This window comes from Ammospiza caudacuta, chromosome 6 (assembly GCF_027887145.1).
Source record: "Ammospiza caudacuta isolate bAmmCau1 chromosome 6, bAmmCau1.pri, whole genome shotgun sequence".
NCBI classification, from domain to species: domain Eukaryota; kingdom Metazoa; phylum Chordata; class Aves; order Passeriformes; family Passerellidae; genus Ammospiza; species Ammospiza caudacuta.
In genome coordinates this window covers 22,248,538-22,301,451 of record NC_080598.1, presented here as the reverse complement: position 1 = coordinate 22,301,451, position 52,914 = coordinate 22,248,538, and the positions used below count along the sequence as shown (strand labels likewise).

The 52,914-nt window shown below is 39.1% G+C and overlaps 1 protein-coding gene across 1 annotated transcript; it reads left to right on the top strand.

The window, feature by feature from the left end:
- Window positions 1–3,801: 3,801 nt before the first annotated feature.
- CPT1A (carnitine palmitoyltransferase 1A) lies at window positions 3,802–42,812 on the top strand. Its single transcript, XM_058806222.1, has 20 exons — window positions 3,802–3,857; window positions 16,952–17,042; window positions 17,188–17,342; window positions 18,337–18,476; window positions 18,876–19,047; window positions 22,152–22,253; window positions 22,961–23,098; window positions 23,948–24,025; window positions 24,685–24,792; window positions 25,608–25,695; window positions 27,956–28,151; window positions 28,699–28,887; window positions 29,891–29,996; window positions 31,790–31,906; window positions 32,781–32,945; window positions 33,673–33,807; window positions 34,881–35,033; window positions 36,101–36,205; window positions 38,108–38,200; window positions 39,698–42,812. Exons 3-20 carry the CDS (start codon window positions 17,202–17,204, stop codon window positions 39,782–39,784), a joined length of 2,313 nt encoding a protein of 770 aa, XP_058662205.1. The 5' UTR covers window positions 3,802–3,857; window positions 16,952–17,042; window positions 17,188–17,201; the 3' UTR covers window positions 39,785–42,812.
- The last annotated feature ends 10,102 nt before the right edge of the window (window positions 42,813–52,914 follow it).

Below are 52,914 nucleotides of genomic sequence, written 5' to 3'. Positions count from 1 at the left end.
TGACACTTGTCCTTGTTAGCCTTCATGCAGCTGGAGATTGATTGACCTCTAATTTGTCAAGGCCTCAGCAGGGCCTCTCTGCCCTCCAGGGAGTGGACAGTTCATCCAATTTGCATTATTTGGAGAACAAATAAATTAATACTTTTCCTGCATCATCTCATGGAAGGTAAATGTGGCCATTCAGTGAGACCACACTGAAGCATATGTGTGCACTGTCAGGGCCCTGAGGATATTCTCCCTTCCCCTCTCCCAGGCTTTTGGCTGCCAGACCTCTGGGCTTCCTTCAAAAAGGATGCAGGTGTGTGGTTTTTTAATGAGCTGTTGGGAGAATCTGCTCTGCAGGGTCCCAGTGGGGCTCCCTGCTTAGCTTGAGAGTGGCTTTAAGCACCCAGTCTCACTCTCAGTGCCCTTCTGCAGCTGAGTCTGCTGTTTTCCACCTTCACAGCCTTGGGCTTGCCCCATTGCTGAAGACTGGTCTAATGATCCAGCCAGCCCAGTTTGCTGTCAGAGGATCTGTCCTGCTCATCTTGCTCAGATGCCAGGAGAAGATGCCCTTGTCAGGGAGGGTCCTATCCGGCCTGCTTTGCCCTCACCCTTGGCTCCTGCCATATAAACATGCATTCACTTATCTTTTTATGCAAAGTTACAAAGTTACATTTTGGAGCTGTTCTTCATTTCATTTTCTACCACCTTGTGTTGCCACTCAGGATATCAGTGAGTGTGGAACACTGACTTGCCTGCGCTTACATTCTATCTATGGACACTGTCATTTTTAAATGCCATGGGAGATAACATGAAAGAAAAAAAAAAAAAAAAAAAGTAGTCTTGGCCCTGTTTAAAATGAAACTGCAGTGGTGTTTTCACTAGCAAGCAAATTGGAAAAATACCTGCTCAAGAAACTGAGACTGCATCCAATAAATTTGTGCTCAGAAAATCTTGAATAATTCAGTTCCAACGGGCAGACTAATTCTGTTACTGATATTAAACTGCTTGACATAAGCAACTTGAGAAACTGAAGTATTTTTTTAAAAATACACCAAAACAGAGAAACACAAAATTGCACTGGAGATAGCCACACTTCCAGACCAGATCCAGGTTTAGGGTATAATACTTTGCCACATCTTAAAAACAGACAAAAGTAAAAATAATGAAAGGTAGGTACACTGAGTAAGAAAAACTGCTACAAAGAAGTCATGCTGCCTGTACATAAACCAGAAAGTCTCGAAGGCCTGGGGTAAAATAACCAAATATATTTAGATCAAGAACTACGCAACTTTTATGGTAAAATGATATTATTCCAGTCTAACAAAACAGATTATCATGACCTGTCATTGATTACTTTAATTTCTTTGCATTATAAGGATCAGAATTAATTACAATAGGTCTTACAGCACCAAGCACATGCAGTCTATGGTGATGATATTCAAAATTTTTTAGAAATTTAAAATAGTCCAATGAAAGGGAAAAAACTGAGTTAACTTTGCTGAGCAGTGCAAGGTTGCTGCAGAAACACAGGCCATGCTGCGGGCACACAGAAAATTGTAGTTGCAGCGGTGGACATCAGAGTCACCTTGTATCTTATCACCTTCTTAGTTAGCAGAGGAGATAGAGCATTTCAGCAGTGCCTACTGCCACAATCAAAGGCACAAAATGTTCTGGTTAGGTTCTTCTTATAGAACTACCAACCTGGCTTCTGTGGGTTAATGGGTGAATACAGCCTGACCTAGATGCCAGTGTCAGGACCAGTGGGAATTACTCACAGGATTATCTGTGATGTTTACACTTGCCAGCTAAACTGAGCCAAGTCAGGTTTAGCTAAGTTGCAATCATCACAGCTTTACGTAAGGCAATAGTTTTGATTTCTTTACTAAGGTTATCTGCAGGGGGCTTAATCATGTTAAAGTAAGCACTCTGTCTTAATGCTTCCTAATACATGACAGCTCACACAATTATTTGGAGAACAAAATAATTTGGAGAACAAAGTAATTAACATCAAGATATGTTCTCAGCTGACTGATTCCTGATTTAGTGTGTAGATGAAAACAAGGACTGGAGACAAAGATATGTATACAGGTACTGATAGAATGAAAAAGGCAGATTTGTTATTTTTTATTCTTTTTTTTAATACAAATATCTTAATAAGGCACCTGCAAGATGCAGTAAATAAATAAATGCCTAACATGGATTTTTGGTTGCCTTTGTGCCTAATGAAAAACACACATGATTTTTCCCACCCAGTTACTTTCTTGTAACTGTCCACCTTACATTACTATCCACTATTCCTATCCTAGCCAGACATATGTAGATATGAGTGCTGTTGATGGGTGTAGCTAATGATTTATTCTTTGGTTTTCTTTCTCCCCCTTGCTGATATTAATAGATCTAAATACCTCTGCTTTTTCTTTTCCTCACATTGCTTTTTTTCCTAGGCTTTATGTTTCCTTCTGAAAAAATAACACCTTAAAATTACATCATTAGGCATACAATACTAGAAGGGAAAATTCTGACCAGAACTGGGGGTTTCTTTTTGTTGATGCTGTACGATCAGCAGCATCCCTTTAGTGTAAGGGAAAGATTTAGTCTGTAGTGTCCATGCTTCTGGATTTGGTCCCATTTGTGTATTTGTAAGCTTTGAGCCACACGTCCTGGAAATTGCAGCAGGAAGGATTGCATGGCTGGGTGGGCTTGCCCACATGTGAAAAATGTAGGAATCCCAGCTCTTAGCAGTTCAAAGGAGAGACTCCAAACTGACACCACTGTGGTCAAACAGGCCATGACCTCCTTTTGGGACAGAGCAGTATTCCAGATGTTATCATGCTAAAATCAAACAAAGCATCTGCTATCCAAGCTCTTGAAAGTGGCAAGTTCATTACAAATTCAAAAACTGGTCATTTTCAAACTGACTGCCATTCTGCCCTGAGACTGGTACCTTTACATTTTAATAAGATTCATGAATTTGCATTTTTAAAAGAATGTAGTCACTTTTACTGAGATGTATTGAGTGTATTTATTTCCCTCAAATCCCACTAGTTGCTGGAGCAGAGTGGGCTGGCTGGTCCTCCCCATGGGGGTCTATCTTGGCTCCGTGCTGGGGCTCCCACACAGCCTTCTGGGCCAGGACTGGAAGCTCTTGCTGACGCTCATTGGGGCTCTGCCCTTGCACCAGGGTATCCTTGTGAGGATATCGCTCACCCAATGCCTTGCGCCAGTCAGAACCCAGGCTCCAAAGAGAAAACTCGAATGAAAGACCCCCCCAGCCAGGGCTCCCGAGCAAAAGGAACCAGGAGGGAGAGCTGGTGCTGTCCTGCGCCTTCCCTTGGAAGCTCCTTCACCCATCTGCCCTTGCTCTAAGATCTGCCCCCACTCTTGCCAGAGCCCAGCAAAGCCATCGCCTTGGGCTCACAGAGGTGCTGGGGGCTCGAAATCTCAACTTTCCTTGGCAATCCCTTCACCAAACAGGTGCCCCTCTCGCAATCCTGCTCCAAGGAGCATGTTTCTCCCCGCCTCGTTCATGGCCCCTGATCCCCTCCTCGCATCCCCGAAGCTTCTTTCCCGCGGACGCTTGCGAGGCCACAAGGACCGAGTTTCCCGGTTCCTGTCGCAACCCCAGGACCGCCGCCCCCACGGCCACGCTTCCCTGCGGCTCTGCCTTCCTACATCCCGGCTCCCCGCCGTCCGCCCAGCCCGGCCCAGCCCAGCGCAGGCCACCCCATCCCTCCCCCGGCAGCTCCCCGCCCTCCGTGCTCCGCCTCCGCGGGGCGTGCAGGGGAGCGGCCGCCGTCCCACCGCTGCTTCCCTCACGAGCGGCCGCCGCGGCACTCGGCCCGCTCGCCGCCCGTCGCCGCCGGTCTCTGCAGGTGAGCGGCACGGGGCCCGGCTCCGGGGGCCGTGTGCCCGCCGTGCCCGGCTGATTCACCGCGGGCTGCCGCTCCCCTCCCCCTGCAGCCGGGACGCTCCCGCGGCGCGCCGCCGTCCGCCTTCCTCGGGGCTGAGGAAGGGCAGCATCGGGCACAAGCGGACGGGCTCGCCTGGTCCGGTTTTAGCCTAATTATTGTTTCCATTAGGTCGAGCACGAAGTTCCGTGGTGCATGTGCGAGTGCGCCGGGTGCTGCTTCCTCAGCGGGGCTCGTCCTTGCTGGAGAAAAGGGTGGGAACGCAGGGAAGGGTGGTGGGCGCGGTGCTGGCGGGCGCCGGAGAGTCCTGGGAAGGCGCGGTGTCCTTGGCACGGTGCTCGCGGCTTGCCCCGGTGTGAGGGATCGTGCCTCGGTGCTGCAGATAGGGGCGGGCAGGGGAGCGGTGTGACACAGGTACACCGGGAGACTCGCTGAATCTGTGCCGCCGCCGAAACAAAGGTGACACGGGTGACCCGCAGCTTCGTGGGTCTGACTCGTAGCCGGAATGAGTTCCGCGTCTGTGGAAGTGTCCATGCGGCGTGGCATCGGTGGTGGGTTTTCCAGTGCGGAAATGAATTTATTGTGTGTGTCTATGAGAGAGAGAGAGACTAGTCTATATGCCCGTGTGATTCCAGCCTGTAAAACCTATAAAAAACCGCAGTCACTACAAACTGCTGGAACTACAAACACAGGAAATGTAGTATCTTGTTCAAGGCGTGACAGGTTTACTGCATGAGAATGCTAATTAGACCTCTTGTAAAAAGGTAGAGCAAGATTCTCGCAGCATCACATTTTCTCGCTTCATATTCCAACAGCTTTGGTCTTTGCTGTGTGTTCTCTGGTCTAAAATAGAAAATTGAACTTAAAGTATTACATGGGCTGCGATCCAGTTATAATAGATGTGTACTAGTGTTGATGAAACTGTAACAGGAAGAACCTTTTTTGGAAAGAGAAAAGAGCAAAGTAGGACCAGGACAAACGTCTCATTCTTCCTCTCAACCTGGCAGTTTGTCAGCACTTAGAGGACAATCTGCAGTCTAAAGGAAATTACAGTACAGAAAACTGCTCATTTCCTTTTCACGTGTGTGTAGGGGAGTAGCACTGAAAATGGAGATCTGATTCCTTCGTTCTTCTGTCGTTATGTTTTCCCGAGTGTCTGACGTGTTCAGTTTCCAGATCTGCTAACTCCTTTATGCTTTTTCTGACCATCAGCACCGGATGCTGTATAAAACAAGTGTTGTGGGCATCCGTGGTAACTAGCAGGTTCTTTTCTTCCTGTAAGCATATCGATATAAACTAATGACTGCCAGTTTACAATAGCACAGCTGATGTTGTGTGGATCTTTGTTAGCTCAGGAAATGTAACTTCTCATGGTTACACAGGTATCGGGCTCTGTCACAGCCGTGACTTAGTTTGAAAGTTAAGTTGACGCGAGTGCTTTTTAAAATTTCGGGGTGTTTCAGCCCTGATTTTAGAGGAGGAAATCACTATTCCTTGTTCAAGAAAAGCGTAACCTTGAACTGCTGAGAACCGGACTAGAACTCGCTCGGCTGCAGGAGCTGAGCCCCTCCTATTCGCTCAGGGATGCGCTTGGCTTCTTTCGCCGCTCGCCGTCCTTTTCTCTGGGAACTTTTGTCTGGCAGCGCCTTCCCGGCGCGCGTGGAAAGGCCTGGAGCGGCCGGGGACGCGCGGGGCGGGGCCGCGGCGGCGCGACCTTTCACCCACTTCTGGCCGCGGTCACGTGGGCGCGCCCGGGAGCGCGCCGGGGGCGGGGACGCGCCCGCAGCCCGGGACGGCCCCGCTCCGTGTGGGGGAGCGGCGGGAGCCGGGGCAGAGAGGGGGTCCCCTGCGCCCCGCTCCGCGCTGGGGAGCGGCGGGAGGCTGGAGTCGGAGCGGCGAGGGGGTCCTGTGCCCCCTGGGCAGCGGTGGGCACGGCGGGAGGCTGGAGCCGGAGCGGCAAGGGGGGTCCCGTGCCCCCCGCTCCGTGTGGGGGAGCGGCGGGAGGCTGGAGCCGGAGCGGCGAGGGGGGCGCGGTGGTGAATCCCAGGTCTTCTTTCAAAAGTCTGGGATGAAAGGCGACTTGAGCAAATGTTTGTACTAAAAAGACAAACAAATAACACCCCCGGAAAAGAATCCGCAAATAAAACGCCAGTCACGCAACAAAACCCCTAAACGACGTATTCTTGATGTATATTTTTGCATTTTTTTTTTTTAACATTCTAAGCCCATTGTCTTTGCTCTGCAGCATGCTTGTATCGTAGTCATGAACTCCACGCTTGGAAAAACACAATCCAAAGACTGAACCTACTTTCTTCAAGTCTGGGTTAACTTTAATGTGAATGTCAATTTAAATATTTTTGCAAATCTTTGAAACCAGTTCTTCAGTCTTAGAGCCTCATGCTAGCTGAAAGACCTTATTGAGGTCTTTCAGCCTTGTTCAGTAAATGGTCATTGAAGTACCGTGAGAACAATTAACTTGGTTTGCTTTCTCATCACCACATTGTTGTCCATCTTCCAGCATCTCTTAAGTCCTAAAATGTGACATCTTTTATGTGTCGTAAAAGTCCTGTCACTCCAGAAACATTTGTTGTCATAGGGAAGATAATAATTCTTCATTACCGCAGGAGCACAGAAGCTCATTAAGTTCAAAGAGAGAGAAAAGGGTTCAGCTTGTATATTCTAAATGTCTGGGTATGTATTTTATAGCAGTTAAAAAGAAATGGCCTAGGTCTAGAGCCTAGTTTTTATGAGGTGGGGGAGGTTTCTGCATGGTATGATAACTGCACAGGGTTTTAGCAGAGTATGCTTCTCTGTTAGTCAGATTATTCCAGATTTCTAGAAGGTCAGAGGATGTAGCTTGCTGGGATGTGGACAATATAATGTGTATTGCAATAGAGGCTAGAATGATCTAAGAGGTCTAGGAACAATATAGTATGTCCTGTATAAGGAAAAAAAAACCTAGAAATAATCCAACAGTTGTAAAAGTTTCTGGTTTGATTTTGGAGAATGTTGGTGGTTTGTATTTGTTGGGGTTTTGGGGTGGGGGTTGTTTGTTTATTTCAGGAGAATGCTGTTGGGAAGAGAAGAGAGATCAAATGATCCAGGAACTGTAGGGATTAATATTCCTTAGGGTTAGCCTAGTAATTAATTAACAGATTGTTTGAAAATGTCCTCCACTTTGCCTGTTTCCAGACCAGGTGAGAAGACAACTTACTAACTGTGGCATTTCTCCTTGAAGTGCTGGTGAAAACAGTCTGCACTCTGAGAAATCTTGATGGCCTCTGTGTTCAGTAGTCTATTGGAAGTTTAAAGCCTGCAGACAAATACTTGGTTAGAGGTCTTAAACTGGATACTGAGCCTAACATTGGAGTCTTGTCACAGGAGCTGCCAGTCACTACTGGAGCCCTCAGAAATAACTGAGTGGGGAGCGCATGAACTTTCTGTCTCTCCATAGTTCCTCACCATCTTGGACATGTTCAGTGTAAACAGTGTCATTCAGTGTAATGGAAAATAGTGTTTCAGAACCACGGTCTGTGACTATTTTCTCCATTGGCATCAGTTTTTCTGAAATGGTTCCAATCTGATCCAGCCCCTCAGAGCAGTTGAAAGCTGTGTGTGAATCAAAGCTCACAGTGTTTGTCTTGACTTTCTGTCTGAGAGCTGCAGCTGAGCGATGGCCATTGCTGCAGTGTCTGTAGTGTCTGTTAGGAGCATTGGAAGGAGTCTGCCCCGTGCTGTGCCCTAACTTATTCAGGATCCCAGGGCCAGTGAGCTTCTGGGATAGAAGCCTTGTGTGTGGCAAACAGATCTCAAGCCTGCTTTTAAGGAAGACAGCTCTTTGGGTATGTTTATGTTGCATTCATTGGCCATTGTCATTATCTCTTTCCATCCATATAGACCTGTTGTTCCAGTTTGCCACCAAGGACGGGAATAAGAAAATTAGCACAAGATGCCAAAAGAGATATCTGCAGAGGGTAATGAATATATTCACCCACAGGTGATCTCGGAAAACTACTGAGGTCAGGACATAAACTGTCTGTGGGGCCACAAGTTACTGAAGCTTTCTTAGCTGTTCTGATTTCAAACCCTCCCCTGTGGGTAAGGATTGCTGTGGGTGCCAGTGCTGCTGTAGCTGGGCAGATACATGTGTTCAGTTCTCTACCTTGGCTTGAGCCACAGCATTTACTCTTAGTTGTGAGAAATCCTTAAAGACATTTGCAATTCCAAGAGACCACACCTGTCAGGTGTAGGTGAGGGTGGGAAGGATTGGAGCCAATGATTAGCAACAATCAAATACGAGAACTTGTCCCAACTTAAGTGTCATGAGAACACCTGTCAGGCTAATTTTGTTTTCATCAGTGCTATGTTAATTCAGCCTTTAAAGGAGAGTGACTCTTTGGTTTCTCTCTTATTTGTATGCCATAGTCATTAGGTTCACCTGAGAAGCCTTGAGTAAACTTAATCCTTGTGGCAAATTTTTGCACAGGTATGATTTGGCTTCACTTCTCTCATATTTATCTTAAAGACTTTGTGTCTGAAAAATATGATTAGTCATTGTAAGATAGCTGAGTTGTTGGTAAGACTTGAAAGCAGCAAGTATCTGTGTCATCCCATATACTGAAGCATGATTAGACATTATTGAAGGTTAGTAGGCAAGGAAGCAATTTAGAAATAGAAATTCTCAAGTGAATAACTGTGTCTGGTTAATCTTTATATTAAGTTCAGAAGTGAGCACCTTGTGGAATGTCACATGAGCTAAGTATAAACTCAATAAACTGCTCTTTTTGAGGCTTTGGTGTCTTGATACCTTTTTGCATGAGTGCGATATACAGGAAGGTGCCATTGCCTAAGAGAATATCAAAGAAACAGATATGAGAGACCAGACAGTCTTTTTGCTCATGTCTTTCAATGTTTCATCTGCATATTTTATACTGTTTACTGAAGATTCTGTAGAACAAGACCTGAATTTCTTTTGAAAGGCATAGAACTCCAGACAAATTTGCTGTTTGTTTAGATTTCTCTTAAACTGAATGCTTTTTCTATAGCTTTAGTTTTGTTCGACTATGCATCGACATGCACACAGGTGAAAGCATCTTTGGCATCCTTTTGGCATTCCCTGGTTAGCTGCATTACCTTATCGATCCTCTTGCAGCAGGGCAGAATTTTGGCATTTATGTGAGTGACTGCCTCCCCACCACTATCTGACCCAAGAGTGGATGGGACTTTGAGTTACTGGATGCTGCTGTGCAGTGTATACTGCAGTGCCTGAAATTATTGTATTTGTAGCAAACCCCATGAAAAACCTCCATATTCTTTACTGAAGTCACATCTGTTTTATTATTGATAATACAGTCATTTTTAATGACTGTATTATCAATAATAGGTAGGAGCAGTCAGTGTTTTCTCTAGATAGGTGTATATACATGTAGCCTTGAATTTCAAGCCTAATTTTTTATTAGGAGCTTGTACAATTTCCCACCATATCACTGCAAAATATGGGGCACTCAAAGGCAGCTCAGGAAATCTACCTGCTGCCTTAAAACTGGCAGACTTTCACTGGGCACGGTAGTGGTGTTTAAAATCCCAATATGCATCTGAAAACCTTGTATAATAAAACTTTGGTGCTTTTCAGCAAAGGCAAAGTTACTGCAGTAACGCTGAAAAACTGAGATGAATAATTTTCTAAAGGGTTCATTCTTCAAAGTCCAGCTTCTTTTATCCTCCAAGCTACTGGCATATTTTTGTCAGTTGCAGAAAACTTGCTCTTTTTTAATATTTGGCTGCTACTACCCATTTGAATTTCAAGGTGTGCTGTTCATTTAAAGCAGTTGAAGCACAAGATTTCTTGTTCAGGCCTTAGTGCTCTATAAGTTTATTTTTTACAGCAGATGTCTTATGAAAACTCCTACAATAAATTTCTTAAAGCGTCTCTGCAGGCTTGATAGTTCGAGCCCTTAATCTTCTTACTGGCTCTTCACTGGATCCTCTCCAGTAGTTTCATTTCTCTCATTGGGGAGCCCAGAATTGCACAGAGTCTTTGAGATGCACAGAGTAGAAGGGCAGAGACACTTCCCCTGCTGGTGGCAGCAGTGCTCCTGATGCCCCAGGGTTGTGTCAGCATCCTCTGCAGCCTCTGCCAGGGCCCCTTCCTGCCCGTGTGCCACTTGCTGAGCTTTGCTTTCCAGCCCCTCAGTCTCTGGTGAGTGGGGCTAGCCCTCCCCACCTGCAGGACTTTGCACTTCTCCTTATTGAACTTCACAAGGTTTCAGCCTGCCTGGTGCTCCAGCCTGCCAAGGTCCCATCTGGATGGCAGTGAAAACCTTTAATTTATCGGCCACTGCTCCCCGTTTCATTCCTTGTACTTGTGAATCCATCAGCAGTTTCACTTTGGCTGGTTTTTTTTCCCTCTGGTGGATGGGGGTTTCTGTTGGTTTTATTGTTTTGGTTTTTTGCATCCACTTCTGGGATGACTGTATGGGTCAATTGAACTGTAGCAGGTGGCAAAGCGTGAAAATAAAGGAACAGGCTAGGAAGTTATTTGAGGATGTTGGCACTGGCTTTGTTGTGCTTCACTATGTATAATTTCATTGCAAACACACTGTCTGGGCAAAGTCAGCTGCCATAGTTTCGTCTGAATACTTTGTGTAGGTGGTACTGAAGGCTTGGACTGACAGGACCATCAATAACAGAAATCCAAGTGAAATCCAAGTAATAATGCATGAGGAGACTGGATAAACATCTCAGTGTTTGGAATTTTCTTTCTTTTGATTTAATGCCTGGTATGAAATCAACAGATTTGAGCATACGAAGTTCTTTACTGATCTGTGAAAAACAAAATACATTCATAGTTTTGGCTTTCTGGGAGATAGAAAATGTATATTTCCATAGTAGTGGCTTACACAACTGAGAGGAAATACTTGGTCACTGTCTCAGCACAAACACAGCACTGCTGTACAAGTGTTTAAATACTGGTTTTAATTTCATTAATTCTGTCCTCAGACTCTTAAAATTCAGTGGCCTACCCTAAAGTGTCAAAATATGTTATCACTAAACATACAAAATAAATCTCGTGTGTCCATTTTCTTTTAAAAGCTGTAGCAAGCTCACCTCCTGAAGGGAGATCTGATGGACAGCAAAATAAATATAAATGGATAAATTTTTTCAATATTTTCATTATTTAAAGAGGTTTCAGACTTAAAGTCTTTTATGAGAACTTTTGGGAGCTCCAGAATTATTTTCTAGTGTTCTGTGGCTGCTTTTCACATTCAAACAGTAACTCTTACTGATTTGCATGTTAATGGAAATAGATTCCCTCCCCCTCGCTTTTCTTTTAAATAAACTGGTTCGGGGTCATACCAAGACTTTAGGGTACTTGCTTGGTTTTCCAAAACCATTCTTCATTCAAGGTGTCTAGCTTTAAATGGAAATTTTAATATAGTTTAAAGTATGTTTACTAATTAAAATTTGGTTTAATGTACTTTCATCTGATGTTTTTCTCCACTTCTTAACTTGAAAGCTTCCTTAAACAATGTCATTTTAAATAGTTTAGTATCACACTTTTCTCCTCACCAGCCTCTATTTGAAACTGGAGTGCCAAGCTTATTGTAGTAAGTTAGTTTATTGTAAGAAACGATTGAAGAATTCTTCAGGGTCAAGTTCCTGTTGTGGTTCATTGGATTTTTTGTTTTGTTTTGCGTTGTTGTTTTTTTTTACTTCTAAGCTTGCCTAGTAGGAACTTGGCAGGAGTCAGTTTTGTTTTATGACAAAAGCCTTTGCCATAAAATGCTTCTCATTGCTTGATTGGTGGTGCCTTGTATCTGCCTGAAGTTATGAGGGTTTCTGGGTAATTTTGAATTCAGAAATGCCATGGTACAGGTAATTCTGATTTCAGAACTGCCATCATACCTGCAAGTAATGCTGCAAGTCTGCCCACCATCTATGAACATTTTATGCCTTGGGTGCCAAGGATGTCTGTCTGAGAGCTCTGACAGTGTCAAACCTGTGTGTGGTGGTACCTAGGCATGTTCTCAGAGAAACTACATGCAGCAGCCATTGCTTTTTGTAGAAAAATGTCAATTTTTGATTATCCAAGTAGAATAATTGGAAAGAATTGTTTTATGATCTTGGTTTGGTTACTGACAGTCATATGCCCTGCATATTAAAGCTAATCTATAAATAGGTGTCAGAGACCTGTGAGGAAAAACTCAAACTAAATTATCAATGTACTCTTGAAAGGGAGAGTCACAGAATTAAGTCTTTCATCAAAGCTGTTTGGGATCAAGTGAATGAGGCCTCTTCAGTTTTCCTCTGCATTTGTTAATTTCCTTTGCAGGAAAAGGAGTATTGATGTGAAAACTGTGTTTAAGTAATATGTCTTTTTGTTAGATGTTTAGAATCCTGACAAGGAAAAAGGACAGGGGTTTTTCTATTCAAGAGGAAGAGGAAATAGGGGAAAAGTGAATTGCATGAGCCAAGCAATGTATAGGAAACAAGTGACATCCTCTTAAAGCCTAGGATTTGCATTTGTTGTGAGGTATAGGTGTGACTTTATTTTTTTTAGCACTATCACTTTATCCATGTAAAGTGTACGAAATCCACAGAAAGATAAAAAAAGATTCATGCTCAGTAGCATTTCCAGGAGTAACAGCTTCAAGAATTAATTCCTTGTTTTGTGCTGTAATGCAGTTAGCTTTTGTATCATGGCTTGCTGCTATTTTGAAATGACCATGGCAGTTCTTTCACTGTGCTTCAGAGAGACATTGCCAACCACTGGTAACTTCTTGCATGCCTGACTTAAATGGAAGCATCCTGCATGTAGGACCTCTCTTAGCCTCAGATTTTCCAGGGCTGAAGCCCTTATCTCCTTCAGTGGTTGTAGGAACATATGAGTCCCAACACTGACTGTTCAGTGTCTGCATCCTGAAGTAATAAGGTCTGCGAGTTAAACCTCAGTCTTTATGGAGTAAATGTCCTGAAACTGCAAAAATAACAGTGTGAGGATGCTTTTTGCATCGTAGATGTAGCAGCATAGTTTGCAGACCGTCAGCACACAAGCTTTCTAGTGTGTAATGCGTTTCCTTGACTTAAAAGCAACATCCAGCCTAGCAGTTCTTGTTTATAACAATGAGGAAAAAATTGTGCTTAGTTTAGTTTGGCTCAAGCAGAGGTATGAAAAAGGAAGAGAAGAAACATCTGCAACTGTTACAGCATGTTTGAATTTAAATGAAACCAGATAAGAGCAGGGAACAGGCAGCTTTCTTCTTTAAATAAAAGAAAAAAAACTCGCAAAGAATCAATAAACCAAATTTTAAGGGGCAAGTGTGTGATTTTTTTAAGGTACATTAATATTGTAAGAGAACACTGAAAGGAATGAAAATAGCCCTTTCAGATGAGTTGTAGAAATTATTGTGCTGAGGGTTTTTTTCCCCTCTTTGAGTAAGACTCTGCCAAGCTGCTAGGAAAGTCAAGAGCTGTAGTTTATGGCTCTCGGGAGGTTAATTAGTGTATGCTGCGCAGACATGGGCTGCAGAACCGGGTGCCCGCGCTCAGAGCCGCTGCTGTGGCGGTGCCGGCTGTGTGAGGGAGGCTGTGGGCGCTGCCCGGAGCCGAGTTGAAAAGGCCGAGGCTCCGCCCGTGCCCTTTCCCCCAGTTCGCGGAGCACGTGGCTCCGCAGGAATGCCGAGGGAAGCGCTCCGGCTCGGCATTAAGCCGGCCGGCGAGGAGCAAAACAAGGGCTCCGAGCGGGAAGCCTTTGGTGTTCCGCCATCGTAATGCAGGGCAGTGTTAAAGGCTTATGGTTTTTAAAGGAAACGAAGGGAATATGAAAAGGAGCAGGTGCTTTGTTGTTTCACATCTTAACGTCAAGCAGTACAGTTCTAGAACTGGACCGTATTTGTTTTCAGGGCTCGTTTACTTTATTCAGGATTAATTCTTGGTGGATTAATTTATTTTTTTTCATTTGGGAATAAGGAATATTTTCCTTAATGAGGCTTATTTATTTTTATGAGAATGTTAAATTTTGATTCATTAAAATGTCAGGTTGGCTGTTAATGCTTGACGCTATTTAGAATCTTTTTCTGCCTGGGGCAGTAAAAAGAGCATGTGCTTGAAAACGAAGGGGTTCCTGAAATTCTTTCCATTCAGAAACAAAGAGGAGGTTAATTAAAAATTTCTAGGCTGAGAAGTCACAGTGGAGTTGAAGGGTAAGGGAAACTAGCTGATCTTGTACTTAAGACACTGGCATTCCAAAATACAAAATTCTGTGAGTGAACTGAGCAGAACATGTTGGCCCTTCTTGAGACAAGTCCAGGTGCCTGATTCCCTGTATGCAAAAACGGTTGAGTTCTTTGTATGTGTTTGTTGGGGTTTTATCATCCCACTCTTAATAGTGCCACTAAACATATGAGATGTTCTTGACTTTGAAAGCTTTTTCAAACCCTGTTGAATTCAGGTTATACCCTGTATTACTGCTGCCTCTCCCTGCTTTATTGCTCTCTTGTCAGCTGGTAATGACCAATTTAAATGAATGAATGGACAGCTGACTTTGACTTCCTCATACTTGCCTGCAGCAGAGCCCATATTAAGTAGTTGTTAGTGACAGAGTCATTAAGTACTACAAATTGCAGTTGTTATTCGGGCACACAGGGCTCGTGTTAAAGCTTTTGTAACTGGTGTTCAAAGAACTTTGTTTTCTTCTAATTTGTTCTTCTTTGTTATTCTAATCAGACACTACACACACATAAATCAATTGCTTACTATCTCTAGGATGCTGTGAGCCTTAGGTGCCTTGATTCACCCAGCTTCTAAAACCTGAGCAGTGGCTGATGGATTTGTGAGATCTGTGGATTTCCATTAGGCACTGTAGCAGTAGCTGTATTGCAGGGGTGGATCACTGTAGGCTGGTCCAGGAACAGACCCATTAAATATTGCAAAGAATCCATGCCTGTTGGTCAGCAACCTTAACAGATTATGTGCATCAGCACATACCTCACTCATCTCTGCCGAGTATTTCTTCTCTTTCTATATTGTGTATTTTTTCCTAAGCCTACTGTTATTGCTGCATTCCAAGTGCCTGGTTTTCTGCTCATACACGTTGGCACCCATTCTTTGTGTTTCAGGTGACTTTGGTTAAGTAGAATATTAACAGACTAGAGGAGCAGCACTCTGGTCATAATGAACTGCTTTTGAAGTGCCCATTTAAATTGCACTGGTTAGTCCTCACATGCTGTTCAACAGGCATGAGAGTCTACCAGAATTTAATTACTAGCTTTAGGTTGGCAAACAAAATGTGAATTCTAGCTTTTAGGATTTTAAAAGGGTGAAGTAGTTGTACTTTCTTTGATTTTGCTTACATAGAAATGCCAGTGCAACCTTAAAACACTTAGTATTGATAATGTGTTTTGTACTAATCTCAATCTAAAACTTGCCCTTGAATCCCGACCTACAGATAGGGCAATAAATTCCACTAGTGTTTAGTCATACTTCTAGGAGGATATTGGTTTTGGGGCTATGCATGACAATTTTGGTCAGCTAATAAATTAAGTTGAACAAGAGACTGAGAAGCATGATGGTCTCCTCAGGAATACATAGTTCTGACCACTTCAATGTTATACATAGAGTCTGTCTGCAAAAATCTACTTTCTAATTGTAAGTGCTCAAAAAACATTTGTCTGAATCAAAAATTAGTAGGAGTAACTTCCAGGGTGTTTATGTATAAATGCTAGTTACAGGAACTAAGAAAAGCTATGGAATTACCCAGAAGTTTAACAAGGACAAGTGCCAGATTCTGCACCTGGGACAGGGCAACAACCCTGGTTGTGTGTATAGATAGGAAATGAGAGGCTGTAGAGCAGTGCCATGGAAAGGGCCCTGGGGGTCCTGTTTATGGGAAGCTGGATCTGAGCCAGCAGGGCCCTGGCAGCCAGGAGGGCCAACCCTGTCCTGGGGGCATCAGGGACAGCATCACCAGCCAGAAAAGGGAGGGGATTGTCCTGCTCTGCACTGGGGCAGCCTCACCTCCAGTGCTGGGGGCAGTTTTGGGTGCCACAATGTGATAACATATATAAAGCTCTTTCTAAGAGTCCAGAGGAGAGCTGTGAGGATGGTGAAGAGTCTAGAGAGGAGAGAGGGTACAAGGAGAAGGTGAGATCACCTGCTCTGCTGAGCCTGGAGAAGAGGGGACTGAGGGACATCCTCATTGCAGTTACAACTTCCTTGAGAGGGAAAGAGGAGAGGCAGGTACAGGTCTCTTCTCTCTGGTGACCAAGCAGTGACAGAACCTGAGGGAATGGCCTGGAGCTCTCTTGAGGAAGTTTAGGTTAGATATTTGGAAAAGGTTTTTCACACAGAGGGTGGTTGAGCACTGGAAGAGGATCCCAAAGGAAGTGGTTGCAGCCCCAGACCTGACAGAATTCAAGAGGTGTTTGCAGAACACTCTCAGGCACATGGTGGGATTCTTGGGCTACATTGGGTTTGCATTTCTGTTTTAACTTCCAGCGGTTTTGATTTGAGCCTTTTGTGACTGCTCAGTATAATTGTCTTCTGTCTATATTGGCGTGGTTGTTGAGATTTGTTTGGGCAGTTAAGTTGAGCTGCAATTACATGAAATTTCATCATAGTTTCAGATTTCTTTGAAGAAGTAATTTTTCTGACAATTGTGATTTGGTTTCCTCAACTCTGCATAGTTTTGATTTTTGTAGTTATTTGCCAGTCACAGCACAGAGCCACAGGGACTATAGCCTCTTATTGCTTTGAGTAATCATCTTGAAATTAGGGTATGAAAAAGATTTTGGGAGAAGATGTGGCCAGAAGCAGCTTTGTTTTTCTAGCTGAGGTGAAAACTTTGGATACCTTGTGTTTCAAATAAAACATTTTCTGAATATTCTTTGAAATGTAAGATACTCTGTACCTGTGATATGCTTTTTCCTAAATGTTTTGGCTTTCACTTTCTGTTCCACTCTGATTTATTTTTTTTTTGTATTGCATGTATAGGGGATACACAGCTGTTGTGATGCAAAATCAAAATGCCTGAGTTACACACGTTTTGTTTCCATTTGCAGCTGGTTTGGTTAAAAGAGGTGCCTTAAATTAACCTTCAGGACACTCACAGGACACTCAGACTAAAGTGCAAGCAGAGCCTGTAAGGAAAAGGCAAGTAGTATATATAAATTTTTCATACTTGGAAATCTTTGCCAAAATCATGGTCAAGATTTGCCATATCTTGCTAGAGATGGACTAGGTCCTAGTTCCTCTGAACAAGAGGGAAATGCCCTTTCTAAACTTTGTTTTTTGACAGATCTCTCTCTGAAAATGGCGGAAGCTCATCAGGCAGTAGCTTTTCAGTTTACAGTAACTCCAGATGGGATTGACCTGCGTATGAGCCATGAGGCACTCAAACAGATTTACCTGTCTGGTGTCTATTCATGGAAGAAGAAGTTCATCAGATTCAAGGTATGCTAAACTAGTCCAGTCCACCAAACTTCTGGGTTATTTAATTTTTTATGAATTTGTTGAAGTTTTTTTGTGGAAAACTGATTTTTTTCCCCTTTACAGTAAATAAGGTTCCTCATTGCGAAAGACTTAGGGGGTTTTATTTAAGACAAGAGGTGCTGAGGAAATTGCCACAGCATGGTACTGTAAAGACTGAAAGGGTACATAATTTTTATTTATTCTGTGGGAGCAAGATGAAGCAGATGTAGAAATTAACTGACTTCCTTCTCTTCCTGCACCACATGATAATGTAATCTTTTAGCAGAATTCCAAAGTTCTACTAGTTGTGATCTTTAATGTCATATGTCGTAGAGGTACAAGGTACAGTATTATAGCTAAGTAGTATTGTTTCTGTTGAGGTATTTGATAAAGATTGTTTTGTTCATGGGATTGTAATTGTAAATATCTGTTTCATTAGTAGCAATCTACATAAACTACTGGTTATCTTCAACATCTCTTTCAAAAACATGAACATATTAACAGAAATCTTGTTAAAATTTTCTTGTAAAGCCATGAGAAGAACTGTTTAAATTACATTAAAAAAGTTAATTCTGGTTCTCAGAATTAACTTTGTTAATTCTTGTTCAGTAGGATATTTTTGCCATGTATTCATATAGAAGGGTCTAACTCAGTGTAAGCCGGAATTATTGAAGTGTCATCTGTTTTAGAGTTGTTAGTTAGTTTCACTGTTTTTAGTAAGATTTGCAGCAGGATCAGTGGTATCTGCAAGAGAATGTAAAAGTTACTTTTATTGTTGATATCATTGTTAAAATTTCAAATTTAAGTAAATCCATTCCCTGCTGCTGAGATAATCTCATGTAAGAAAATGTTGGATAGTCTTAACTACTTGTTTATAACTAAATGACTTAAATGTGTTGATTTTTGTTTCTTTCCATGGTAATATGAAGTCAGTCACTTTGGTATGAAAAAATTATGTGAAGGCTTTTCTTTCCAGAACGGAATTATCACCGGTGTTTACCCTGCTAGCCCATCTAGCTGGCTTATTGTAGTTGTGGGTGTGATGTCAACCATGTATGCTAAAATTGATCCTTCCTTAGGGATAATAGCCAAGATCAACAGAACACTTGATACAACGTAAGTAGACTAAAATGTTAATGTTTCTGTAAAGGGAAATTAGTTTTATTTGCAGCTGCTCTTAAAGCTATTCCTGTTAAAATGTATCAGTTTTGGAACAGTACATTTGTGACACCATAAGCCAAATAAGCAGATGTATGAGGATATGAAATAGGGAGGTTGTACCAGTATTGCTGCATAGTTCTAGGTATTTGGGAGGCACATTTGGGAACTTTTGTGGCCTTTGATGTTGCTGCCTGAAAAGGTCTTTGGAAAGGAATTTATAAAAGCAGGGGAAGCAGGCATAAAGCTTGTGTAAGGCCTGTCTGTGCTACTATTAGACTTATGTTAGCAATACCAGCTTCTCTTTGGAACTTAAATGGACACTAACTGGCATGTGCTGGCTTTTGTTTTAAATAGTGGCTATATGTCAAACCAAACACAGAACATTGTGAGTGGAGTACTTTTTGGCACAGGGCTTTGGGTTGCCCTTATCGTCACAATGCGCTACTCCCTGAAAATGCTGCTCTCCTACCATGGCTGGATGTTCTCTGAGCATGGCAAGCTTAGTGCTGGCACCAAGTTTTGGATGGTAAGGATATGTTGGTTTCATTTCATCTTAACTTCTAACTGATCAGTATTCAAAGCTTCAAGGGAAAATTTTGAAGTTTTATTTCTTTCTTGTGGTTTTTTTTCGTCATAGGACAGGAGGCTGTTAGGCAGCTATTTCTGCTGTTACCCTTCTAATGCTGTAATGAAACTCTTCATCATGGCCTTTTAGAAGGAAGAGTGAACACTTCAAGAGTAACTCCTAAGTTGTCCAATGCCTTGGGCCTGTGTGACTCAATATCTGCTTTTTCTCTATGTGCAAGTGCAGTTAAAGATCTTTGGCTACAGCACCAAAGAATCTTGTCCTCACAGAAAGGGCTCCCCTAATTCTTTGTTGTAATGTTACGGTTTCTAGTCATCCATTATAAAATTATTCTTCTGCTTGAAGAAAATATTGCTGAGTGTCCTCTCAACTGATTTATTGGCATGTCTCCAGAATGAGTTGGGGAAGAAGCATAAGGTGTAGGTAGCGTGTTATGCAATTTTCCGATAAAGATAAGGTGAGAGTGGTATGTCCCCTGTGGATTGATTGTTGTGGTGCTTTGGAAAAGGATTCTTAAAGGATATGGTAGGTATAAAGTGAGGAAACTTAGATGTCGGTGCTGCAAGAGATGAAGTGAGGTTTTGCTGCTTGGACTTGGTTCTTCCATCTCACTTTTCCCTGTATTGTGGTAGGAATAGCCCAGTTTCTGTACTGTAATAAAATAATCTCTGCAATAAAATTAGTCTCTGCAGCCTCAAAAATTAACAGATGTATGTTAAACTAAGCACAGCTCATTATTTACTATGGGAGCTATTCAAGGATGGGTATCCAGAATGGTGTACACGAAAATAGAGTTTAATGTTTGTCTGGTACAAGTGAAATTTCTAATTGATGGTTTCTCCTGGAAGCAGTAGCAGCCTCATGACCCAAATTGGTACAGTCCAGAGGCTCTCAATGGTAAGGCTTTCTGTCAATTGCTTGGAGCTGTAGCTGCCTTGGTTTTCAGCATGTCCTACCAGATAGATTCTTCAAAGCTCTTAATATTGCCTTATCAACCTTAAAACAGTATGGACTGTAATGCTACTTACTGTGCTTTGGTGCATATTGTATTTATCAATTTTTGTGTACCATATGTGTTGCATATGTATTTTATTGTGTTTTGTATGTGTTTAAAAGTACACTGAAGATGTATGCCCAACAGTGTCTCATCTATACCTTCTATAAAAGGCTATTTAACTAGACCCAGCAAAACTAGTGAAACAGCCCCAACTATCCTAACTTTCTAGATTTTTACAAAACTGTTTTCTCTTCAAATGATCATGCAGATCAAAAACCTGAACTCTAATTTCAGTCACAGTACAAAGTGATTTTTCAGACTGGTTGGAAGTCTGGTGGCACTTTTAATCAGCGTATTTTACCTCGTAAAATCAAATTTCCTGTATCAGTCTTAGGGGAAAATCCAAATATTAGTTGCCATTTTAAAAAATAAGTTAAAAACTGGTGATTGTATGTGAAGAGATGCAACATATGTTAGAGTGACATTGTTTGCTGTGTCTGCATATGAAGTCAGTGATGTAATGAAATGTGTGTGTCTGTCAGAGCACTTTATTGGTCTCAAGCTATTATAATTTCTCTATTACAAGTTTTCTTTAGAGATAAGTACTGTGAAACGTGTTTGCTGGTTTTTGTCAGTTGTGCAGGTGCTCTCTTAAAATAATTTTAGCCTTTTCTGGCTTAAGAGTTTTGGAATAAAATTGTCTGCAAGTATGAAATTAGATTTCCAGATGAAAGGCTGAGCTTTCTCTTTCCCACCTGTTTCCAAATTTATCTTGTCCTGAAGCACAACTGGATTTCATTGGCAACCCACTGTGGTGCATCCCATGTACGTCTGATGGCTGTGATACAGATCCATTTGCAGGGAGGTCTTTGTGGCTGGTAATACTCTGCAATTGTTAGTTGTTTTGTGCTGCCTAAAACTGTCTCCTCTAGCTGTGCTGATCCAGGAAGCTGAGAGGGAGGAAAAGTTCCACATTCCAACAGTTTTGTTGGGAGACATTTTCAGAATTTAGTAGTGAAATGGCATCCTGTGTTTTATTCTGTCTTGTCTGTTGGCTTATATATATTATTCTGTGTATTGGACCAAGATTACACTTTGACAGTAAAAGTTCCACTGGGTTGTTGGAAAATCCAATCACTCCACTTGACTTTCATGCTGACATAGGGTGGCAGTGTCAAAATCCTTCCATGAGTAGCCAAGAAGTTGCATGGCCTAGAATTTTGGCTTAGTGTGTGCTGCAACTGAAAAGTAGTTTTCACTCTCCTGTGGAGCACAGGAGATTCTGCAATATCTGAAGCTAAGTTCTCTCTGGCTTTTTTGTTTCATTGCTGGGGGGTTTTTTGATAACACAAGCACTGGGTGTAACACTGGCATGCTTGCACAATTTGCTATATTCAAATCATGCAGTAGACTACCTGTGATTGATTCATGCTTGAATTAACTCCCTGTAACATCAATCCTATTACTGATGTTGAGCTGTAACTTTGGAAAATATTAAGCCATGATAAAAAAGCATAATTATTATTTTTAAAGATTACCGTAGTTATCTAGAAACCTTAGCTGAGTCACAGGCTTGATAATGATTGTGTTTTGAAGCACAATTTACATATGTTTCTAGTATCTACTATAGTGTAATATAGTAAAAGGTCACGTGGTAGAAGTGAGTTTTTTAATCTTTCCCGAGGGGAATATATAAAGAAAAGAAGTGCTAAGTAACTATATTTATATTAAGATCAAAGTGTGCCCTACATAAACAGCAATATTGTCTGTGACAGGATGATAACTGGGAAGTCAGGAATGACCATGCCTATCTTGCTCTTCCACTGCCATGTTGTTAAACTTTAGGAAGTTAGTTTCTGTCAAGGCCTTTTTTTTCATGTGAAATTCTGATAAATGGAGTCTGATAAATGGAGTAGTTTCCTAAATCTAGTACAGTATAATTTACCAGTGAAAATGACTGCAAGTTACATTACACATTTAGTCTGTTGTTGTTCTTCTGTTGAACCTAATAATTTGGTGTGTGTATTTTGTTTTTGCTTTTCTTCAGACCCTTGTAAAACTTTTCTCAGGGCGTAAACCCATGCTATACAGTTTCCAGACATCGTTACCACGATTACCAGTTCCAGCCGTTAAAGACACAGTTAATAGGGTATGTACATTCACCAGTTTATTTTCTTCAGTTACACAGAATCCTAGATGCTTTTTGGGATGTTTTTGCCATTCCTCATGAAAAACTGCACAGTGGTATTAATATGGTGTAAGAGATTCAAACTTCTGCATGGAAATGAAAATAAAGGCTGTGACAAACCAGTGAAACTGGTGACAGTTTGAAGCCAGTGTGATTCACACTGGATGACATAATGCCTGTTGTTGTAAGGCTGTGCCACAAAGTGTGATTTCCAGGGGGTTTGAAGCACACTTTTGTTAGCCTTCCCAGTTCTGCAATGTTATTAAATATGTCTGTCATAACACAAAATCTTGTAGCAAAGTGGGTAAATATGGCAGTATGTCACAGAAACTGAAGGTTTGATCTTTAGAGGAGAAAAAGAAAAATCTCGGTCTGCTACTGAAGAAGTAGCATGCCTTACCCTTTGGAGTGGAAAATACTTAGAAAAGTTGCCTCTTCCACTTGTGTTTTGCTCACAAATGTCTGAAGAAATATTTTATTTTTTGAAGTTTGCAGCAGACATTTAGAAGAACATATACTCTTATTTTAAAAACATGGTACTTGTAGCCTTATGGATTGAGAGTGGATAATCTTTGTTTAATGCTAAAGTGTTTTCTGTAGGAATGGTGAGAAGCTGTGTATTAGTTCCTGCACTAATCAGGAACACTGATTCTTTTCTTGTGTTCTAGTATCTGGAGTCAGTTCGACCACTTATGAATGATGAAAAGTTCAAAAGAATGGAGGGTCTTGCCAAAGATTTTGCTTTTAATTTGGGACCAAGGCTTCAGTGGTATTTGAAGCTAAAATCCTGGTGGGCCACCAATTATGTAAGTAGATAAATAGGAAGCTCAGTTGTTCAAATTACATTATTTGTTCCCTGGCGCTCTTTTTGGCTTAAACTGCATTATTTCTTAAATGTAAAAGAAGGAAATTGAAACTGTTTAATTTTTTTTTTAAGTGCATGTGACTTTGCATGTAAATTATTTGTATGATTTGGTAAACAGTATGGTGAGCAAAGGTGAATGAAACTTGAAAAAATGCATGCTTATTTTTTGTTTTATTATTCTGGAGAATTTTGCTGTTAGGATTGCTTTTGGGGTTTGCTTATTTGCTTGTTGAGTTTGATAACTCAATAATGGACCTGGCTACCCAGGTAGTTTAGAAGAATGATTTAGAACAGTTTTTTAGTATAGAGCAGCTAAGGCATATAAAAATAAAGAACTGTATCTGTTCAGCTGTTGAGCTATGTTTTCTTTTTTTTCTTACCAAAAAAATATCCAATATCCCTCAGCATCCTAGTGAGAACTGCAAGGTTAATTCCTTCTTGATATATTATCTAATGTACTTGTACCCAGGTAGCCTAACCTGTCCTGGCAAAGGCAGTAAAGCATTCAGGAGATCTGATACATTTTAAATATTATGTGGAGAACATGACTTCTTTGAAACCTTATCAGAGACATATAGCTGAATTTGATTTAGTTTTCTCACCCTTTTTTTCCCTGTTTTCCCTGAAATCTGATGGAAATAAGCAGGGTGGGGATTATTGTCTTTTTAAGTGCTAGCAGTTTCCTTTCCATTTCTGCATGGAATGTTGTCTTATGCAGCCATCAACATAGAGGACTTAAACTGTGAAAATGATGAGATTTTACTAATTTTTTTTTTCCTTCCTGCTGCAGGTTAGTGATTGGTGGGAAGAATACATCTACCTTAGAGGACGTGGACCAATCATGGTTAATAGCAACTATTTTGCAATGGTGGGTAAATAAATCCTATCAGCACCTTATGTTGCATAGAAACTGTAACATTTCTGGCAGGCATCTTACTTCATGGTGTCTTTCTGCTTAGAAATCTATTGCCATGAGGACGTAACCTTTGTTTTTCTTTCTTCTGGTATAACCTGCAGCCAGTGTCTTCAGGTACCTCCAAGTATGTCACATACTGAAGTGTGCGACACAAACTCCTGTCTTAGCAGCCCTAGCACAGCTGCCACTTTGGCAATCTTAAGCAATAATGACTTAATCAGTTTTGTCCTTGCTGTAAAGAGTAATCTTCCAAAATCTGCATGTAAAAAACTTCATGGGTAACACAGCTGAAGGAGGTGTGTGCTCATGCTGGCAAGTGTACATACAGGAAGTAAAATTGTAAAAGATTGAAAATAAAAAGGAAAAAAGAAATATGATGGTCTTGGATCAAGTTTTATGTAGCACTGTCTTTTCTACTTAAACAATTAATAATGTTTTAAGGAGATTGTGACTACTGAAGAAAAGTTTCATCAGCTCACCGCACTTGTAAACTTCATAAATTTTAAAGCCTTTTCTACATTGTCCAGAATAAACGTTTAAGTATATGGATGAGAAGTACACTTTAAGGTAGCCTGGTAATCTTTAACTTATGATTCTTATCTACTTTACAGGACTTCCTTTCTTTATATCCCACAACCCTGCAGGCAGCTAGAGCTGGTAATGTTATCCACGCCATCCTGCTCTATCGGAAAAAACTGGACAGACAAGAAATCAAGCCAGTATGTATATCAGTTTAAATGGTTTTTGATCTTTTTCCAACACAATCTGTGAGAAGCTGACCAGCTTTCAGAATGGGAGAGGAATGTCATATTGTGATGAATTTTTGTGGTCCATATCATCTTGGCTTTTGCTTGAATTGCACATGGGCAGGAACTAGCAACTGTCAAAAATACAGAATTGTATGGATACAATACAGGATGGTTGGGATAGAGGTCTGAAGGCCACTTGACACCAAGAGTGGGCCAGCCTAATATGATGCTAACATCCTGTGTTGCACTAATTTCTAGGTAGCAAAAAGGCAAATCCCATTTGAGTTTCTGTACTATCCAGTGCCTGTGTATTGTAGTAAACAAAGACTGTGGAAACAATTAAGTAGGTTTTTTCAAGATCATGGAAGGGATGTGATTAATTGAATGGAACTACAAGTCTGAGAAATGTGAACTTTTGTTCCTGCACAGCCATAAATAGCTTAAAAGAATGAATTAAGGGGTAATGCATGCTGCATGTGTTAAGTTTTGCATCTAGACCACTCATGGAGAATTTCAGGTGCTAGCTAGCTTCAGTCTTCCCTCATGGAGGGTGAGTTTTTGGTAAAAGGGGAAAAATAATGGCTCTGGAATGTCTGTGGAGTATTCCACATGTAGTTTAAGGAAAGACCATGAACAGGGAGGAAAAAACTCAACACTGCATTAATGTATTATAAATCTTACTCTTCTCAAGCCTTTGTTTAGCAAGATCTTGGGGTTTTTTCTTTACTTTTTAATTTTCTGATTGTATATGCAAAATGACGTTTTAATGTATGTTTGCTTCACAGATTCTTTTGATGGGATCCACTGTTCCACTCTGCTCAGCTCAGTGGGAAAGGATGTTTAACACTTCCCGTATCCCGGGAGAGGAATCAGGTAAGCAGGGCCAGCCAAGGAGAATGAGCACCCTGATGGAATTCAGGACTTGGTGTCTTTTCTACTAAAAATCTGGTTTTCCAGATAAAGATCTGACTGACACAAGTGTAGATCAATACTGTGTTCCAAGACTCAGGATGTAATGGATTGCTGTAGAGTTCCTAGATGCCTTTAATTTTAGGGAGATTTTGAAGCCTTTTAGTGGTATTTCTCCTTAAATTAAAAAACCAACTTCAAGATAATATTGTCTGTCCTGTTTTTGAATTTATAAATAATCTTTACTTTTATTTTTCCAAGATCAAGATGATTTTTGAGGTCTTAATATTAAAAGTGGCATTTTTTTGTTGTCTTTTATTGTTTTTCCTAAGTTTTGTCACTGCAAGTGGGGTCAGATTGCATCTAGAAGGACTTACCATTTGTAATCATCAGATGGAAGAAAACTTCACTATTCATTTGCTTTCTCTTTGAGAGCTTCACAGTCGATTTTAGTGGAGACTTGTGCTGGCGTGTTTTTCTATGGAAGATAAAGCTGTATCTAGGCTTCTCTAGTCATATAATATTCTGAAGAGCCTCTTAGAACTGATTTCAGCTGTTTACCCAACAGTGTGTCATTGTGGCAGCATCACAGTGAAACATGAGCAGGAGTTATTATTTACTCACCTCCGTTGGAAATGCACGTAGAGGCTGCCACTTGAAGACAGGATGTTTTTTTTTGCTTTCTGTGAGGCCTGTAACTCACTCTAATGTTCCAAACTGCCTTCAAACTTGTTACTCCCACTCAACTACAGAATTCAAAACAAAGTGTTTCTAGGCAGATGCAGGGATCTGCCCACTCTTCCCTGCTGGAGACTGACATTTGCTGTAAGAAGCTGGATAAGGGGGAGGAGTGTCATTGGATAGTGGATAAAGCAGTAGGTGCATGTGTCAGATAAGGACTTTGCTCTCAGTTCTGCTGCTGGCTTTTGCTAGATTGTTGAGGAATTTTTTTTCAAGCTATGCCTCAGGCAGCTTTATCTGCAAACTGAAGGAAAGGACATCCCTGGTGTCATTACTCCGAGTCATAACCAGTAGCTTAAATAGACGAGCAGGTTATTAAATCTCTCCTGGACAACTTTAGTCTATGAGCTACTCTCTTATTTAGCTTACTGCAATACTCAAGTACTGAGAGTGCAACCCTTGCCCCTTCCCTGTTCTCAATAAAATAAAAGGTATAAACAGTTTGCATTTAGCATTGGTTTTCTTTCAGTCTAAAATGAGTTTTGTACAGAAGTGTAGAAGTGGCTCATTCTAACTGGCACCTGATTAAAATACATCCTGTATGTCTTAGAGGTTCTCCTCAGTTTCTCCTGTTTAAAGTCTCTCAAATTAAACTATAGTCAATATAACAATTACTGTCTTTTTCTCCTGGGCTTTTCACATTTCCTATTACACTTTTTCCATTTTGCTTTGTTTCTGTTTTTCTAAAGGAAAAACAATTGTGTCATTCTGTATATGTCTAAGTGAGTTCCAAAAACATTTTTCACACATTCTCATGGGCAGCTTGACTCCTTGTCTCCTGATTTCACTTTATGTATATTACAGTTCCTAAAGAAAAAAAAAGGGAAAAACTTGTTTTCCTATTAATTGGTGAGAAAATCTTGATGAACATTGTATTGTCCCTTGAGCAGCAGTTAAATAGTGATGATTTTTGACAAAACATGCTATGGAGTGAACGACTTCACCTGTGGTTTGATACAAAGCCTTTGTGACTAAATTTAAGCTTATCCCAGTTAGGCCAAGTAGATGGTAAAATGAGGGAAAAATGTGGCCTCATTTTCTGCTTCACATAACATTACAGATTTTAGCCATATATGGAATATTCACTCTGCATCTGCCAAGACAAATGTAAACAAAAGCTGATGGTATAAATTCTGAGTTTCTTAAGACTCTGCATGAATTGTCTAGGACCTAATTGCAAATGATTTAAAAATACCTTTCCTGATACTCATCTAGCATATTCTTCACCAGGCTACACAGCTAATGCTCATTTTTCAGATACAGGAATATAGATTTAGTTGCTTGATAGTGGCCTGCAGTGTAGAAAGTGGTGGTGCTATATGTGGAAATGACTGTCAGATCTGGGTATTTGACTGTTTCATGGGGGCATCTTTGTGATGAAATACCATGGGGTGCTAAATTAACTTGTAGTGCATGCAATAGGCATCTGATGTTATTTAGTGCATTAGTGTTTTAGACTTCGGCTTTGTGTTTGCAATTCTAGATACCCTCCAGCATGTGAAAGACAGCAAGCACATTGTTGTGTATCACAAGGGCCGTTACTTCAAAGTGTGGCTGTACCATGATGGCAGACTGTTGAGACCCCGAGAAATTGAACAGCAAATACAGAGAATTCTTGAGGATGATTCAGAACCTCAGCCTGGTGAAGAGAAACTTGCAGCTCTTACTGCAGGAGATAGGTATGGTGCTTATTACTTTTTAAATAAGTTTAGTTTTTAGAAATTATTGCATAACATAATCATTGGATATTGGCTTTAGAATTTTAAAATAGTCTGCAGTCAGTTGTTTATACCTTGGTCACTGATTTGTATATTGATGATGTGTAACACTGCTTCAGTCACTTTTAATTGTGTGGAGTTAAAAAAATTTTGCAGTGACAATCCTATATGCAAATTATTATTTTTACTGTTGTCATCTTCCTTATAACAGACACTTTCTTTTGTTTAGTTTTAAGTGAAGATGATCCATGCTGTAGGTATTGCATGTGCCGAAATGTTGAATTTCTGAGGATGAAGTTTTGCACGTGTGTGATGATGAGTTGAATTGGTTCCTAGGATTCCACTGTACAAGAATTGTCAGAGCTTTTCACAGCTCTCAGAGTTTAAATGCAAAGAAAGTAGCTGTGTCAAATTCCAGAAGTAGGAGGAATGTCTTATAGTGATTTTAACAGTAATCAAACATTGACAATTTAATACAATCTGGCTATAAACCAATTTTTTTTTACAGAGTACCATGGGCTAAGGCTCGTCAGGCTTATTTTAGCCGTGGAAAGAACAAGCAGTCCTTAGATGCTATTGAGAAAGCAGCATTTTTTGTGACATTGGATGACATGGAGCAGGGGTACAGGAAGGAGGAGCCATTGAAGTCACTGGATGCATATGCAAAATCATTGATACATGGCAAATGTTATGACAGGTGCAGTATTGATGCTGTGGAAAATGCCTTCCTTTTTTTTAGAATTTGCTAATACATATGAATTTATGATGACTTTTAAGTTGATAAATTCCACAGAATCACAGAAGGGTTTGGGTTAGTAGGGACCTTCATCTAGTTCCACCCACCTTTGCGACAGAAAGGGACAACTTTCACTGCATCAGATTGCTCAGAGCCCAGTACAACCTGACCTTGAACATTTGCAATGACAGGGCATCCACAGCTTCTCTGGACAATCTGTTCCAGTGTCTCACCAGCCCACTGTAAAAAATATTTCTCCATTATACCATACCTAAATTTACCCTCTTTCAGTTTATATCTGTTGCCCTGTGTCCTGTCACTATGAGCCATGACAAAAAGCCTTTCTCAGCTTTTTTTATAAGCTCCCTTTATAAATTGAAGGGCTGCAAGGTGTTCCCAGAGCCTTTTCCAGACTCAACAACAAGCCCAACTCACCCTTTCTTCATGGGAGAAGTATTCCAGCACTCCTGCTGGAATATTTTCATGACTCTCCTCTGACCCAGCTAACAGTCCTATGTCCTCTTGTGCTGAGAACCCCAGGGCTGGACACAGCTCTCTAGGTGGGATCCCATCAGAGGGGAGTAAAGAGGCAGAATGCCCTCCCTCACCCTTCTGGCCATGCTGCTTCTTAAGCAGCCCAGGACAGCATTGGCTTTCTGGGCTCCAAGTGCCCCTTGCCAGCTCATGATGAACTTTTCATCCCCAAGTCCTTCTCTGCAGAGCTGCCAAATCATTCATCCATCAGTCTGTTGAACTGAGCATTGTCTTGACCCCGGTGCAGGGCCCTGTTGTTAACCTTGTTGAACTTCATGAGGTTCAAACTTCTATTTATTTAAATGTCCTTATATTAAAAAGGATAGGTTCTAGTGGATTTGAATATGAATTTTAGAGAGAGAGGAGGTTACAATACAAAAATTCTTTTGAAATGTACAAAACCGTAAAGAAATCTTGATTTCTTTTGTAGGTGGTTTGATAAGTCATTCACTCTTATAATATTCAAAAATGGCAGAATGGGTCTGAATGCAGAGCACTCCTGGGCAGATGCTCCTATTGTTGGACACCTGTGGGAGGTAGGTGCTTGGCACAAAGAGCTGATGCAGAAGATAATGTGCAGGGGCTTGCAGCAGCCCTGAAGGTCAGCAGTGACTTTCAGTCCCTTGCATTCACGTTGCTGAGGAGTGACCTGGGGCCTATGGCTACAGCAACTGTAGAATTCGAAAAAGATCCCAAACCCTCACTTAAGAAGCTGCTGGTTTTTGAAGGCCAGCATTTTAGTGAGCTTAGATGTCTTCACAGAATAGTGATACACCTCCCCAGCTACCTTTTCTTTAATGTTTTAAATCCACAGATTATTGCCTCTTTGATATGGCATTGTAATTTTTGTATGTACATTTTCCTAAAGCTCTTAAGTTTTCTTGTGCTATAAAACTCCCATGCTTACTTTTAAAATGTAAAAAGTTATACACAGTTTTACTTTTTGTCTAAGCATTGTTTGCCAAGATGCAGACTGATATGCTGTTGACATTATCTCTTGTATTTATTTGCAATGAATACAGTAAATTTATTTTGCTTTGCATTCATTATATGCTTAGTTTAATTCTTGAAATCCTACTTGATTTTTTTTCCTTGTTTTCATTTTGAAGCTTAAACCTACAAACAGTTATGTGACTCAAATAAATTAAAACTATTTCCAAAATGTTATTTAATTTTGATTTTGTATGTATTTGTGCAAATGGGTCTTGAGTGTAATTGGCCCCCCAAGTAATTTCTGAGTTTTGTTATAGAAGTGCTTCCATGTGTATAAGAACAAAAAAAAAGCCTCATTGCGTTCTCCATCCAGGGAAGAAAGAAGGCCAGACTGATTTGAGAGTGACATGACAATGCCGTGTAGACGATCTCAGTGAAAGAGGGATACTTTTTTTACTTTTAATGAATGATATTATATGCTTAATTCATATATCTGTACTTAATACTAATTTATACATTTTCTGCTAAGAATTTAGATTACTGAAACAAGATCTCATTTTCTAGAAAGTTGTCTGTTGTTAGCTCTTTACAGATTGTCTATTTTTAGAATTGAATGGATTAAGCTTTATTTCATGGTTGTCATGTTCTGACCAGTAAGTGAAATGAGAACATGAAAAGAAAATGAAATTAAAATAAGAGATTAGAAATCAATCATTGACAATCATCAAGCTTTTTCTTTCCATATTGAGCAGATTCAAATCTTTTGGTAGTTCTTTGTGTTTGTATGTGAGTTTGTTGATTCTTGATTTTTATTTTTTTTTAACATTGAGGATGCTTGCTATCTTATAAGACAAAGCCTTTTATGTCTGTTCAAGTTGTGTTGTTCATCTTGGAACATGCGTCTTTCCACCCAGGAGCTCTAGTGCACATGTAAAATAAAGTGCGATTTTGAAAGGGATACAAATCTTAAAAATAATTGAGTTGTTGCAGGATTTGCACTTACTCTGAAATAAATTACTGCTCGATGAATTAGTTTTGACAAATAACACACTTGAAGAAATTCTCTAGAATCTAAATTGAACAAAGATACTGAAGTCTGAGTTTGGTTTTTTTGCTTCTACTTCATTTGAGGTGGGTTTTGAATTGAAAAGGTTTTTATTAAACCAGTAGCATCTAGCAAAATGCACCAGCGTAATTAAATAAGTGTTTGGTGCACATCTGGTGTTCCTCTTGTAAAAATGGGGCTTCATTGCAGTTGTTTTCAGTATTTGGAAATGGATTGTGTGTTTTATTTTGCTGTGTAGTGAAAATAGGTTATATTGCTTTCACAATGAAATCCTAATTCCATGGCAGTAAGTAATGTGTTGCAATTCTGAAGAAGTGTCATTCTTTGCAGAATGTGATGGCAACTGAGTATCTTGAACTGTGCTATTCAGTAGATGGACATTGCAGAGGAGATCCCAATCCCAATATTCCCATTCCTACCAAACTGCAATGGGAAATTCCAGAAGAAGTAAGTACAGAAGATTTAGTGGTATGAGGAAGAAATGCCTCTTTTCCCCAGTGGTCAAATAATTTATGTAATTATTGATAAACCTATAAATCAGTTCTAAATTCCTTTTGGTCCTGTAGGTTGTGTACTTTGTGTGTAGTCATTACTCAGTTTGCTTACAAAATCAGGAGGTTTTGATGTTAATCTTTAAAAATTCTGACTGGGAAATGCCAGTGTTTTACTAGAAGTTTTCTTGGTTGGCAATATGTCAAAAATAAATGGCCACCTCTTTTAAATGACTGTATTAAAATAAACATTTACTTGCTGAGGTTTCATTAGTGTTTTCACAACAAATACTCTTGTCTAATAGTTCCTTTAGAATGGCTGGGTTTTTTTGTGTTCATAGTTCATCTAATAAGATTTGAATTTTCTAAGTTGATTGTTGTTTTTTTTTTGCTCAAGTTTCTAGAAAAACTGCCACCACCTATTTGGATTTTAATTTTGAATAAAAAGCTAATGGTTGGTGATTTATTTAATTAAGCATGTATGGGAGCTTGGAAGGCATACTGCTAATGCCATTCTGTAACTGTAGGCCATTCTTTTATATTCTCCTGATCTGAACAGTTTTAATGCTGGTGGGTTTTATGAGTTATTTTTGGATGTGTACTGGCTTAAAACATTTTTATTGCCTTTTTGAATTTTAACTTTCTAGCAAAGATAGCGTCTTTTCTTTCTCTAAAGGGAAATTACTTAGGTAATGATGTTCCTGGCATGCATAAAGGCAAGCATTTCCTGTTTAACAGTTAAAAATACTTGTACTTTTTCAATAGGTCTCTCAAATGCCATGAATGCATGCTTGTATACATACAGGTGTTTGTTTGTTTGTTTATTTAAGTGCCAAGAAGTGATTGAGAAGTCTCTGAGCACTGCTGTAACTCTAGCAGATGATGTGGACTTCTGTTCATTTTGTTTTGATGGTTTTGGGAAAGGACTAATAAAGAAAGTGAAAACCAGCCCTGATGCCTTTGTGCAGCTTGCCCTGCAGCTCGCTCACTACCGGGTAAGAACAGAATGTTTCTGCCCTACGGAGGCTCCCTAGGCTGGGTGTAACGTGTGTGTGACTGAACATGTGACTGTGTAGGGTAATCTTCCTTGTACAAGGTTGTCAAAGACATTCAGTGCAAATTGATACAAACCCTAAGCAGATTACTAGTTGAACATCAACTCTACCACGGCTCACATATTGATACATTTCTGAATTTTTCTCTTCTGCTTAGTTGATGTACCCCTAGGCATTTTGTACTAGAAGGAAGTTATGAAACTTCTAGTAGCTGTGTTCATAAACACATAAACAATGTCAAATTTACCTTTCAGATTAGAGTCACACAGGATGCAGTAGTCATGGACACTCCCTAAGAGGATTAACAGAAATCCCTATCTGTATTTTCTTCTGTTAGTTCTCTTTTTCTGTATTGTGCTGTCAGAAAAGACCAATGTAGCAACATTCAGCCTCTCTTTTAAACTGAAGAGGGTTGAATATGAAATGCAGAGAGTACTCCTTGCTAATCTGGTTGTTCTGTTATTGTTTATCAAATCCTGCTACGATTCTTATTTTTGCCTTTATTATCTTTGGGTAAGGGGGGCTAATGGTGGGCTACTGAAAACTCAAATGTTGAGTTTTATTTGTGCAGTGATTCATAGCCTGTGTGCTTTGCTTGGAATGTTGATTAAGAAAGAGGGGCCAAGTCTGTCTAAACCTTTAAGTTCTTATTTTTCCCTTTTCCAAGGACATGGGAAAGTTTTCTCTAACATATGAAGCATCCATGACACGCCTGTTCCGAGAGGGCAGGACCGAAACGGTTCGCTCGTGCACGGTGGAGTCCTGTCGTTTTGTCAAAGCCATGGAAGACCCCACTGAAAGTGTAAGTTCATGGTGATGGCGCCCTATAAAATTGGGAGGGTGGATTTGGATTGGGTGTTAGGAATAAATTCTTCACTGTGAGGGTGGTGAGGCACTGGGACAGGCTGCTCAGAGAAGCAGTGGATGCCCCATTCCTGGCAGCGTTCAAGGCCAGGCTGGATGGGGCTCTGAGCAACCTGGCCTGGTGGAAGGTCATCCTGCCCATGGCAGGGAGGTTGGAATGAGATGATCTTAAAGGTCCCTTCTAACCCAGCCAACCTATGATTCTGTGATAGTTGATAAGGCACATGAGTTACCACTAGACAACCATGTAAGTCCCCAAATAGTTTTTAAGCATTTAGTGTGATGTGGGTTTTTTTCGGAAGGAAGAGCTGCTTAAGGTAATTGTCCACATTATCTGTTAAAAAAGCAGAAATTCTGGGCCCTACCTAAAAAGAATGACAGAACTTACCCAAATGCACTCTTATTTACCTGCTTCTGAACTCCACAAAACTGTGATTACATGTAAAATTTTTGTGATTTGTAAAACTCAAACATAGATTTGTAGAACAACTAATCTCGTACCAGTTAAGCTTTCCTTTCTGACAGGGAAGCAAGAATAATTCCCAGGAAGGAAGTGGTTGCTCTTATATGTTGATTTTGATGACTAGCATTCATGGACCTCTGTACCTTCAGTGTTGGCAGTTTGCCTTCTAAAATAGCTCTGGCAGTTTGTTTTCTTAAATCACGTTGGGATTTGCTCTCTGTAACTCTTTAATACCAGTATCTGTAGAAGCTGTAAATAATGTAGTAAGCTTGAGCTGTAGTCATGTTTGATTGTAGGTTAGATAACACTTAAAATACAGATTAGTTTTCATTATGCTGTTTACAGTAGGTAACAGCAGATACTTGCTAATAGCTGAAATTATATACCTGAGGTTGAAAAGCCAGGGGATACTATTTGAGATCAGTTGTTTTGTACTTGACCTTGAAGTGCTCCAGGCTTGAGAGTCATTGCTGTAACTTAGTTTCTGCACCAGCGTCCTTGATGTAGTTCATTTAACTGAGTTTTCTTAATCTTTTTTTGTTTGTTAGAGGGAAAATACGCTGAAGCTTTTCCGGCAGGCAGCTGACAAGCACCAGCACTTGTACCGCCTCGCCATGACGGGGGCGGGCATCGACCGCCACCTCTTCTGCCTCTACGTCGTGTCCAAGTACCTCGCTGTAGATTCTCCTTTCCTCAAGGAAGTAGGTGACCTTTACTGGTGCTCTTCATTACCATAAATAGTCCTTTGGTGAGTTAGCGTTTTGTGGTATCTGCTCAAGAGACTGGTGCAGCTCTGGTTTTCCTAAGAAAAAAGGTAGAATTGCAGCTAGTGCTGTTTAACATCTGCTGATAAATTGTTGAGTTAGTTTCATTTTCCTTTATGTATGCATTTGTTGATAGACCTAAAAGAATGCTTTCAGTGAGCTTTTTAGCATAATGCATGTTACTTAGAATTGCAGGAAATATATAGTCACTCTTGAAAAATTTTTTTTTGCTTTGTGTATTTTCAAGGGTGTACAGAAGAGGCTGTGTGTTTTCTCTGAGAATTTTCTTGTGGAACTGACAAATTCAATTCCTTTTAAGTTACTAAGAGTTAAAGGAGCTGTGTATGGCATTAATGTCGTTGGAAATTATTCTGACAAATTATTAATTAAAATAGATTTTAAGGTTGGATTTTATAAAAGTAATTACACTGCCCTTGTTCCTTTTTTCTGATTAATAAAAAATGTGTTCCACCTTGCCTCAAAATTAAGCTATTCACGTTTGTCTGCTTGCTCTCCTAAAAGTGGCTAAGTCAAGAATAAAACAATTTTCTACAGTTTCCACAAACTTTCAAGATGTGTTGTTAGAGATTTTACAAGCTTCTATCTTGATGTAGGATCTTCCTGGGATTTGAATATGACTAATTATGGTCTTGTTAAAACAAGACCTTTTGTGTATAAGTTACAAGGCTGTAGACCAGGTGATCTTGTTTGAAGTAGCATTTCTGTTGAAATTCTGTTTTATTCTCTTTGAGGAATTGACATCACTTCCTCATATGAGTATGATTTCTGTATCAGGACTAGTTTAACTGTTTCATTTAAGCTTCTTAGTTTTTCATTCCATTGAAATGGGAGCTAAACTTAATATTGCTTTATAAAGTGTTTTCTAACAGTTTATAAAGCAATACTGCACTTGTTATAACGCTATCCTGACTAGTTTTTGAGAAAGTTGGAAGTTCTTAACCAGTGTTTTCTATTTGTTTGCATCTCTTTCATACCTAATACAGGTTTTGTCAGAGCCTTGGAGGCTGTCAACGAGTCAGACACCCCAGCAGTACATTGATCTGAAGAAGAACCCGGAGATGCTGTCCTCTGGTGGAGGGTTTGGACCAGTATGTTTCCTAAATACAAGTATCCACTAAAAAAGAGTTTTACATTCAAGACACCAGTCAAAAAATTTCAGATCTGTAATCCCTCTTTGTTGCATATCAAAGGTGCAGCTCATGCTTTTAAATGCACGTACTTAATACTTTCCCATGATGTGGCTGTGTTTAGAAAAGTCTGCATCACCCTTTTCTGGTATCCCACTACAAGAAGGGATTATTCTTAAGGAAATGCACAGTTATAAAATGAGGTACAGGGCTCCACAGCAAAGAGAAATTAGGAAATTGGGGTTCTTACCACATTGCCTGTGCCCAGATCTTCTGTAGATTAGACTGTTGTTACAGTGACAAATGCAATGTTACTTAAACTAGATTTTAAGGTTGGGATTTGTAAAAGTACTTATACGTCACTTGTTCTTATATATCCTGCTTGATGAATAAATGTGTTCATACATTCCTCCAGATCAAGCTGCTCACATTGTTCTGCTTGCCCTCCTAAGTGTGAATCGTGGCCAAGTCAAGAATACAACCATGTTCTATGGCTTCTGTAGACTTTCAAGAAACCAGTGTATTGCTAGAGATTTGACAAGCTGCTTATTTGCTGTGATATTTTATTGGTATTTGAGCTTGGCCATTGATGAGAATATTGGTGTCAACAAAACCTTTTCGGCAGCCTTTTTGGGGCTATTATAATAGATTAATCTGTTTTCAAAAAGCATTTCTATTGAAGGAACAGTGAGAGGTATCACAGGACTGCTCTTTGCCCCACAGAAATTAGGGTGACAAGTCCACTGTATTTTGGCTGGTTTGTCAAGCTGAAAGATGGGGAATGCAAGGTGGGGTGTGTTAAATGGTTGATGTTTATTTACTCATGTTTCTGATACAGCTTTCAGTAGTTTTTGAAGTTGGAATGAATTCGACTTGCAGTATCAAGAAGGCCTAGCTATGGCTCATTCTTGAGATTCTGACTTCCTCAAGCCATTATGAAATCAGTATTCTGAATGCCCAAAAGGCAATAGAAAAGGGTTTTGGCTGTAGGAATTCTAACACTGTTTTCCTTTGTTTTGGTTAACAAAAACTATGCTTTGGTTTGCTGAATTAGCCCAGAGATTCAGTACATCAGCTTTCTATGCATGTGTTTTTTGTTGGTTTTGAAAGGTTTTTTTAAACATTCAGTGGAGTTTATCTTTGTAGCACTAACAGTGAGAAGAGTGAGAAGACTGTCAGACTGCTTAGCAGCAGTGGCAGCAAGGAGATGGAAGGTTGAGATCCTTTGAGTTAGGAAAGACATGAACAGGGGTGACGTCAGGATAATGATTTACCTGGCATAGTTGGAATAAAACATCAGACTGAAACTTGGCACAGTAAATGTTGAAATTAGACCAGACCTCGTGATACAGGTGTTCAGAATCACATGTTTGCTGTAGAGGCAAAAAAAAACTTGCATTTGGCAACTTTTCATCATGCAAGGCTTTTACACTGTGTTTGTTTACATCTGCAGAATGACCCCAGGAGGCTGATTGGTTCGGTACACAACTGAACTAATTTATTCCTTGCTGCTTAAGCATTGAAGATGTATAGCTACTAAGGACCAGGACTTTCTATTGCCTTTCTATTACCAAAAAATACCTGAATAAGTATTTTATTTTAAACTATTAAAGCTGGGAAATATTACAGATAAATATTCAGAAAGTGGTTATTCCATGCACTTCAGATGAGACTAGAACTACTCCTTAAGATTGGAGCCAATCTTCAGAAATTTTGCATTAAATATAGAAGTTGAAATTTTACTTGAGGAAATTGCAACTGATCTTAAAAAATGTAACAACTTCTTAATTGTACTTAAGTTGATTGAGAATGAAGGAGAAAGAAAAAGTTTAGAAGGTGTTTTTCTCTTCTGTCTTCCCCTAGGTGGCTGATGATGGCTATGGTGTTTCTTACATGATCTTGGGTGAAGATTTCATCCATTTCCATGTCTCCAGCAAAATATCTTGTTCTGAGACGGTAGGAGCCAGTCCTTTCTTATGGTTTCATAAATCTGTTCTGCTTTGTGCTTATAGAACTATTCTACTCATTGTCTAAAATATAAATAATGTAGGTTTTATTTCTCAATATATGCTGCTTTGTTGGAGTTTTTTGCCTCCAGTTGTATAAATTTAATAGTTTCATGAACCAAGGATACCATATTCTATTTCACTTATGCTTTGAAGCATAAGGAAAATACGTGGCCCAGGATCATCTTTACACATGTGTAATTCCCTGCAGCTCAGGTGAAATGATCACATGTGTCTCCTAAACAGAAAGATGGGCTTATCTTGGTTTTTCTTATTACAGTTTTGGTTTGTCTCAGGGTGCAGAATAAAAGACAGAATAAAGACAGAATAAAATGTATGCTATTTCAGCCTTCCTGGTTTAAATAATGCTGAACAAAGCTGACCCATAAATTGTAATCTGTGCTTAAGAGACATAACTAATCAAAAATTTATTAGAATAACACCCATTATTAGAGGATAGTAGATGTGTCATATGTTGAATATGCTGCTGTTGTGGAGGACTTTGACCTTTAAGTGCTTTGTGCTTTGAGTTCAATTCATCCTTCCCCTTTATATTTTTGTGGCCTTACTGAATATGCCAAATTCATTCAGGGTTACATAGCTGACCTAGTTTTCCTCTTTTGACCTTAACTTGTCCAGGAGATCATGGTGCTTCTGGTTAATCATTAAGGATTAGGAAATACCACTGTTTTTTTCATAGTTGAAATTGTTCTTCAGATGCCTGTTAGCTTGTCCTTTAAATTTCACTCTGTTCTTTTTACTTATCAATCGAGTCAAAGGTCCATACAGAAAAGGCAGCCATTTTGTGTGTGTGCCCTTGACATTAGTAGGTCATTGTAGCTGATCCTGTAATGTAGCTAATAATTTACATTTGTAATCTTAATTTCTTTCTTGTACCATCCATCTAATGCTTAGAATAAATAGAACAAGTTCCTGTTTTGTTTACACTTAGAAAGTTGTTACTTGCATTTCTAATTCTTTTTTCAATGGCAAATGATTCAGCATTTCTGATAGGAGCTCAAATAAAAATAATTTTTCTGCTCTTTCAGTACTTCTTGGTCATTAGTCATCCACTCACTGAACACTCCTTTCTGAAAGTGAGCTTTTGCAAAATCTTGTAGGAGAAACAATATCAAAACCCAAATTTTAAAGTAGCAGAAAGCTATGCGTGCATCTGATTTCAAAAGGATATGATCTTATTTCTGACTGTAGGAAAGTAAATGCATAATAAGGAACTCATTGGTCAGTACTAGCATAAACCTGGATTAATCTGTATGACATTAAAAGTTCTCTTATTAAAATCCCCATTGTATGGTAAAATAGATGCCTGAATTCCAGAAGCTCCAAAACTACAAAATATTAGCAAGTTTCTTCTTTTGCCTGAAAAATATCTGTTGATGAACAGTACAAGTATTTGGTTTTTGGTTTTGTTTGTTTGTTTTTAAAGGATTCTCATCGCTTTGGAATGAACATCAAGAAAGCACTGGTTGACATCATGGCTTTATTTAACCTCAGTAAAAACTGTACCAAGTGATCTGCTTGCTTGATGTCAAGCAATCTTCTCTTGGTGGGATGAGGACTCTGCTGCACAGTGAACAAGAGCAAGGTTTGTTGAAGAGTAGCTGGAGAAGAAACTGAGTCAGCACCTTCTTGATCACTATTAAAACCTTAGCAGTATATTAAATGTGTCTTTTTTGTTGTGGCTTGTTTTGGGGTGTTTTTTTTTGTCAGTAGTGTGCGAGAGCTTATTTCAACAAAGGATGACTTCTAAAATCTTCTGTTTCTAGGGAGGAAGCATAGTATCAATGCATGAAGTCATGTATATTCTAACTTCTGCAGTTTTCTCTTAATTTGTATATGCTTTATCTTTTTTTTTTTTTAACTTTAAATTAGTTTACTTGTTTCCAGAATCAAAGGGATAAAACACACCGACTTAAATACTAGAAAAGGTTAGATTCGCTATGTATTAATAGCAGAATGTTCTTCAATGTATCTGCTGCTTTATGTAAATGAGTGACAAAACTTGTGGCCATTTGCCTCCCTTGGTTTCTTTTTAGAGGTAAATTCTGTAAAACATACCAAAAAATCCCTACTGTAACCACCTTAACACACTAAGTTGTAGAAGTGTTACGGTTTCTGAAAAGCAAAAAAAAAAAAAAAAACAGAGACCCAGCTATTGGATAGTACAATGTGTCCCCTCATTAGCAGGTATCACATTTTTCTTACTGCTTGCAAGCCTGTTTGTGACACTGATTTTATTTCTGTATAAATAAATGGACCTGTGTACTTGTTCATGCAAGTGCCTTAGAAAAGCAAAGATCCTTAGGCCAGGAAAAAGGCATATGCTGGGAGTTGTTTCAGTGGTGAAAGAGGGAAGGTTGTAGTAATGCAGATCTGGTTTTCCAATTACAAATTAGGATGGAGTGGCATAAGCAGACGTGAATATGTTGCCAAATGATGCAGTCAGGTTTAAAATTCTAACGAAATGCTTCTGTCTCAAATAGCAAAGGTGGGTCCTTAGGAAGGGCAGGACTAACTTTGTTTGGGATTAACAGATATTCATGTGTTTGTTTTGGTGAGTGGAATTGGTGGTCACTCGGGTTTCTGGGCCCTGGGAGGTGTTAATTGAGGTGAATGTAACCTGTTGGAAATCCTGCAAAGCAGGGCTGCCCGTGGGGGCTGATGGATTGCAGTTTGCCTGGAGGCACCACTGCTGCCTTGGCAGCCACCTGCATGAGAAGGGCAAACTGCTGAAGCCATGGGAAGTAGCTCCAGAGTGGGAAAGTCATGGCCTTCTCAGCCCCTCCTGGGAGGTGCTCTTGGCCAAGCAGTTCCTGAAGGATACAGGGAGGGAGGGGAAGCTTTTTCACTCAGAAAGGAGCTTGGTGTTTCCAAGTGCAGAAATAAAATGGCTGCTACTAAATGGAGTAACTTTTGCATGATGCTTCTCTTCCCTGGGCTTTATAGGTGTGGTACCTTTTCACATCCTGCAGTGCAGTAAAGTGTACTTGTTAGCACAGCCATTTTTTTATTGTTATTATTTTATATAAGGTTCATGATGGTTACTGATACAGTGAATGATGCTCCTGAGCTCTGCTGAGTATAAAAGACCCTTGGGGTAGATATAAAACTATTCATTAGACTTTGAATGTTTTCTGGCCAGTATCTCTAACTTTCTATGCCTCTTCATGCTTTTTTTTACTATGATCTAGCTATTAAAACACCTGTGTATGTATGCTTGGGGTGGGAACCCTCAAAAATCCAAGATGCATACTTTAGCAACTGCATGCTTACATAAATGTGGGGACCCTCACAGGAACTGATCAAAGGCACTCATTATTTGATTAGGGTACAGTGTGTGGGAAAGGACACTTGGAAATAAGCCTTACTACATCTGGCAGGCCTGGCACTTACCAAGATACTGCAACAATTTTATAGTGATCTATTTTTGGAGCTGCAGAAATAATGCACTGGGGGTTTTGGGAGCTGTTTTTGGCGTTGGCTTTTTTTTTTCAATTGACCACTGACCAGTCTGTGTTTAAATTAACATATTAGCTTTTAGGGTTTTCTTTTTTTTAAAAAAAAAAAGGTTTAGATTTGACTCTCAGGTCTTAAGTCTAATTGTAGTTAGTGCAATTTTGCATTCTTGGGGAGTAAGTATGATTGGCGCAGAAAGGTGTTTTTTATTGTAAATGTTTCAAATGTTTTGTGGTGTTAAATGTATCTTTTTAAATTTTGGAATAGATATAGTTCCTGAACAGATAATATTTTATTTCTTTTTCTTTAAAATATCAGCAGCATGTAAATAAAATATGCTTTTTGGATGTAAATCTTAGAAATCCACAGTGAATGTAGGTTATTAATAAATAATTTAAATCTTGATGTTCAATATTGTGTACATACAGTAAAACTGCTTGGGTTTTTTTGCTCAAAGCCATAGGAATGTAACTGAAATTACCTAGATTTGAATGAACCTTCTAGTACAGTGTATTTTATTGTAAAGTTAAATGTTCATATTCCAGTAAAACTGCTGATTTGATACTAAAACCTTGAATCATTGATTCTCAATTAATTATTTAGGAGATCAAACTTCTTAGGGTTGAGGAGGTGGCTAAAAGCCAGGTTGGATGATAATAATTTTTTCTGTTTGTGAAATGGCAGTGTGGAATTGCTGGAATATACCTTGAGTGAGCATTTTTCAAATTTATTATTTCAGCTGTTTCATGGCAGAAGTTTGGAAAGCATGGAGTCCATTTACAGAGTGCCATTGTTTGGGATTAATACTGTTCCCAACTGAATGTTCTTTTAAGGCTTAAAGCTTTTGAGGGACTAGGGAAGTGTGTGCCTGACCTTGAAAATCATGGTTCTAGTTCAGCCTTTGTACCAATTGTTTTCTCATGTAAAATGTATTAATTTAAAGTAGCAGATTATTTTTTATCTTGTTTAGTTACTTTACATCTGTTGTTGGTTATTTACATCCAACACTTTGTCTCTATTTTCTACTTTCTTCTGTGACTTCAAAAACTGAAATAAAATTTCACAATTACCACTACCTGGAACAATGTTTAATATCTTTTGTATCTTCTTGCCAGCTCCCTTGCTGTAGTCACTTGAAATTTAGGGCTTATGAATCCATTGCTGTTAAATCCAGTTAGGAACAGTAGCAGTGAACTGTTCAGTTTATTTTAGCAGTGATTTAAACATGTCTTCTAGTTAATAGGGAATGTGTTAATGAACAGTTAAAACTACAAGGAGTTAAATCTCCCAAAAGAAGCTGAACATGTGGATTCGCCCTTGTCTGCCATCAAATTGTGTACACTTTGTTTTTTTTGTAGTGATGCCACATCAAAATTTCAGTGTTCTGACTTCAAGCATTCTCCCTCCAGAAGGAACAGTCATACAGATAATAAAGATGTGATCAGGTGGAACAGTTGCTTTCTTGAAAGTTGAAGATAATGAAATTTATTAAATTTATTAATATCTATATTAAATTTAGAGAAATCTTTGTGACCTTTCAAGAAAAATCTTCTTGAAAGTTGAAGATAATGAAATTTATTACATTTATTAATATCTATAATAAATTTAGAAAAATCTTTGTGACCAGCTCACTTCCTTACAGTTTGTCACACTATATATGAATGTTTCCTTCCTTTGCCCTTTTTCTTGAAGACATTAGAGTGAGATTCTGATCAGGTTTAAAATAATTGTATTGAAATAAAACTGATTGTTTCTATGCTGCTTGCTTACCTTCCTGAACTGCTCACTATGTAAGGAGGAAGCACAGCACACACAGGTGGAGAGCAAATTGTCAAGTTCAGACAAATTCCAATTTGAAACTAGAAAACCCAGCTGTAGTTGGTTTCTGTCTTTGTTTCATTTTCCGTCTGGTTGGTTTATTTTTGAAAACACAAATGTAGGTATTAAGTGTGATGCTTTTATAGTTGCAAATGCATCTAAACAGAACTGTGCACTGAACAAAAAAAACCAGAAATAATGTTCAAAACATGCAACAATATCTGGTAATGCTGAATGTGCCAGAGCATTTATATGCCTTATGAAAATACATGTAGCTTCCCATTTTAACATCAATAAGTCACTATTTTTGTTCGGTCATTTGGCTTTTTTTTAAAATGAATAATTTAATACATAAAATAATTACAAATAAAAGTTTCTTTTCTTCAGGTGTTCATGTCATTCCTATCTCCAGTTACAGGTAAGAATAAATGTTTTTGTTTGAAAGACGTCAAACACCCAAACTGTTTCTCCCAGCAAGTCCCTTACAAAAGAATAGTAATATTTCTTTCACAAGAATGTAATGCTGCAGTGACATCAAAATCTTTTATTGATGCTGCAAGGGAGTTCTTGATTAAGACTCATCTTTTTATAAAGAAGACATGCATTATTTTATGTAGTAGAATTCCCTCAGTGATATCTGTGGTTTACCTCACACTTGTGCTTCTGTGTATGATTAAGCAGGCAAGGTTTTATGTTAATTGGAAGAATCTGTCCAACCATTGACTGTCTAAAATGGGCTTTATTCTGAGTTCCAGAGGGGGTGAGAGGTGCTTTCAAACACTGTTCTACCTGATCTGTTCACAAATGAGAGGCACAGAAAAATGGTGCTCTTAGATTTCCTGCATTGGGGAGCAAGGCAAAATAGCATCTGGAGTTTTTGCCTGTTTCTGGCCCTCAGGACTCAAGTCTAATTGGCTCCTGCCTTTCCCTTGCACATTCAGATTCCAGTTCAGGACAGTTAGGAAGGGCTTTTCTCCTAAGGCCACCTGGACCCAAACTGCCAAGTGGGACTGCACCAAATAACCCTGGGCAGCTGATTCATTAGTGTTTGGGCTTTTTCCCATTTGCAGTCTATGTAAGGAGCAGGGCTGAGGACTCAAGTCTGCCTCTAACATCAGCAGCCCCTGCCTATGTTGAGATGTCCTTTACAACTTAATTATTCTCTTAAAATTCTTGATCAAATATGAAATTCTTATTCAAATATCAATTCCAAGGTATGTGCAAGACGAGTTGTAGAAATTTGGGCTTTTAACGAAAGATGTTTCTGAAAGGTACTAGAATTTTGTAAACAGGGTTTTTAAGTTGTCTGTTCAGGGGTTTAAGTGTGTACTGAGAGCAGCAAGGCTTAGTCTAGAAGTGTGACTTTTGTGAAGGTGACACTGTAATTGTAGAAACATAGAACATGCTGAGTTGGAAGAGACCCGGATCATCAAGTTTAACTCCTGGCCCAGCACAGGACACCCCAAGAATTCCACCCTGAGAGCATTATCCAAACGCTTCTTGAGCTCTGTCAGGTTTGGTGCCGTGGCCACTTCCCTGGGGAGCCTGTTCCAGTGCCCAGCCACCTCTGGGTGAAAAATCTTTTTCTAATATCCAACCTAAGCCTGCTCTAACACAACTTCAGGCCATTCCCTTGGGTCTTGGCACTGGTCACCAGAGAGAAGAGACCTGCACCTGCCTCGCCTCTTCCCTTCAGGAAAGAACTTCAGGCTGCAATGAGGTCTCCCCTCAGTCTCCTCTTCTCCATGCTGGACAGAACAAGTGACCTCAGCTGCTCCTCACACAGCTTCCCCTCAAGGCCCTTCACCATCCTCATGGCCCTCCTTTGGGCACTCTCTAACAGCTTCATGTCATTTTTATCACATTGTGGCACCCAAAACTGCCCCCAGCACTGGAGGTGAGGCTGCCCCAGTGCAGAGCAGGACAATCCCCTCCCTTTTCTGGCTGGTGATGCTGTCCCTGATGCCTCCAGGACAGGGTTGGCCCTCCTGGCTGCTGACTCAGATTTAATTTCCATTAATGAGTTGCTGGATTGGCAAGGTAGGTGAAAGATTGGTTTCCAGTAAGTGCAAATGGCACCACGTCTGTGATGAAATGCCACAGCACACAGTTGTTCATTTTGGAACAATTATTTATGGTACAGCTGAATTTGTAGTCCAGTTTCAGATGACTCTTCCTTACTTAGACTAAATCCCAATTATCCTCAGTCCATTTATATAGCTCAAGATTAAGTCTTTTTTTTACATATTTGCTTGTGACTATTGCCTAACTTATTCAGGGCCATTTAGAAATAAGAGAATGCTTCTTAGTGTTGAAAACACTGAATGCCATTGTTACTGTGAAGTACGTTACTGTTCATTGTCATTCTTTAGGAATATTTTTACTTGCAATACGAGCAAAAATCATTCTGCCATTGACAATTAAATTGACCATTCACAGTGTTACACTTGAATATAATCCATGCTTTAAAAAACATGATTTATGCAGAAAAATTATAACATTTATTGTGTTTGGGATTTAAAGTAGATTTTAAAGCACACCTGTTAAGAATTAAAACCTTATATTCCAGGCTGAAGTAAGAGAAGCAGCCAGTATTTTTACTGAGGTAGCAATTCTTCAGATTACAAATGTTTACAAGTCTGGCTGCAAGTTATTAGCATTGCACAGTGTAGCAGAGGAATCCAGATGTTCAACAGAAATCGTTCCAGCCCTGTGGTAATTATATGCTGTAACTGATAGCAAAATTATATGCTAGAGAAAATTTACTAATTTGTACTGTGCTAGCATGGAGAGTCACACTTAGTAAGTGCCACATCAAGAATAATAAGGTAGTTCCTTGGACTTGCAATCTAAGTTTTATCTAGCTATGCTGCTACATACATATATATAGTGCTACTTATATATATAAAACATATTATTTTCTATTCAACAGCTGTTTAACAAACAGAAAAACCTATGTGAAGATTGATTCATCCCAAGGAAAACTCTTGATTTATCAACCACAACTAAATAAATGAAATTAAGTGTTGCAATGACCTGTTGAGGAGCTACAGTTTCAGATCTTAATAGGTGCTTCCAGAAATTAAGGGGGAAAAGCAAACATCTTAATGCACAATGATCTGTTTGTTTGACAGATTCCAGTCTGTGATCATGAAATTTTCTTGGATGGGTGGTACTCTAGCAAAATCTTTATGTGCTTGGAATTACATCTCATTAGATTAAAACTAATCATCAGTTTTTCATTCCAGGTTATCCACCAGTTGGAAGTAGGTACTCAAATGCAGTTCATATAAAGAGTTGTGGCACACAGAAGCTAAAATTAGTTCATCTAATTCCTGACTATCATGAACAAAATAATTATTTTCAATCAGGTACAATAAAAACAAAAATTGTCTCAAGATATTTTGATGTTCTATAGATACAGATTTATGTATTTGTTCAGATAATATACTGTCAGGTAGTATATCATAGATTGTTAATTTGTAACTGCTTGTGTTTGTGTTCTTAAGCAACAGCAGGGCAGATGAGCCAGAAGTAATGGAGACACCACCACTTATTATTTTAATTTCTTTTTGAACTGGAAAATTGCTAGGCACTCCAGGGATATAAGAGTGATGGATATGTTAAAATTATTAGAAGTTTTAATATAGGTTACTTTCCATAGAAATCACATTTAGCACAAGCCACTGAATACTTCTGCATTTACCCTCGTTTGCCACCGAGGGACACTGTTTCTCTATAAATGAGAAGCCTTGAGAGCTGTGGGATTTTCTTTAGTCTTGGGATTTGGAATGTCTCAGTAGTATTTAGATAATTATGTGAACTTGAAATGCCATCAAGTTGTTAAAAAAACCCTGGGTTTTGAGGTCCTAAAGTTAGTGCTATTTAGATGGAGTAGCATGTTTTCATTTAAGCAGCAACAAAATATTTAAGTTTTCACGTACAAAAGTATTTCTTTACCTAAATTTTACTTCCTCAAAATATTTTTGCGTGCTTTACTTCATTCTTTATTATTATAATTTTATGTAGTCGTTTATTTTGGTAGAAGCTGAAACACAATGCCTTTTCCCATTAAGCACCATACAGGCACAGATATTGCTCCAACAGCAGCAGGTGCTGAGTGTGGCCGTCTCTCAGCAGATGCTCCAGGTGTGGAGCCTGTTTGCTTTTATTTGTCAGAAGGGTAAAAAAGACAAGTTAAAAGGTCATGTTCCCCTATAAAATTCAAGTTGTCATTTATTTGCTGTAATGCTAGGGAAGAAGAACCTGAGGGGGAGCATGCTGGAATATGCTCTTTAGTTTTTATTTGCTTGAGAATTTTCTGTTCTCCTCATCTTCACAGTAAGTACAAGAATTAAGACAAGGAATTGAAAATTTCTTGGGATTATTCTCTTCAGCGTTTGGGTTGTCCTTTGGTTTCCTTTTTTTCATTTTCCTCTTTCCTTAGATGGGAAGGAATTAAATGCAAGTTAAAGATCCAGCTTGTATTCTTAAAATGTAAAGTACAGCATACACTCCTTTTCCTCCTTTTAAAACGGGTTGTTAAGGCTTGGTTTTTAACAATTGTGTGTATTTTCTAGTCCACACAGTAGTTTAGCTGACCCTCTATACTTTCTGCATATAATGGTGTCAGGTTTCAAAATGTGCTAGAAGCAACACCAGAATTAAAAATACAATTTTCGGTGAGTAAAATACATTTCTTTCACTTGTGAACTTTTAAATTTGGTATTATATAGATTGTGTTGTTTCTGAGAACCCTTTTAAGACTCTTTTGGGGTGAACAAAAGCACATTGACTTTTAACAGAAAAAGGAGAATATTTTCTTCTATTAGGATTTTTTACACATTTTTCTTTTTATTCAGGTTTCTTAGTATAAATGCAATTGTGCAGTTCATTTCCCTGAAAAGCATTTCATTATCTTACTTAATTGAGATGTTTCTAAATCTAATTAGCATGTATCTAATCTGTATTTTTAACACTAATTATTTCCTTGAATATTTAATTGCAGATGATTTTTAAGTAAGAGGCAGACTTGTTAGGTAGCAGGAATCTGATACTGAGACAGAAAGATCCACAATTGATGTAGATTTGTGCCACAGAAGCTCAGAAGTTTATGCAGGGCTGAAGATGACTTCATACAATCCAGAGCTTGCAAAATAACAAGTGAATCTGGAAGCAGGTTTGGAAAATCCTATGTAGAATGCAAATGCTGTGTACAAAAATGAAATTTCTCTGCCTTGCTGATGCATGCATACATGAATAATATGCACAGAGATGTATACACAATAATTAGATTTGATTCTTTGATTTGGTACATTTTACAAAAGGTAAATTTGATAGAGAGAAGCTCACTGTCTAGATTTGGATGTGATTAAATTACACAGAAACAAACCTTTTTCTTTAGTAGAAACTGAACATTCTGCTTTAAAGTAGAGCTTAAATTTCAAAACTTAAACCAGTTAAAATATTTTTATGTTATTTTGCATGGTTAATCATAAATACTGTGATTGCTTTCCCAGTGGTGATTTTTGCAAGAACAGCAACTGCAGTAATTGTTACCGCAACTGAGTTAATGAAACTGAGTGATTAAAAGATAAAAAAAAAAGGAAAAAGAAAAATTTAGAGTACACACTTGTATCAGCTTCATTATAAAAAATACAGGGTTTTTTTCCATTAGTTGCAGTACTTATAAGACATTTTTAGCCTAAACAAAGCTGAGCGTTACTTCTGTATTATATTTACATAACGAAATGTAGGGATGTCATTCATTCCCTTTACAGAATATTGGATTAAAACTAGTCATATGTTAGCTGAATGATAAATCTTATTCTTTCAAGGAAGCATTCTACCCCAAAATTAATATCAGAAAGTTTTTTACTTGAATGAAAATATATTGCATCCCAAAGTCAGACAATAATTCAAGGACATGAGGCAGGATCTGATTGTTGCATGCAGATGGAGTAAGAGACTTTTTGTTTAACCTTTCCCTGTCTGCACCCATTCAGGAGAATTGATATAGCTTAATTAAGTAGTAAGAACATAGTCTTTCATATGATAAATCAGGAAAAACTCAGAAGCAATCTTTTAGAAGTAGAAGCTACTCAGCACAGAACAGAAATCCACTTCCTAAAATTCCCAGTATGATTGAGTTTCAGTAGGATCATTACCACTAAACAAGAAATTAGCATTAGGACTAGTGACATAAGCATGAGTTAAATGTAGAAATGAGGAGCATAAATTAAAAATAAGATTTGAAATTACTGGGAGGAGTAGAAAAAGATTAATACATTACAAGATGAACGTAGAATTCTTGAAAAGCTGAATTTCATGTAGCATGTTCTCATCATCAGATCCATCTTTATTTGAGAACACACAGCAGGGAACAATGCCAGAATATAAAGTGTCAAGTTACTAAGTTCAAAAGAACTCAAATGATGATGGGAAAAAAAAAAAAAAACTAGGAATTTTGACTAGTCAAGAGTTAGGAAAATAATAAAGATGGAAAAATCACTGGGAAAATTTAAAAGAAATAATACAGAGAATTAAAACACAATCCACTCCATGAGATATTTATGTAAAAATGGAAAGCTGCTATTAGCTACCCTTCCTATTATTTATGTTTGAAGTTAGTCCCTGCTTGGTTAGACCAGGTGACATCAAATTTAGTCAACTATACTTAATATTCTTAGGGATTAAATATTTCCTTTTCAATGTAGAGATTATAAAAAAATGTAACACATTCTGACAGGAAACTCCTTTTAACACTACATGGTCCATTTGAAAAGCTGACATATATGGACAGAAAAAGAAAAGGGTAAATATGAAAAGGGCCCAGGTTTTAATAAAAAGCAGAATGCAGAAGAACATGAAAGGAAATGGAAATATGAGAGACACACCTTAGGAAGAGTGTTAGCTGGAATAAAGTAGCAAGATGTAAGAAATAACTTCTAGTTCTGTATTAGTTTTGTGCTGGTTTGAGGCAAGGGGAGGCAAAAAGAAATGTGTGAATAAATGGTGAATCAAAAGGTCACCGTTGGCTACCACTACTTGGTCATATCATACAGCTAAAAAAAGCTTTATACTGTTCTAGGGAATACTGAGAAGTATATTTTTAGTAGAGGAAGGAAGATGTTTGTAGTATTTTATAAAATGCTTGGAAATCTCCATTTGGTTTACTGTGTAGAGTTCTGGTCATCTGTGCTCATGAAAAATAAACTTGATTTGGAACAGATGCAGTCCTCAAAGTCTTCTGGGACAAATGAGAGAATGGAATATGTGTCTTTAATGGAGAGAACAGAGGAGTTTGATTTAGTCTAGGCAAATTAAGTCTGAGAAGATACATGCTTCCTCTTCATAACTGAATTCAGGAAATCGATATTGAAGAAGACTAGAAGTTGTTAAAGGATACATAGCACTTAAATTTGGAAGGAAAAGGAAGTTTTCTTAACTGTTCAAAGAGTAAGGTTCTGAAATGCTCTTCCAGAGAGGATAGTGTGAGCCAGGAACCTAAACTATTTAAAAATGGAACTTTAAAAATTGTGAAACAGATTTCCAAAAATTGTGAAACAAGAACCAAAACTATTTAAAAATAGAACTTTAAAAATTGTGAAACAGATTCCCAAAAATTGTGAAACAAGAACCAAAACTATTTAAAAATGGAACTTCAAAAATGGTGAAACAGATTTCCTGGAGACAATAAATCCGTGGTACAAAGTTTTGGCATATTCAGGGGATTCTGAAAGGAAGGACAGTAGATGATGCCATTTTTCCTTGCCTAAATCTCATACTTCAGGACTTTTACTAGTCACCATGGCATCCAAAAAAATACTTCACCTCATTGATATGTCATTCTTAGAACCACTAAGTACTGAACACTAACGATGCTGAGGAAAATGCAGGCAGTGTCTATTCACCTTGATATTGAATAGTCCTGTTTAAATGCTTTAGCTTGAATTGGTCAAACACTCCTTACGATTATGAAAGAGTTTTCAATTACAAAAATAGGGGTTTTTTTCCTTAATTTTTTTTTTTTTCAATGATTCTCCATGGGAGAATTGAGAACACTGTTCTGCCCACTTGAAGACTTACTTGATGTTGATGGCCTCTGGCACAGGCAGCCGTGGCCCAGCAGGGGAAGGAGGTTCTGGGGTCTGTTGGTGCCCTGGAGTGGCCAGGACCAGGGGTCTGTTGTGCTCTCCAGCTTCTGCCGAGGTGCCCCTTTTTCTCCCTATCTAATAAACAGCTCATCCCCATTTTGCACTTTGAATACTCCCTGTTTTGTTAGGTTTTTGTATTTAGTTTGGGGTTTGTTTTCCTTTTGTTGCTGTTTGAAGAGTTGGGGGGCTGGGGGTTGCATCCTGGCTTGGTCATTTTAGCCTTTTGTTAGTGAGCCGAGTAAATCTTTTCATTCTTCACTCAAAGGGAGTTCAGGATACTCCCTTTCAGTATTTTTATTCTAGACATTTTCTCATTTTGCTGTCATACTAATATAGCCCAACATTGGCCAGCTTCTGTTATCTGCAGAATCTGATTCTTTCTCACAGCCTGTTGTGTTAACCCTGGCCAGGCCTTCTGTACACATACCTTTGTAGTTAATATTGCTGAAAGTGATTAATTTGGTACTGATATAAAATTATTATATTCTTCTCATTCTATTCTGCTGCACTATTAGAGGGAGCAGTCATTTCTTATTGAATGAAAAAACTCTACTGTCAAGATTTAATCCCCATGTTTAGGTGATTTTAGTTTATGTTTTTCAGTTGCAGGAATAGCAAAAAAACTCGTGGGGAAAAAAGACTTAGCGTACCTGTCGTAGTGACAGCTCTTTGTATGTTTGTTACCCTGGGTGTGTTTGTGTTCCTGTTTCTGCAGTGAAGCCATGGTAAGTCAGCTCATTCTGTGGAGCTACTTGTGAGTTATTGATTTTTACCCAAATGGTTTAATGGTTTTCATTCCAGCTGTTGCAGTGTGGCTACCTGCTGTGGCATTTTTATGGTGTTTACTCACTATGGTGGTTTTTTGCAATCATAGTCAATAACTAATTGAGCTATGTCTGGCCTTTGGAGATGTGCTAATAAGTTTTAAAATGTACTAGTTATTTGCACACTGCAGACAGAAATGATGTGGTGTGTGGCTGAGGAGCTAAAGAGGGACTTTAAAGATCTGAGTTCACTTTTGCACTGTGTCACATGCTTCTGAGCTGAGCTTGAGATACTCACTGAATTTCCATGGCTTTGTCTCAGGAAAATATTGGAGTGAATGCTGAATAATAAAGGCAGTCATGTTGTGAAGAGCCTTCTTAAGTCAGGACTCTTGGAAGTGGGATGACAGACACCTACCTCCACCTTGTTTTCCTGTAGTCTGTCATCT

What these genes read in the sequence shown, in the direction of transcription:
- CPT1A (XM_058806222.1), top strand. Translation starts at nt 17,202, where the DNA reads ATGGCGGAAGCTCATCAGGCAGTAGCTTTTCAGTTTACAGTAACTCCA. An exon ending in ATTCTCCTTTCCTCAAGGAA is followed by an intron (nt 35,034 to 36,100) that starts GTAGGTGACCTT and finishes TACCTAATACAG; the next exon opens with GTTTTGTCAGAGCCTTGGAG. An exon ending in CTGGTGGAGGGTTTGGACCA is followed by an intron (nt 36,206 to 38,107) that starts GTATGTTTCCTA and finishes GTCTTCCCCTAG; the next exon opens with GTGGCTGATGATGGCTATGG.